Raw genomic sequence first — 72,089 nt, forward strand, 5'->3', positions numbered from 1 at the left:
AAACATGTATACCTTTTAGTAGAGTCATGTTGCCGGCTGCTAAAAGAAATATTTAGGTTTTTTTTTTTGTTATTATTAAAAGTTTGAGTGAGACCTATACAGCCACTGACAGTCTAAAGAAACGCAAAGTGGAGCTTCGTGTTCTCAAATCCGTGACTTTTTTTTTTTTTTTTATGTTCTTATACTGCTAATTGCGCAATCACATTGGCAGAGAAGAGATAATGAGATTCATGGGTCTCGCAACGCCCCCTGCGTTCCCTTAGCTGTCAGTCTCTCCAGCTAAACAGTAAAAGTTTTACTTCGGCTGTTATAACCGAAGTAAAGCTTTCAGCTTTTAGTATTAGTATTTTCTTGTTAACCGCACAGCCACAAAACACTTGAAATGCTATACCGACGCGCATTCTAATAAAGAAAATATATATACCTCTATGACAAAGCGAAAACAAAACAAACAAACAAGCAAAAAAGCTAACCTTACGCGTACCGGTTCTTTTTATAGCCTCGAATTTCCAGTTACGTACCTTTGGCAACTTCCAAAGGTTGGAAGCCGCCGCGTGCCACAAAAATACACAAATTCACCCACAAAAGGAAAACTGAAAAAAAAAAAAAAAAACGGCCAGAACACAAAAGCACGCGATGCTGAATAAAGAAAAGAGAAAACCTTACCCCATCAAACCAGACTCTAGTTCGTGCCTGCAGTAAAGCAGAACGTTCAACAAACTCGCTCCGTCTCTGCCTTACCCCGAGAACGCACCTTTTTTTCTCAATTTTATGCTTCGAGTATGTGTGCCTCGGTGCTGTGTTCTTGTTGCGCTGGTGACATTCCTTTGGCTAGCGAAACTTAGTGTGCCTAGATTTAAAAGGGTCTCCAACTGCTCGTTTGAAGTCACGTAGGTCAAGCGCCAATTCGTCTGCTTCTTTTGCAGGGGTCGTGGTGACGTCAGAAAGACGCCGAGCTCTGATTGGCTCCTATTGGAAGGATAGTGGCAACGTTACTAAAACACTCAGTTGGGAAACTCCCATAGAGACAGCCCTAAAAATATGGCCCCAATCTGTCTCCGAGCATCGAGCTAATGACGAACACAACGCCACCATTTCTCCCGCAGCGGCCACTCGAGAAACTGCACGTGACTTCTATTTTTGGCTTTGACAGGGGTGAATCCCCGTCTCCCCGGCGGACGCGCCGCGTCGAACTACCAAAGTTAAAATGCACCTAGGTCGGGACGCGCTACCTGAAAGGCCCGCTGAAGCATGGTTTTATAAAAACAATATTAGTTGTTCCGCAAAACCTTGCGTACTAAAGATGAAAAAAACATCACGCGCCCATCATTTGGTACTAAACTCCAATAAATTTCATACAAAAAGAGTCTTTTCCGTTTGTTTTTACGCAAAAACAGGCTTTCAAAAAGCTCGAGGTGACCATAGTACAGACAAACGAAAAAGAGTGGCGCTGTTGTCGCATTTAGCTCGGTCTCGGTGGACGCCAGCGGCCCAGGTTTCGACGGCGAGTTTCCCAACTGAGTGTTTTAGTAACGTTGGATAGTGGGTAGACCTCAAAGCAAGTACGTTTGAGGTTTACCCACTATCCTTCAATCAGAGCCAATCAGAGCTCGGCGTCTTTCTGACGTCACCACAACCCCTGCAAAAGAAGCAGACGAATTTGCGGTCCCCAAAGCGATGGCCGTCTGCAAGCGGCTTCGCCTTCCCGCCAGCTTGATGCGACACCGCAACGCGTGCAGATGCATGTCCCCTTTTCCGAAATAAAAAAAAAAAAAAGTAATTAAATGCCGTTACTCACTCAAAACGTAGCCAAGTACGTTACGTTCTACTGCGATTCAAAAGAACCGCGTCACATCAGCTTGAAAATAACGCTTTCTCTCCCCGTTACTTTGAATGGATCGTTGTTTTTGTTGGTGTTGGTGTTTTGGTGTTGTTTGTTTTGTGTGAAGCTGCAGCCGCTTCCGATATTTGTCGTCGTTAATAAATATTAGCCTCGTAGCGCGTTCATTCGGGGATAACTGTGGCTATGCTGACACACGCTGTGGGCGTCTTTTTTGTTGTTGTTCTTGTTTATAGTGTATCCAGCGTTTTCTCGTCGTGCAAACTACAGGCGCTATACTTCGTTTCAGCTTCCGTCCAGACGCAGCCGATGCTACAATCGCGAGCATGTGGCCCAGAACAGTGCTTGCACTGCACGAGCGCGCGCGCTTGGCAGGGATGCTGAAAGCCCGGAGCTCGCGCTTGTAGCTTTGACTGCGCCTGGACCGAAGCTGAAACGAAGTATAGCTGGGGTGGGAACTAGTCTGGGTACTTGCGTTGTACACGATCTCCCCCAGAAGTAACTCAACATCGTTAGTTCCTGTTTCATCAGAAAGTAACGAAAATGCGTTACCATTTCTTCTCTTAAAGATGGGCGAGGTCGTTACATAGTCACCGAAAAAAGTAACTAGATACAAGAAACGCGTAACTGGTAACGCGTTACGTACGAGTCTGCATGCGTAAAGCGACCTATCCGCCTAAGAAGCGTCCGCCATTAAATTGTAAACGCTCTTCGTGGTTTGAGTTACTCTCTCTCTCTCTCTTAAATCTAGGCTCTCTATCGCTACTATAAACGTCCGACCGTGTCAAGCCTAGTTCACATGCAGCGGTTTTGGCCCTAGAGCGGCGCGATTTCTGCCGTCGCGGCGCTCTGGCCAGCACCAGCAATTCTGCGGCACGAGCGCCGCGACGGCAGAAATCGCGCCGCTTTAGGGCCAAAATCGCTGCATGTGAAACACGCTTCAGGCTCTTGCATTTCTCGGAAGCGGCAAGGCTTGTGTGAAGTTGCAGATTCTTTTTCGCGCCGAGTCGGTGCCAGAACTTGGCCTGCCTCTTTCTTCTTGAAGGAACGGAGCCAGGTATCATTCCTCAAATCCAAAATAAACCGCGTGCAAAAAAAAAAAAAAAAAAAAAATAACCCAGGTAAGGGACTAAATTTCGCTACGAAGGAAATTGAAAATAGAAATTACTGTTTTTTTTACGATCAAGCAGACACTTCAAGCGGTGTTCAGGCCGGGTTGGATCAAACGCCGTACTAACAACTCTCGTCTTTTTCTTCTTTTTTTTCGTTGCAGTGTTGCAGTTGATTTTCTAACTTTGCATGCCTGAACCAACCCATGCAATATCCTACCATTTTGGCTAGCACTATAGTCAGGACGAACTCGTGATGTCGCTGACCGTACGCCTAAACAACTGCGCGCGTTGCCTTCTGTGGAATTGGCAGCTTTTATTGTTTGCAACTCAAAAGGCGGCGAAGAAAAAGAGTAGGTACACTTCTTGAAGACTAAAAGGGGAGCCTGGGCCGTTAGTGACATGAAATCGTGCTTCTGATGTCACAACAGGAAACTCCCTGAGGAGTGGGCCTCTGCAAATGCGTTATCTTTTTGAAGCATCTGCGCAATTGCCGCATATTACATTTGCCGCGCACTGCTGTAAAGAAACGCATTTTACAGCGGAGCCTGTCGGGGGCTAGTTTCCCCAGAATCGTGTCCCCCGCAAAGAAATAAAGACACCGAACTCTGGACACCTACCGCCATCTATGAGCGACGGCGGCAAGCCACGTATCTGGTTGCCGCCGTCGCTCATAGATGGCGGTAGCCTTTTCCCTCTGTCTCGCCGACTTGCACCCGGCCATTACTTTCCATAGTACAACTGCGCTAGTCTTCCTTCTTCACCAGAGTAGAAAGGCTGAAAGTTTTTTTAGTTCTTTTTTTATGCAAAAATATTACGTTTATTTTTGCGTCTTGTGGAAAGGACACTGAAGGAAATTTTCGGGCTTACATTTGTTGCGTAAATAAGTAATGATGGTGTCTCGAGAGGTGTTCTGGCGATGTTTCGTTCCATTCTTATAAAAAGAAATGTAAAAACGTCTGATTTAAAAATGTTTTAAAAACACACTGGAAATTTCAACGTTGGCACCTTAAAAATTGTCTTAAATTTTCTTTCGATCTTATGGGTAGGAGCGTTGTAATCGTCGAATCAAGTTTCAAAGTTTCCCCGTTGCGGCGCCCCACGCCTCTAGGCTGGCTCGAAGATGTCGACGGTGACGTCATGATGCTTTTGACAGATAACAGGCGACAGAGAGGGTTGCCGCATGCTGCACAATCGCAGCATATATATATTTTTTTTTTTCGAAATAAATGCGGTTTACGTTAATTTATGCCCAAGTTAACTGCGATAAGAAATCCGAGGTAGAAGCTGACCTTTATAGCTTCTCCTCCCTCCGATTCGGCGATTATCGGCGATAACTGAATTCATGGGACAAAAACCTATATGAAAGTCCACTCCTAATTCAGATTTCTCGAAAAGTGCTCCAGCTTCCCTTTAGACGCAACTTCTGAAAAACGTGGTTTCTAAATCAGATGCAGACTCGAAGTTCCTTTAGCAAACATTACGGTGTAAACAAATATATCCGGTTATATGTGGTCTAACGAAGGGGCTGCGTAACTCTAAAAACCCAAGATGTGGGGCAAGATTAAAGGCCGTAATAAGAACGAGCATTGTTCTTCGCTAGTTAGAACACTAAGGAGCGATTTGTTAGGAGAGAATGAATGCTCTACCGTGATTTTACTCCGGACACAATGGAGGGGAGGGGGGGGTGGGCATTTTTTGTTATGCGGCAGAGAAATCTATCACTGTCGCCGTGAAAGATGACGCACTCCGCACAAAAGGACAGGGCAGCACTCTTCTTACATACAAGGAAAACGAGTGGGCGGAACAGAGTGGAACTTTTTTTTCAATCCCAGCGAATCTGGAAGAGTGCAGAGCTCCGCTCTGCCACTAACGGAGATGAGTTCCGGCCCGACAGCTCCTCGTTCCCTAAAAGGAAACGCGACAGATGGTACTGCAACGTTGAACTTTAGTTTCGTCTGCGAGCTCGGGAGTCGTAGACAACTTTTTTTGGGGCGGAAACTAAGGCGTTGACGTCCCTGAGTGACTAGGGTGCCTGCAGGTCTGCCTCAGGGTGAAAATGTTCTTGGTTGCGCCGGGTGGGTCAGCGCGTGATGCATTGGCGCACTTGGATGCGTAACTTGAGAGGTAAAATGGTGTCTAAGATTAGATAAGGCTTCGAGCTGGTGTTGAGTCACACCGAATCGCTCGCACTTCAGAAGACACATATATCTTTTAAAAAAACGTGAGGGCGCAAGTGAGCTGGTGTAAGTTCATAACTGAAGAATTACGCGACACTGCGGTGAAGACAGAAAAACGACAGGGAGAAGGAAGGAAGTCTCAATAGCTGAGATGTCATCACTCAAGCAAAAACGCGTGCTTGTACCAAGGCACTCTGTAATAGACCGCGAGTGATTTTGTTGTATGTGCGCGAGAACACACGCGCACATACAAACACAACGTGCGCGTGTGTTTGTATGTGCGCGTGCACGTCTTTGAGTTCGTGTGTATGTGGCTAAACATGCACACGTGGGCGCGCGGGTGCACACGTTTGTGTTCGTGTGTGCGTTTCTGTGTTCGAAGTGGGGCAGACTTAAAGGGAGCATGAAATGAGTTGTGGGCTGGGATAAATTCGGAGTTTATTATTCCCGCGCCGCTTAGTGCACCAAACAAAAACTGGTACACGAGGGTAGAAACTCAAAAGCCCTCTTTTCGGTACCAAATTTTGAAAATATAGCAGTTATTTCTGACATCGCTTTCTTCGAAAGCTCTGCTAAGCCTTTTCACTGTGATCCATCCGCGGTGCCTTTATGGGCACGACAGCTAAAGCCCAACTGACGCATTGGACACGAGTGCTGCGTCGCTCGGACGTACACGCTCTTCAACAATCAATCCGTCAAAGAACATATTGATTCGCGTTCGTGTTCATTAAGTGCCATGATGGCACTTGTCATCACTTGGGAATGACGAGTTTTATTGTGCGCCTAAAAAAATAAGGTGTAAGCCTGGAGTCATCGCATCTGGTGCACAAGAACGTCACGACCCCGTGATTTCACACTTCGCTTTGGAGCTGAGGATTTAAGCTAAGGAGGGAGAAGTTGAAAAATCATTTTATCGTCCCGTTGATTACTAGGGTCTTAGCGTTCCTGTGTAACCGGTATGCCGCATGATCTCGGTGGCCATATTTCATTCATGACGAGGCCTGCGCTTTTCAACGTACAACTCCATCGGCCATCTTTATTCCAAGCAACCCAGGGTTTCTTCCAAACAGCACAACAATTTGAACGCGAGAGTGTCCCTTTCGATTGCAGCACTATTCGCTATCCGATTCGAACCACCGGTGACAAGACACGAGTATAGACGATTCCGATGCTTGCCTTCTGCGCCGCCATCCTCGTCTACTGGGCGGTAAAACAAATTCAGAGCATGCGCAGTAGCTCTCATCTGCGGAGTGTCAGACGCCGCGTAACACGTCCAAAGCACAGTGACTCAGCATGTTTGGCCCGGGCGATGAGCGTCGGAGAGCTGTGTTTCCCAGCGTTCTGATTATCTTCGTAACACTCCGTTTTGTTCTAGTGCATCTTATGATCGCCATTTAGTCAATGAGATTGCAGTGTAAGGACTCCGAGGCATGAATCACGAAGCCAGCAGCGCGAACTTAATAAGCCGTGTCCTGCGTTTTTTAAACTGGCACTGACTAAAATAGTTGTGTTTATGGAGGAGTTACAGGACATCCTTAGCCCTCCCTAACTTTGCCGAGGGCAAGTTCCTCCGCGCGACAAAATATTGTCACCCCGTCCGGGGGGTCGTGTTGAGTTGATAAGGCGCCGAGGCTAGAGCGGGACCGACACCCGTGGCCCACTTGCGCCGTTCGGTCTATCTCTCGGAGGCCACGGCACAAGGGAGCGGAAAAGGGCAGGGAGGAGACAACTCCGAGTCGGCGACCCAGATTCGTCTGTTTGCATACCTCCTTTCGACTGCCGCCACTCTTTGTGTGTGTGTGTGTGAACACGCCGCTGGTAGACGTTCTCCAGCACTCTGTTTCGTGGCCCGAGTCCATTGTGTTTTGAAACCATTCTCTCTCTCCTCTTCTGACATGGCCGATTACCTCCTCTCCCTTACTCTCTCCTTGCTCCGTGTTTGCTTTCGGCCGTCTCGAGTAGCCCATTAATTACGCTACTCTGAGTGTTGAGAAACGCCGCGGAACTCCAGTGTCTGTCTTGTGTAAACCAAGTTTTAAGTTTCAACATTTTTTTTGCCTGTTGTCCTGAGGGAAACTTTTGTTTTTCTTTGTTCTTGGAGTTTGTCGTCTTCCCTTTGTTCCGGTTTGCTGGCTTCGTCCGATGAGTTCCAAGAGGTTTTCGTAAGCGGGAATCTCGCGTTGAATAGATAGACCGGTATGTGGAGCCAGATGGTCCGCCACGATGACGTCTTCTTCCCATGAGGCAAGGGAGTTCTGAAAGCGCTAGACTTTCAAACAACGTAACGACGTCTTCGAGGTACGCTTCCTGGAAGCACTGTCAACACCAGTGGTTGGTTTTGACAGTGTTTCGCGCTACGTGACAGTGCACAAAAAGAAGTCGCTCTCATTGTACGTAGGAACGCGCTTTCATTCGTTTATTTTTCCATTATTTTTATTATTTGATGCGAGAAATAAATAGAAACCCTCTACAGACTGGCCACCTCAAAGCGAACGTCGAAATGCAGGGCGAAGTGTGACAATTTGAACAGAAATTTTCAGGGAAAATTACTTTTGGCACACAAGAGAAAACCACCTGACGAGTTTTCTTTTTTTTTTTTTTTCGGCCCTTTGAACACGGTCGTTCCTTTGTCGCGCCACGGAAACATTACGACATTTACGACGAGTCTCGGAGTGTTCAAGTGTGCGCTCCACATTTATTTTAGACTTGTAGTTCTTTCGATTTTTTTTAAAGCTAGCCTAGTTTGATGACACTCGAGTTGACAGCGCACTTCGCACCCTCTTTTGCGCTTGACAAAGTTCACTTCTACATTTCTCGAAACGACAGGAATAAAAAAAAAAAACGCGCACGACAAGCACGTGGCACTCATCGAGTTTGACAACACTTCTCTCAGATGTCTGGCTAGATTTACAAACACGAAAGGAATAAAGGTAGACAGAGCGAGAGAGGGGGGGGGGGGGGGGGGGGGGAAGAAATGGAAAAAATATTTCTCTCTCGCTCTTTTTTTATTATTATTATTTTTTTTTTTTTTTTTTTAGGTTTCTGAGAGCATAATTTGCGAGATGCACGACTACAGGTCTTCCTTCTCGCCCGGGAAGCATGCAAGTTTGAAAGGATGTCATTGAAATCCTGGCAAAACGGAGGAGGCATTTTTTTTCTGTGAACCTCTCGGGAAAACCCGAGGTTCAAAGCAGGGCGTATCTCCTCGACGCTTGAACGGATCCTTTCCAACTACACGAGAGCCTTTTGTGTACATTTATCTTTGTAGGTCTCGCATCAGCGTGTATGTCCACGTCCTGCTTTAAAACCACCGCAGGGGGGTCTGTGTGTGTGCGTTCAGCGTAAGTGCGGGCGTATGTGTGCGTGCGCGCTTGTGTGTGCGTATACGTGTCAAAGCTGGCGCATGTGTGTGGGTATATTTGTCTGTATGTGCAATCTGGTGCGGGCATCTCCACTATGTACGTCCAAATTGTTTAAAATTGTTTTGTTGTTAATGATTTTTTTTTTGGGGGGGGGGGGGGGGGGGGGAGGTGGCCGAGTAGCTGTAACACCTTACTAAAAAAAGTATGGAATTACATTTATGATTACCCATGGCTACATTGTAACTAGTTACAGTTACAATTACGCTTCCATAAAAGCAGGTGACCGTTTGAAGAAAAAGTAATCCGTTACTTTCAGCCTTACTGCCCGAGGGTGAGATGTAAAGCAAAAATGCTACGGAAGCGATTATTGTTGAGGCCACTCACACTTTTATGACCTTGAGAAACATGTGGCTCCCAGAACTTTCATCGGACATCTTGTCCCGTTCCTATGTGAACATGTCGCCCGCCGCGCTGCACACCTTTTCAATTCACCTTTCTCCAAATAGCTGCCGCCGCCACCAGGACGCGCGACAGTGTGGCTAGAAAACAACGCGATCGCGAGGCCTCTCCAACCCGTTCGACACCCAAACCTTCAGCTAGATCAGGTTGGCCCGTTAAGAATGACCTTACGACGACCTAGATACGGCTCCCCCAAACTTCGTTTTGTCCCCAGTGTATATTCGTCCATGAATGTCATACAAACAAGCGCGCTCAGACGCGCTACACCAGCTTCTATGCACTCTGACCGGTTTTTTTTTTTTTTTGTTGTTAAAAGGAAACATTTGTTTTTGGAGTTTGCCTAATATTGTTTGCACGGAGTATCCAGTGTTTTGTATCAGTGTGCTTCCCTCTTCGTTGTGGGCGAGGAAGCTGACGAGTTACGATTTGCAAACAACCAAGCCACAAAAAAGACAAACAGTATATATATATATATATATATATATATATATATATATATATATATATATATATATATATATAAAGACGAAAAAAAACCCTTGGTGAAAACAGCAACAAGGGACGATTTAATCTTCGACGTTTCCGGCCGAAACGTCGAAGATTAAATCGTCCGTTGTTGCTGTTTTCACCAAGGGTTTTTTTCGTCCTCTGTACCCACGCCTTCGGCCCCTCCGCCACCATGCCCGTTATATATATATATATATATATAATAAGAAAATTCGAGTCGGGGTTTAAGTTGACGTGAAGAAAAGCTTCGAGCATCTGAAGAATGTTATGCATCTGAAGAATGTTTGGTAAGTGCAGGTAAATGTGTAATTCCGTTTTTTTTTTTTTAATTTTTGAAGTTCCCGTTTTTTTTCTGAATAAAAGCAAAAATTAAATCGATTACAATCATTCCTTTTTGTAAAAAGTAAGGAAATTACTTTACAATTACCTTCTAAAGTATGTAGTTATTCCCTTACAAAATTACCGATAAATGTAAACAATTACAACTAATTGTTTTCTTTGTTTTCACTGCACGAAAACTCTTTGTTCAATCGCTGCCAATGGGACTCACGGCAGAGATGACAGTAATGACATTACTGTAATTAAATTACAGTAATTAAATTACTGTTTGTGGTAATGAGCAACCTTATTAATTGCTTTTCTAGATTACTAATTTAGTAATGTAATGAACTACTTTCAGGCAGTGATTTCGAGAAATTACTTATTACTTTTAAATTACTTTTAAAAAAAGGAATAAAATTAATTTTGTGTGGTGAAATGTCGGGAAACAGAAATCATAGCAAATAAACGACGGCCATCTGAGAGCAAAGCCTCGTACAAAAACCTCGACAGAGCACAAAGGCGGACCGGAAAGGTAAAAGAGAAATGCTTACTTGTAAAGACATCGCTGGAAGGCTACAGTTCACGAAATCCAGGCAAGACAGATTCACGGTGTCACGTCAGCACGGTGATACTTTACTTCGCTCATCCCTGAACTGACAGCACGGTTGCAGCTACGAGCTTACCAGAACCAAACAATCACCTTTTTTGGTCAACTGACCCGTCGCTTACTTTGCGCGTGAGTAAAAACGAGAGCGTGACTACGTGGCGAGAGATAGACTTGTGACTGTTCCGACGAGCACGTAGCTTCCACTGCATTGTCAGCTTAGGGATGAACGGTTCATAAGCTACAAGGCGAAGGGCACATCACCAGTGAGGTCAACACGATTTAATACCTGAGAATACAGGTTAAATAGATCTTCAGCCTTCTTGATCTTCCGTCAAGTGAGGCCAACTCGTAAGCTTCGACCATTGGGAACAAAAAACGACCGGAATAAAGAGTTTATCCCAAATGCCTCGTCAAGGCATTTGGGATCAGCTATAAGATTAGATTGCGTCCGAGGAGGAAGGGAAACGTTTCACGTGAGGACTACTTGTAAAAACGCGATCCCATGGCCCTAATTAACATACTTGAGCTGACTATAACTTCTTCTAAGTCAGGAAAACTGAAACATATCACCCTTTAACTGAGGACCTTCACTGTTAAATGTATACAGCGAAACCGGTGAGTCAACTGCCATTGAGTCACATTTAAAGACGAAGCTATTCATCGTGCTTACTTACCACTTGGGTCGTGTGCGCCAGCAAAACGATTGTTCAGTATGGTTCACTTTGAGGTGCATGAGGCTGTTGCGCTGTAAACAAGAATATCTGAGTTGTGGTACATTGTACATTGCAAATAAAATAAGTCCACTCCTTACTTTACAGTCAAATGTCAACGTAAATGGGGGGGGGGGGGGGGGCTAGTTCATCTAAGGAATGTTGCTGACAGAGAGAGAGAACGTGTAAAAATGGTGTAATCCTTTATGGTTTTGTGAGCCTGATGGCCACCGCAACTCTCGCTCTTGATGGCCTGCCCTCCCCTGGCCTCCACAAACATTGGTATGAAAGGCAGAACCGATTAACCCGTAACCGCAACTCTTTGTCTGACTGGTCGAGTTTTCGATCATGGGGTGTCCGTCGTCTCCATGACCATCTCTTGATAAGATGTTAAAAATTCAGGGCATTAAGGGGAACGGAAATCTAGAGTTTCAGTGCATACTGTGCTTGCCAAAAGAGCAGACATTATCATCAGCAAGAACAACAAACTCTAATCTACGGGAACACATCAGATAAAGCTGGGACGCCTGCCTTCTGCATTGGCTATACATTGTAACGTTAGAACAAAGTTTTTTTGTTTTGTTTTTTCGTTTCTTGTGAATAACAGGCGAAACACCCGAGTCAGAAAGGAGCTTTCGTAGATGGCTTCTTTAGCACCAAATCTCGTAGCGGAGGTAGACGCTGCTACTGAGCATCCGCACCGCTAGCTTTGTCTGCACAATTCCAGAGATCATTTTCGGAGGCTAGAGCTAGCGAGATGGCGGGTGTGGTTCCAGCTTTCGGTGCCTTCTCAGCTTATAGGCGAACGGAAAGCACCTACACTCTTTCTCTTAAATACAATATTTTATTTTTACAAGGACTAGCATAGCACAGGCGTATGAGAGATGAAAAGTAGTGTTGCAGAACATTTTTGAAAAATATCAAAATTGTTTGTATTGTGTTCTGGACAAGTGTACGGAAAAAGTAACGGGAAAGTAATTTGTAACGTAACGACTAAAGTATTCCATTACTTTTTGGCGAAAGTAATTTGTAACGGTAATCTATTACATTTGAGGCTCGGTAATTTGTAATTGTAATCGATTACATTTCTCAAGTAACGAGCACAACTCTGGTTTCACGTGAAAAAGTCAGCTTGTTTCCTGCGTGTAGGACCACCTCTCTTTCCGGTAGCAACCTGGGGTTTAGTTGAAATCGTTCGAGATCTGCTTGAGGAATTGAACCTTAAAAATTCCAAGAAAAAAAAAATGAGGAAAAAGTATCCGCTGGTGATGTAATGGTGCGTTCGTTACAGTGTTGGCGATGAATCGTTACGAGTAACGGTGTTACAAGTAAGGGTGTCGCGAACATTCGTCGAACCTCAATCTTGACGTCGAACCTCAAAGTTCGACTGGTTCGCCGAACCTTCGACCTTGCACTAAAGTTCGAAGAAGTTGGACTTATGGACAGTGTTGTCCGGCTTCTACACGAATATTGGAATTTTGGGAACCAAATGATTTAGAAAGTAGTTTATTTTATATTTTATAAAATGGTTACCAATGTTTACAGCATATAAAAGCGAAAATATGCGCTTTTGATGCTTTCGTTAGTTATTAATGTGAACCGGTGATGGCCAATACACCCACCAAATATTGCACATTTCCTCCGCCAGGTGGAATCAACTGGATTTTCGCACATGCTCACAAAAGTTGAACTACAGTCGAACCTTTGTCGAAAATCACGTTGTCAGTTTGAAAAATTCAAACTAGGGCGAACTCGAACCTGGGCAGGTTCTCGACATCCCTAGTTACAAGTAACTTTATTTGGTAAAGTAGTGACGTTCTCGTTAAATTTCCGAAGCAGTAACGAATAGCGCACTCACGTTACTCATTTTTGAGCAACGAGAGGATAAATTAAAAATTAAAAATTTATTCAGTAACTGATTGCGTTGCTTCATTTTGTTGCCGAGTTTCCAATGAAATACCAATAAACGGTATTCGAAATATTTTGGTGTTCCCAGACACCGAGCCACACACCTAGTCTCAAAGAAGTTTAAAAGTGGCGTGCGAAAAAATGCAGTTGTTCATTGAATGAAACCATGTCTGCGAATTCGGTAAGGCAAGGTCCTTCACGTGGTTCGCTTTCCGGAGAATACCGTGGGGGGGTGGGGGTAGATTTTTTTTAATATTTCAACGTCCCGTTCAATCTCTGACGTGCTTTCTTTTCTTTTTTTACAGCGGAGCTGTTAGGGGCTAGTTTCCCCAGGATCGTGTCCATCAGCAAACAAGGGATGACACAGAACTTTGGACAGCTACTGCCATCTATGAGCGACGTCGGCAACCAGACAACCGGCATGCCGGTTGTCTGGTTGCCGACGTCGCTCGCAGATGGCGGCCATCTTTTGAGCCTTTCCGCTCTGGCTTGCCGACTTGCGGCCGGCCATTATTTCATTCCCACCATAGTATAGATTCGCTGGTCTTCCTTCTTCACCAAAGTAAAAAAACTAAAAGCTTTTTTTTTTTTTTATTTGAGCATTTTCGAGGGCATCCGTCACGCATCAACAAACGTCTAACTCCAAGTCTGAAGGAATTATAGGTTTATTTTCCCTCAGAAGGTGCCACCGTGTAAGTGAGGTTTCAGTGTCGCGTTGAAATTTCTTGAGCTGTTTGAAGTTATTTCAAACAGCTTAAGAAAGTTTGACGCGCCATTGAAATCTCACTTACATGGTGACACCTTCTGAAGGAAAATAAACCTATAATTAATTCAGACTCTGAGTACATTGCTTATTCATCCTGCATGACTGGATCCGAGCTACAGATAATAAGACGATCGGGACTTTCTATGCTGGTGAAAATTACGGCATTAAATATTTAAGGTAACTGACTTCTACGTGTGCTGCTATCGTCTTTTATGATCGATCAACGAGGTAGTATTTACGCAGGTGTAGCAAACGACAAGCTCGCCCTACTATTTTCCCCCTCCCTTCAGTGTGGGAACATGCTCTGCATAACGTGCCGAAGCATAAAGTAACGATAACCTCTGAAGTACGGCCCACAAACAAGCGCGTACCATACGTCGAAGGACCTTCTTCACATTTCGTCTGTTTGCGCATTTTCCGTTATTCCGCAGGGTTTGATCCGTCGCCCGCGTTGTGCGAGCTCGGAATATTTGCCCTTTCTGTTTAAACGCTAGGAAAGTATATTAACGCATGCGGGAGTGTCTGTTCTGCCGTCTGCCCCTTCGTTCATACTGTGCCCCAGAGGGGGAAAAAATACAAAGAGATAGATGAGCGCGGCACTTTGTATTTTTTGTCGTGTTTGCCTGCGAGGGTACAGTACAAAAAAGAATACCCCACGCCAGGTACGTGCACATACGGGCACTGCCTGGCCATGCCCGTGTGTCCACAAAGACGTCTTTGCCTGGACGAGAAGAGCTCGCAGGCGGCCAGAAGTTTCCCACGCCCATTTCTGACGCGCCGCAAATATACTTCTGGCTTATACGTGTTGTTACGTCGCTTTGTCTTATCTGAGCTTTGTTTACCACTATTTTGACCGGAGTCTGGCATCTATATAGCTGTCGAAATAGCGAAAAAATACGTCTTACTTTTTTTTTTTTTCTGTTTCAAAACATTTATGCGACATGGCGCATGTGATGTGTACTTTGCTAACAATAACTGCCCCCTATTCAAGGTCAAGCGTACCATTTTTTTATAGCTTTTGTCTGTAAAATTTACCCCTGTGGGGCTAAAAATGATCGTCTGCTCTCGAAGATTATGCAAAGCGTCAAGCTTGTTTGTACGGACGTTAAGAAATGGGGAAGGTAGAAAACCTTGAAATGGTGTATGCTGTGTCCGTTAAAAAGAAGAAATTTGAAGACGGTGAGGTGCAACTGTCAACACGGGGTACCGTATTACAGCCTGAAATGCTTTTGAACGGCACCATTCCATCCCGTAATTGCATCCGTCCGTGCATTTTCCGCTCAATTCAGCGGAGAAATCGATGTCAGGTGACCTACCTTTAGGGTTCAATTGAAGAGTTTGAACGGTTCATACTGTATAACAAAGGTTGGGTGAAATTATTAACGAAGGATGGTGCCGGCACGTCAGCGACATGAGTCACGGTTTCTGGCTATATAAGGATTTAGGAAATAAACACACTAGCTAAATTTGAGGCGTTCTTTTTCCTGTGTCCTTTTTTTCAACTAAGTTTCCCATATTTTACCACAGTCTCGGGTAATTTTCAACATGATCAACATTTACCAGCTCGACTACACTTTTACTGTCGGAGACTCTTTTCAAATGTTCTCAAATGAAATTATGTATGCAAAATGTGTCGTGCCTAAAGCCGGGGTCAGACTGCCTGTACATCATGCAAAGGACAGTCTACATACAGATTAGAACGCGAGTCACCACGAGATTTGTGCTTCGAATGCCACGTGGCAATGAGTTCAGGGTGGAAACTTGGCACGTGGCATTCGAAGTACGGATATTGCGGTGACTCGTGTTTGCAGACTGTCTTTTGGATGCCGCATCAACAGTGTTACCCCGGCTTAAAACATTCAATAAACATGTTTTAAAACGGGTATTTCTTTGTTTAACTGTGTTGGTTACTTTTTTTCTTTTGTTTTTTTTGTGGGGGGGGGGGGGGGTTATATTTGGGCTATTTTTGCCAGCCTTTTGGTGGTCTGTTGGCCAGACCCTCTGGCAACACCGTCTGAAACATCAGAGTCAGTCTTCGTGCGGATGCGTGCAGACGCGTGCAGCAAGGTCTACGACAGCCTCGGGATTGACAAATAATTATCTTTGGCGCAATATTAAAAAAAGAGGTTTCTAACCTTTAAATAAACCTATTTGTGCAGCGCTAACACACCGTGATCAGGTGGTTGTCGCCGGTTGTTCGGTGATTTAGGCTTAGTCGATCTGGCGACACTGCGCAGCTCCCGACCGTCGCGGGTTGGTGCGCATCCCCACGGAGTTGGTCGGCCTTTCTCTCGTCAGTTGCCGCTGACACGGACGCCGACAAAACGCGTCCACGTCATTGGGCCTTAGCGCATTCAACGAGTGCGCTGAGGCACTCGCATTTGTCTCCACGAGTGCAGCGGAGACAAGGTGCACCCACTAATCCTTCTAACCAGAGCTCGGTGTTCCCAACAAAGTCCTCGCGCGCTCTCGTCTTCTCTCCCTCATTTTCTGCCCGCATTACATAGAGAGCGATAAGTTGCCGGGGACTCGCCGCGCTCTCTTTTTTTTCTTAGATGGAAATAGCGATCGGTGTCCATACGCTCGTGGCGTCTGCCCTTCAGACGTGACACGTTTAACCTCTTTGTCAATGGATGTCCACTTCAGATGTAAATGGCTAGATTGACTCTTGAGTCTTAATGTTGCATCATGTGGCCACCAAAGTTCGCTTCACGGGATGTCAAGCAGCAGCTTCTTTAAATGCGCGCAAGCGTTGCCTTTGAATATAGCTATCCAATGCCACTCTCATTTTGATTTACGTTAATAAAGACTAGAAAAAAATGACAGACTTTTCTATCAATTAGATGCGTATAAATATTGTTTTCATAAATTTTGGGAGCAAAAAAAAAGTTATTTGTGCAACGTGAGCTGCCACTCTCCGGCTTCCAGAAGCTTTCTTTTCAACTTTTTGCTTCCAGCTTCGTCTATCGTCGTGTTTCATTTGGTCTCACGGGGATCCAGACTTTTCGGTACAGGGCGTTTCGGTGCACGAACTTTTCGGTGCACGAACTTTTCGGTGCACAGACCTTTCGGTGCACGGTCTTTTCGGTGTGCGACATTTCAATGTATACATACCTTTAGGTGCGCGGACGTTTCGGTGTAAATATGCGTTTCGATTTGTTTACCCAAATTTCAGTAAACACAACGTAAAATAGCATAGATGCCAACAGGCTGCATTCGGGGAGCGAGACGAGAATTCCGAAATGCTTGCGATGCAGCCAAGACTTATCATACTTATCATATCGTCATATATATACTTCTCGCGTATTATTTCATCGTATGAAAAAGTGCCATGATTTTTCCCAAAATAAACCATGACCGAAAACATAGTCACGATTCCCTTCTCGTGCCACCCAGACGTAGATCTACGCAAATACCGAATATCCCAAATAACGTTTCCTTATTTTTTTTCTTCTTCAAAAGTAGATTGCTCTATGTCAATAAAACCAACTGCATGTTATTAGCAGGTGCCTGGTGAGAGTTGCAGTATTTTAATTAGGCCTAATCATTAAAACTTTAGGACCAATTACCTAATTTTTTTTAATGTTGTGTAAAGAGTCGAAATGCCAATCCGAAAGTTGCAGAGTTCCTTGAGAAACACCCGAATTAGCTGTTTGCCAGATAATTTGGTTCGCGTGCATTTTTTTTTCTGACCAGTAAAAAAGTTTGCAAAGCATGACAAAATACCCCGTGACATGCGCGCCCGCCCCCTCATAAACTCAATTTCGATTGTCACAGAATTTTTTTATCGGCCGAAAAAAAAATATGCACGCAAGACGAATGCTATACGTTTTATTTATTTTGCAATCATAAGCCCTTATGTTTTATACACCAGCTGTTTCAGCGGAGGCTTCGAAAATTGCTAACAATGGGGTTGTCGAAGATAAAAAAAATCTATTCTTGAAAACCATCTTTTAGCCAAGGAATATGACACCAGGAAAGGCAAGAAATATATAAAATTCGCTATCTAATTAACTAGAATTTGCTAATTAACTTTCTAATTACCGACTTTTAGGTCCATGTTTGCATTAGAGCTTGGAAGGCTACCACCATGGAAGGCTAAAGCGGTTTACGGAAAGTAAAAAGAAGCAAGCGGCTTAGAGATAACTAGCCGACCAAATTGGCGCTGTTATGGATGATGTAAGACAGTTGCGTTCAGTGATATCAAATTTCAGAAATCATACCGATGTACAGCGCAAAGTTTGCCTGCTAATATCTTCAAGCCGGTTGCTTCTTTTCATTTTCCGTAAATTGTTTTAGCCTTCCATCGTGGTAGCCTTAAAAATTATAATTACCACATGAACCTAAAAGTCGCTCATTAAAAAGTTATTAGAACATTTTATTAAATTATATAGCGACGTTTTACATGTTTTTGCACTCTCTGGCACTGACCCGCGGCTGGGGGTTGGTTTACAAAAATAGTCCTTTTTTATGTTTTTCAACGACCCTATCGTTAGGAATTTCTGAAAGCTTTCGCTGAAACACCCGTATAAATATAATGTTGCTGGCCGTAAAAAAGCAGTTCTTACGGCCAGCAACATTGTTATGACCTGAAAGGAGAAGTTTACAAAGATCATGCACATCCACCGTTATTTTCGCACTAGAATTAGTAAACATTTAATCTAATGTAAAATAAATTCAGTATTCAATCTATTCGGTTTGTTTCCTTTATTCAAGTCGATATCTCATTTTTTGCAATTATTCGGTACTTGCACACCCGTACATTATTCTGTAATGAGCTACTAGTGATTCATAACGTTTTCTTTGTCGTATTCAACGCATCGGGAATGGGCTCCGCAAGAGGCGCCAGCCTGCATACCAGTTTGCAGAAATGATGTGCGTGTTAAATTCCGGTTGCAGTGTATTTGCCCCTATGTCACCCCCTAACCAGGAAGAAAGCTGCCAAATCTTTACCTCCAGAAATGACTGTTAGTGGGGGGTTTTTCCTCGCCGGATTAGCAGGCCAGAAGAATTTTATTTTCAAAGTGCTGAAAGAAACAGCAGATCGACGGCACTGAGATCATCCAGTTACTCTTTGCGGGGTTCTTTTATGCTAGGGGTGGCCAAGCTTCGGATTTTTGCGTGTTAAAGAAGTTGTTCGGGGCTTGTAACAACCACGCCGATCAAGGAAGAATATACTTTTTATTTTAAAGATGGGGTGGGGTCGTTAGTAGCCCTACCGCGTGTAACCCCCTTCATGTTCATGCCTTTATTTGTGAGTAGGGCTCTTTCCTTTTCTATTCTCTGCTAAACTGAGTCATCAGTTGTGGTCGTTGTTGCCTATGAGTTTTAGTAGGGCGATCTGCAACCGTTTGCCCAAAATATTTCTGCTGCGGTTTCGTATCGAACAGCTACATGTCCAGAGCCTGCAGCTTTATGTACCGCTACTGAATGCACTTCTGAGCGGCATCCAAAACAGATAAGATATGCTGCCTATACTTTCCAGAGAAACGTTTCTTTTACATATTTAGTTTTTCTTTTCAACCCTTTCAATAGCTTATATTCAGAGCTTGTTAGAACCTTGCTTGGTAACAAACGTTAAAATGTATTTTCTATCTCGTTTTATAATACAAAACGTATCTTGGGCGTGACGGATGGGAGGAACTTTAATTTCTGCGGTCAGGTGCGCTTAACAATCGATGGTATACGACTTCGCTGTAGACGCACATTAGAACTGAGATTCCAAATTATTTTCAGCTTTCGTACAGAAACAACTTTTTAAATAAATAAAAAAAAAAACGGTGAGCGTGCAGGCGAGCTGCTGTATGTTGATTATGTTGGCAGTTAACCGAGTCGGTGGCAAAAGATGGAAAACCTCGAGGAAGAAAGAGGACACAGCAGGAAGAACGTCTCAAAGCTCCACGAAGTTTTCCATCTTTTACTACAGTCTCACGTAATTTTCAACATTATCCAGCGTCTTGCTGTTGTGGTCTTTCGTCCACAGAATACCAATGATAAGGATAAAACCTTTACAGAGGGCGCCGAGAACGCCTCTTTCGACCAAACGCGTAAACACGAGGTGATGCGTCTAGTGCGTACGTTGGAAAAAGGCACAGGCAAACGAACCATAACGTCCAACGTCTCCAATCTTCACGCAGGGTGGTGCTGCGCGTAGCAAAGCCACTTAGACCGTATACACTCTTAAAAATGCCCGTGCGTCTGCTTTCCCACACAAAACTTTGAGAGCCAATCAGCGCAACTTACGGAGGCAGCTCAGCGAATGACGATGCCGAAACATATGTTTAGACCAAAAAACGCAGTCCCAGTTGTGGCATTAAGCAATGCAAAACGTCACGCTTGCATTGCTTAATGTCACAACTCAGTCTGCGTTTGTTGTTCTAAACGTATGTTTCGTCATCGTCATTCGCAGATCTGCCCCCGTAAGTTGCGGTGATTGGCTCTCCGAGTGTTGTGCGGGAAAGCAGACGCGCGGGCTTTTTTTAGAGTGTATCAGTAAGTGACAAATGGATGACCAATCTACAAATTCATGGAGTGTAAAAAAATGAATTTCTAGCTAAAATAGGGTTCATTACGTTTAGAGAAAACAAAAAAAAAATAACTCGCGACTTTGATTGGCTGTGCACCGAGATGTCGGCGCACCGAAAAGTCCCATGCCGAAAAGTCCGTGCAGGAAAAAGTCCGTACACCGAAAACGATTGTGCACCGAAAAGTCCGCACCGAAACATCCTACACCAAAGCGCCCTACACCGAAAAGTCCTGGAGCCCTTGACGTATAAAGGCAGAAACTAAAAATGCCGTATATTGTTAGGGAGCTACGCGTCTTGAAAAGGTTTAAAAGAGAGTCGATTGGCGCCGCGGCTTAAGAAGAGCAAAAAAGCTTTGCAGACGACGACAGACGCGTCTGTATGGAAAGTCGCTGACAGAGACAGATGTCAGGAAGACAGTACACGACGCACCGTAACTACAATGTAAGTTATGTAACACTCCTACGAGCGTTGCGTCAAGGGCAGTCGCCCGTTGCGAAGCACCGGTTGCAGCCAGGTATAAGTCAACTCGACAACTCAGCGCGTTTGCAGACAACTCATCTGCTGGAAGCTCCCATGGACGTCTTTTGTTTCCAGAAAGGTATGGTTCGTCTGAACAAAACGACGTCTATCGAAGCTTGAAGAAGCAAAAAGGAAGCCAGCGTACTTTTGCAGAGGCTCAAATACGAGTGGTAGCGATTATTGGCCACGAGCGCGAGTAAAAGTGTCACTGTGATTGGCCTACAAATGGGAAAAGCCTACAAATGGGAAAACGGATGCAAGTAATTTTTAGGCGTCTGTTCATCCGTTCACATGAAAACTTGGTCAACATTGTCTGTCTCCCGAGTTACAGCCAGAACGTGACAAAAAGAATGTCTGGAATTACTTTATCCCTGCGTCATTACCTAAGCCGGCACTAAAAGAGAGAACCAGTGTCCCTCGCTCGCCCGCTGAAGATCCCCAGCTTTTTCACGGCGACGCTTGCATATTTCGTTTCTTGAATCCCCGATATCAGTTTTCAAGAATCTGCTGCTCGAAATCACAAGGGAAGCGTTCTGTCAAGCTTCCTCCGTATGATTGTTGACATGACCGCATATTCAGGAAATTTTCCGCAGTCAACGCATACACACACAAAAAAGAAAGAACCCGCCAGGGATGGAATTCGATGCAGTCATAATTCGAAGGACAGCCGAGAGGAATATCAGCGTGCGGAGACAGAGAGCGCTTTGTTGAGATTGATCGCGACGTGCCGAGACGGTTTTCGCGGTTTGACGCCACCATGAATTCCCACGATTGTGTGACTATGGAGAGAAAATAGTTGCGACTCTGCTTCGCTTCAACGCCTACTCAAGACAGGCGGAGACGAAGAAACCTCCTTGAAGCCTGAATTCCCCCATAGTCTCGAGTAATATCGTTTCCGTTTTGTGCTTTATTCTCATCGCATGCCCAGTGCGATATACGAGGTATCCATCCTTAGTCCGTTCATCCTGCTAGCGTAATGCAGTTCAGTATAACAAGGAGTGGCATGACGTTTCTTTCAATGGATGATAGATCTAGGGTTTTTTATTGATCATTTCAGAAAGACCATGACACATGTCCATAAATGGTAGCATGCCGTCAAAGCTGCGTAAGCTTCGTTCTATGTTTCTTTTTTTTTATTTTATTTTTTCTGTTTGTGTGAGGATTTGGTAAGACTACAATTGTGTCAGCATGCTCCGCTTCCGAGAGCCGTTGGATTGTTTAGACGTCCGTCCGTGGCAGTTCCATTCGCCTCAGCGTCTCTTCTGGCAAGGATGATGGACGCGGAGGTCGCTACATTGGCGACGCGTCACGGTGCTGCCGCCTATTGACAAGCGTCCGCTGGAGGGCACGTCCTTGCCTGGTGGGACGATCGGGACGTATCGGATTTTGCCGGGCCATTGTACACAGCGCTGCCGTTGTGAACCACGCGAGTCGCGGACACTTCATGCGTCATGCTGATCCGGAGAAACGAGGTCTGAAGCATTGCCTTTCGACAAGACGCTGTAATGAACTATGATGGATGTTTTGGGTAAATATTTCAAGCATCCTCATCTCAGGAAAAGGGTTTCATATTTACGTCAATTACATATTTTACACCCTTTCTAGTAATCATCTCCTTAGTGTGTGTGTGTGTTTTTTTTTATTGTTTGTGGTTGGTTATTGAGGCTGGGCACAACCAGTTGCCCAAACTCCATCAACGACTGTAGTCAACACGTAGATTAAGTTTGATTGGAACAGCACGTAGTCGGAATGTGCAGCCGATAAAATCATAATATTCAAAACAAAAGGGAACCCCGAGGTTCCAAGGAGATGCACCCTTGTGGCGTCTAAAAATAGCACGGTTTAGTTTTGAGACTTCTGGATCGGCATCACAGAAAGACCAATGGGTAACAAAATTAGGCCTGCTTGCCTCTCCTCATCCAGCAAAGCATCAGAACACGTCATCCCAAACACACATTCCCAGCCGACTGTCAACAGTCGTCCGTCCACATTCCCTCCCTCTGTGTAAGTGATCTCGCTTCCTTTGTCCATTGCATGCCGGCTTGTGCCGCTCCGATGTCCCATTGTCGTCGACCCCTCTTTTGCAGTTCCCCTTCGTTTGTCTGCCGACGGCCTTCCCACGTCCTCGAACATCGGGCCTCCGCGTCAGCCAGGTGCTGGCAGACCCCTCCATGGCATTCATGAGGGTCCCGGCCGACCTTGATTGGCATTCGAGACGAAGAGAGAGAGAGAGAGAATAGTTGGATCAGACGGATGAACCGCAGTCTGCGTCTTCGTCTGGTTGTGGTGTCATTTGGAGTGTGTAGAGGCGGGATCGGTGGTGTGATTTTATGGAACGTACGGCTTCTTCACGAAATAAACTAATTAGGTTTGACTTCCTTTAGTGGTCAGGGCGAACGTACTAATGTGTAGTATTTTTTTTTTTCAGGTTGACCTTGTTAGCGATCAATTCTCTTCAGCTCTTTTCGAAGGGTAGGAATGGTGCAATAATGCAATCATTTTCTGCCATTTTGGATGTTGGTGCGTTTTCTGTGTGTGTCCCTCTCTCGGCAGTGGGGTAATCTCACGATGCTTCAATTTCATCTTTTTAACACGCCAGGGTTTTACCTTTTTTGTAAACCGCAGAGTAGTCTACAGACCAACTCGACTCTCTGATGTTACGTCACTACGGTGGCGCTGCTATCGACACTGCGCATGCGCAGATCTCCCGGAGCTGGTTGGCGCGCACGCGCAATTGTCCAAACTAGCTGTGGGCTGTTTGTAAACACTGCGTTGCTGTATAAACAAAAGGCATAAGCTCGCGCTGCAGAATCCAGGGATCCTGGGAGCAATCCCCACCCGGTCCCATTCGAACTGGATGAGCGTCGTACCGGCGTGCGGTCGTATATCACTACTGCGTGGTGCACGTCAAACATCCAAGGCTAGCAGTTGTACTGCACTGGCTAAATTGCTCATCTACAACTGAGAGACAAGTCGTCATTTCAAGCGGACTAAGTTCAGGCTGTATAAACGTACACAGAAACACATCACAACGCGAAGGACATGTAAGCCTCAGTCCGCCCTCCCATTATTTTCTTACACATTCCACTATCCATTTTTTTTTCCAGTGATTTCTTACGAGATGTGGATTTCTGCTGCCAAGTTTCACGGGTATTTGTTTTCTTTTTTCCTTTTTTTTTCTTCCCACTTGGGCCATTCATTGCTCCAGAGAATGTAAAAAAAAATCAAAATAAATGTATAGTATTTTTGCTTCTCTGAACATCTGCACACTCGAGTTCAATCTCCGCTTCTGCTGCGTTTGTTTTGCTTATTGTTGCTTGCAACGTATTCGTTACTGACGAATGCATTAAACATGTCGTCCTCAATAACGAATATCCCAATAACTCCCCGGAAAACGTCAGCCTTAACCATTCTTTAGAACTGCCTCGTTTAACTATAGTTTGGCCCTTCTCGCCCTTGCCTCAAAAAAGGATAAACGTAAAGTTCAACTTGAATCCTCAAACTGCGCCCAAAATAGGCGGCCCTGCCGTTATGCGCGCCTTCTGCGGGCGTCGCCACGTTTTCTGTTTGCCGAATCGCTTTGACCTCAAGGCTATTTTACGGGTTTTCTCCGAACACCAGCGTTGTTGCTACAGCAGTATAAACACCTTGGTGTTTGGTGCCACCAACGGCGTCCTCCTCCTTCTTTTTTTTTTTTGTTTTCTTTAGAATAAGGAACCGATGTTTGAACACGGAATGCAGTTAGCCCGTTAGAGGCTAACCGCGGAACCGTACAGATGTCTCCAGCAGTCGCCTTCAGCACGCTTCCATCCTTGTCTGCCGATTGCAGGCAGGTAGCAGCAAAGAGGACAGCAAAGTGGACAGTAAGGATGACAGCAGAAATAACAGCAAATACGACAGCAAAGATGCCACCAGAGATAACAGCAATTATTAAACTTGAAAAAAAAAAATGGGTTGCGTGTATGTTTAGACAGCCTAGAACTTGGTCTGCCTCAACGGGCAACAAGTCTCCCAGCTGTAGATAAGAAATTTAGCCCGTGCAGTACGACCGCTAGCCTGTGGTCTTTTACGTGCTCACGTAGTAGTGATACACGACCGCACGCCCGTACGATGCTCATCCAGATCGAAACGGGCAGGGGATTAATAATAATAATAATAATATTTTATTTGCATATATTTCAGGAGATCCAGGCCTGCAAGGGCCGCAGAAGGCAGAGTGCCCATACTAAAAGGCCTGCGGGCCCAGCCTGGGTCCTATTGTTCACAGTTGTTCACGGGTCAGTTCGTGTGTCAATACTGGCGCTGCACTACGTGGCCCGCAGCCCTCATTATAGTCTTGAGGTCGTCGGCGTCGGGTGGGAAAATTCTGGTGCGGTCATGGAAGTCGACGAGCTGCTGCACGGGGCAGCCAAGATGAGCCGTGGCGTTGCGTGCGCGTAAGGAGCGGCTGAAGACGGCCTGTTCGTTCGTTCAGGCGCTGCTGTAGGGCAATTCCTGGTGGCCAGGGGACATGACGCGGCACATTAGTCGCACTGTTGAGGCCCGTACTCTTGAGTCAAGGGGTTGCCAGGAGGCATGCCGGAGCAGTTCGGTGGAGGAAATTCCAATTAGGGGAGTTGCTCATTCTTACGTGTTGTGCGGCGGTAGAAGGTGTACGCTGCACGGCGTTGAACGCTGGCGAGACTTGTTTGAAGTGCTTGTGACTGGGGTAACCACACGGCACTACAATGCTCAAGGGCAGAGTCAACTTTCCGAGGGGGAAGGGGCCCGGTCAGGATGGTGACGACCGATGATGGTGTTCGCCCGATGGTAGTCCCCCGGGAAGTCGAATAAGAAAAAAAAACTAAAAGTTGTTCGATCCCGCTGGACACATTACGACGTTGGTAGGTTTACGGTGGCCAGTGTGGTCACGTTTATTTTCAAAACCAAACGACAAGTCAACGGTAATATACAAAACTTCCAAAATTAAAACCCCGTACTTTAGTCCCCAGTCTCAAGAGCCGAATTCCCCGAGAACCCTCTCGGCAGCCCTTTTCTAGCCTCGTAGATGCCTCCTTTCCCTCCAGAGATAGACCAATCACTTCAAATTTCACCACTCCCACGTGGTACACTGCCGTCCAATGGTCGGCGAGCTGTCATCCTGTCGCTGTAACCGTCAAACCTAAATTCCCCGTAGGGTTGTTCTCTGCAATTTTTCCAGTCTGACTGGCGCCAACCGCTAAGTTATTGCATCGGGCAAAAAGCGACAATTTTACACTAAGCGGCGAAACTCTCTATATACAGGCACATTCGGCTAAAAGCCACAACCAGCTGCAAGAAGGGATCTGTCCGAGCGGACTACCGAAACCCGAAACGTTTCTTAACGACCGCGGGGAAGCCGCTCCCCACTCCCGGCCGCTCTGCCCCCGCAAATGCTCCCTCCAAAACGCCGACACTTGCAAAGAAAGCTAGACAAAAAATAAAACGATGCCGACGCAACTGTATAAAGATTGACTTTTCTAAAACAAATCTTACTTATTTCTAACAAAATCCTTCGTTACTTAACACCTCCCCACCAAGAATGTTGCAAGTACACTTGCTGTTCGCGCAACATCTGTCCCCCTTTTCGAGACAGACGCGTAGCATACGAAAACAAAACAACAACAGAGGAGCTATACCCCCTGCCAAAAAAAAAAATAATCTGTTGGGCGACAGGGAAAACCAACAACACAAAAAAAAAAAAAACCACAAGCAAACACAGTCCGGTGAGACCCAAATCCGTACGTTCCAGTTTGCACCATGACCAGTATTTATACAAAAGCAGAAAAAAAAAATTAACGTTGGCTACAGGCAAGAAAATGCTAACGCGAACAAAAAAAAAAAAAAAGGTTTGCTATACCTAGCCTATACCCGAAACTGTTTCTCCATCCCTGCGCGTCCCCGTCGTCTCAAATGTCTCGCGTGACCGAGGCAAAGGTCTTACCCCCGCACTCAGACACGCGGAGGCCGGTTTGTTCCCGGAGTCCACGGCTGTATGTACTAATCCAGGGCAGTTCTGCTTCAGGTGCCCCAGCCTCCCACACGAAAAGCACCCTTGCAGTCGAGGTTTCTCAACCCTTCGCTGGTCGCCCCCAACTTCCGCAGGTCCACCCCGCATGTCCACCTGTGGCCCCTCGGCCGCCCTCTGGGGCTCCCAGTTTCGATCGCGCTGGCTCTCTTCGAATTTCTCGGCAAGTTCCGCTACTTCCTTTGGCCTTAGCCATTCTTTGGTTTCATTCTGAAGTACGTAGGCCCGGACATCATCCGGCATGACATGTTTTAGCCGATCTGAAATGATCAGCTGCCTTAGATCATCTAGTGTCTCTACGTCGCGGCTCTCCATGTAGTAGCCGAACATGGTAGTCAGATCGGTAGAGAACTGTGCCCACGACTCCTCTTCTTGCTTGCGTGCGACATGAAACCTCCGCTTATACTCATCCGGAGTCATCCTGAGCTCGTCGAGGATAATGTCTCGTAGCTCCTTGTACTGCAATACCCGTCCCTCTGCTCTGTTTGCCACAACGGCGCTCGCTTTCTCGTTTAGAAAGGGCAGAATGAGTGCCCCGTGTAGGTCCTGTGGAACCTCACAACTCACCAACATTGTTTCAGCGCCTTTAAACCATGCAGGTACCAATGTGTCCGTCTCGGGCATTGGCGCCAGCACCGCACGTAGCTCCTTTGCATACCGTTCGACTCCCCCCGTACCCCGAGTGTTCTCTTCATGCGGCTGCCCCTTTTTTTTTAGCTGCTCTAGTTTTATTTTTTCGAGTTCTATCTTTAGTCTCATGAGTGTTATCTCAGCACTAAGGCCATTCGAATATGTTGGCTGCCCTCCCTCACTGGTGCCAGCGTCTGGTTCCGAGTTGGCGCCACTGAGGGAAGACCCTGGGGTCTTCGATCTAGTCTCTCTGGTCATGGTGAGCCTCGGAGAAAACGGGAATGGGACTCACCCACTGTTGCCTGGCAAAATCCAATTAGCTGCTCCTCCAGTCACCGCCACCCACTTGCCGCAGTGTCCCCACTCGGCCTGGCGATCATGCCCGTCGTCTGGAAGTCTCAGCTCATTCTTCGTTCACCGAAAAGAACAAAAAAAAACAAAAAAACAACCTCACAGACAAACAAAAAAAAAACGCAAAATTTTCCGGCACCACCACGAAGTTCAGTACTGCAGCGACGATCTCGTCTCTTCTCTTGAGGCTTGCCCCGATATTCTGTCACCGCTCGCTGAAGATGCTTCGCCGGTCCGCAGGTGAAGCCACAGGTCGTCCTGTTCTCCGACGTAGATGACGCCCAGGACCACCTGTCAGCTGCCACCACTCCTTTTGGGTAACTGTACCCCCCCGGGCTTCTCGCGTAAATATTGCCACGGTCCTCACTCCGGCAGGAGCGAGCCTTGTCCGCAGTCCAGCAGACGACTTCTTTGGGTAACGTACCCCCCCGGGCTTCTCACGTAGATATTGCCGCGGTCCTCACTCCGGCAGGAGCGAGCCTTGTCCGCAGTCCAGCAGACGACTTCTTTGGGTAACTGTACCCCCCCCGGGCTTCTCACGTAGATATTGCCGCGGTCCTCACTCCGGCAGGAGCGACCCTTGTCAGCAGTCCAGCAGACGGGACCCTTGTCTGCAGTCCAGCAGACGCGACCGTTGCCCGCATTCCAGCAGACGAAACACTAGTCGTATAGAGCCCAGGTACGCTCCGCCGACCTCCGTTGATGCCGTCATTTTCGCTCACCGCCCGTCGCAGGAAGTCAGCAGGATCCTGTCGACTGCGCCAGTCAACTTTCCGAGGGGGAAGGGGCCCGGTCAGGATGGTGACGACCGATGATGGTGTTCGCCCGATGGTAGTCCCCCGGGAAGTCGAATAAGAAAAAAAAACTAAAAGTTGTTCGATCCCGCTGGACACATTACGACGTTGGTAGGTTTACGGTGGCCAGTGTGGTCACGTTTATTTTCAAAACCAAACGACAAGTCAACGGTAATATACAAAACTTCCAAAATTAAAACCCCGTACTTTAGTCCCCAGTCTCAAGAGCCGAATTCCCCGAGAACCCTCTCGGCAGCCCTTTTCTAGCCTCGTAGATGCCTCCTTTCCCTCCAGAGATGGACCAATCACTTCAAATTTCACCACTCCCACGTGGTACACTGCCGTCCAATGGTCGGCGAGCTGTCATCCTGTCGCTGTAACCGTCAAACCTAAATTCCCTGTAGGGTTGTTCTCTGCAATTTTTCCAGTCTGACTGGCGCCAACCGCTAAGTTATTGCATCGGGCAAAAAGCGACAATTTTACACTAAGCGGCGAAACTCTCTATATACAGGCACATTCGGCTAAAAGCCACAACCAGCTGCAAGAAGGGATCTGTCCGAGCGGACTACCGAAACCCGAAACGTTTCTTAACGACCGCGGGGAAGCCGCTCCCCACTCCCGGCCGCTCTGCCCCCGCAAATGCTCCCTCCAAAACGCCGACACTCGCAAAGAAAGCTAGACAAAAAATAAAACGATGCCGACGCAACTGTATAAAGATAGACTTTTCTAAAACAAATCTTACTTATTTCTAACAAAATCCTTCGTTACTTAACAGGCAGGAAGAACGAGCGCTGTGTACAGACATCGGAATGCACTCGCCGGCATTCCGCTGGTCACGCGCGTCACTAAACCTAGCAGGCGGCGAGACCTGGATAGAGTACGATTTGTGTGCGTGGAAAAGTTCAGCCGAGAGTCAAGCTCGACTCCAAGCACCACAGCCGTACTGGCTCGGCTTATCACGTGATGCCCAAGTTTTAGAGGAGGTGGTTGGAGAGAAAATAGTGGGCGACTTGAATTAGTGAAGGTCACTGTCGAGCACTTATTTGCATTGATGGGGAGATGGTGCAGCTGCGTCCAGTCCAGACAACGATTTAGGTCAGCCTGTAGACTGACGTAATCAGCAGGAGAGCGGATGGGTTGGAGCAGAGAGATGTCGTCGGCGTATAGGATAGGAGTTGAGGCCAAGTTATCTGTAATGCTGTCGATGAAAATGGTGAATAGGGTAGGGCCAAGGACGCTGCCCTGTGGGACGCCAGAAAGGACAGGAGTAGCTGTTGAGGAAGCACCTCGGTAGATAACTCGCTGGGTACGGCCAGTGAGAAAGGAACCGAGCCAGCGAAGCAGAGGCCCACGCAGCCCTTTTAGCTCAGCACTCGCCAACAACCCAGGATGGGGGAGCCGGTCAAAGGCACGAGAGAGATCTATCTGGACCAACTCAACGGGTGTGCGGTCATCAAGGTGTGCACTGACGATGTGGACCAGAGTGCCAAGGGCAGTTTCACAGCTGCGGCCGCGGCGGAACCCATGCTGTGAGGGTGACAGAAGGCTATTGCTGTCAAGGTGCAGGCGAATCTTAGAGTTGAGAATTCGCTCAAATGTGCGGCACAAGACTGAGGTGGATGCAATGGGGCGGTATGAAGACAAATTATCAGGACGAGCACCATGTCCTTTGTGTACCGGCGTGACATGGGCTACCTTCCACAGACTAGGGGTAACACCTGAGTCCAGTATACGCTGGAACATCCGGCAGAGGGCCGGGGAAATGTAGGGGGCTGTGGTCTTAAGTACAAGAGGGTGGATACCATCGGGGCCCGGATTCTGGGAAGGACGAAGTTGGGACACCACCTCAAGGACGTTGTCAGTAGTTATCGTAATGGAGGATAAAATGGATGTAGGCTGACCAGCTGTGGCGGCTCAAGGGACAGTGGTAGTTGAACTAGAGGGGGCCAGCGAGTTTGCACAACAATCGGCCCAGACCGCAGCAAACTGTTTGTTAAATGCTTCAGCTATGTCGGATGGGCACGAGAGTAAGCCGTTAGCGACAGAGAAGGAGGGGTGCAGCGCCTGCTGCCGCTGCGAGTTAACAAATGCCCAAAATAATTTAGGCTCTTTGATCGCGCGAGCGGCGATGTCCTCAGTGTAAGCGCAGTGAGCCATACGTATACGTTTCTTGACGTCACGTTGGATGTCCTTGGCAGCGGCGAGATCCTCTGGGCAGCGACTCCGTTTCGCCCTCCGGAATACTCTTTCTGTTTGTAGAGGGCAATGATGTCTGATGTAAGCCAGGGCGCGCTACGTGGGCGATGGGCACGCTTGAGTGGCACAGTGTCGCTTGTAAGGGCGGTCATCAGCGAAAGCTCGCGCTGCACAACCCAGGATCCCTGGGTTGTGCAGCGCGAGCTTTCGCTCCACGTGCTTCGAGATGGTGTGTGCTAGCCCACTCGGTCACCGATCCCCGTAAAACTTGGATTAAATGTTTTCTGGGCGTGACGATGTAGCTCTCTTATTCGGAGCACCAGACGACGCGCATGCTTTAGATACGGTGTTGGACGCCTCAAGGGATATCCTTTAGCTATTTCGCGGCCTATTTAAACATTTCAGTAGGACGGGAGAACGTTTCCTGCGATATAAAGTAAAGCTCCAGACAACTGGCAACGAGTATTATATAAGCACCAAGATGGCGTACATGTCGTATGTATCTCCCTATGCTGGTTCACACTATTGCGACTGCGGACGACCGCGTGTCTTAAACACCTTTTTAAATTTTTTTCCGACGAGAGAACAAACTTGCGCCCAGTGTTAAACGGGTAGTCGTTAAACACATCACATTTTCGTACATTTTTTATATTTTTCGCGCGTCATTCTTTTTTTCTTGGATCGCCAAACTTTCGCCGATGTTATAAACGACGATTTTTCTTAGCTAGAACGGGCATTTGATCTCGAAAATGCCCCAAAACCTTCGCTCTAGTCAAGTGCAGTTACAGGGTGGCCTCATAGATGGCGCCAGCGTGCCAGTGTGTCGTCGTAAGACATCACAAGAAATCGGTCCTAAGCAGACAGAAGCGTGTGAACTTGACTTGGAGACTAGCTCATTCAGAGTGGCTCTGGCTCGATGGAAATAAAACGACAAAAAACGCAAAACAAACAAAGGGGGAAAAAGAAGAACTGAGACCAATGTTGGATGCTGTAGTGTCGGCTAGAGAAGACGTGTCGGAGGACCCCGTGGTAGACGAATCCCGGAAGACCGATGTCCTCGTCGACGATCATTCCTTTCCTTCTGTACACGCGCAGTGCCCTCTTTCTTCGACTCTTGTTCCGGCTGACGCTAACGACCAGTTTGATCAAGTACGAGGGTTCGAATTCTCCCCTATCTAACGGTGGGATCGCCACAATTGAGATGGATGCATAGCCGTTCATCGTGTAGGATGGGAGGGGGGAGCGGTTGAGCGCAGAAGTCGGGATCTTTAGCTGGTACACTCCTCTCGTGTACATCCTTGAGCTTACAGTGCGGTGGGAGCTAGGCGCTCGCCGAACCAATCAGCAGCTTGCCTTTCGTCACGTGGCCCCGCTCCCTCCAAGTAGATGTGGGCAGGAATGTAAGGACGCGGATAAAGATCGCGGCTTGTGGTTCGTTCAACGAGCACGTAGACTCCACCGCACTCTTAGGTTGGGGGTGAGGAGAGCATAACGGCTCCACGACGCTCCCCCTTTTTTATTTGACATTCGTGCGGGGCTTGTCATTACACTTATGTGGGCTTGTACGGTTTATCATGTCCGTGCAGTGGCCTGGAGGCAGCCGGGCATTTTTCGGAGAGCCTCGGTGACTTGTGGTTCAGGGCGGAGCGGCACGATGATCGTTCTGAGGGGCGGTTATGAGGCCGCTTCGTATGTTTCTTTCTTTTAAAGGTTGTCAAAGTGCGGTTTTCTTCTTGCCGCTGTGCCCACGATATAAAGTAGGTTGAGAGCCTTCAATATCAACTCTGGTTATTAATAATAGAAAGAAGCTCCCGCAGTTTCGCGCATCGGATTCCTTGGTCCTGGACGGACGGTTTCTGTGACCGCCTTAGTATTCTTATGGAATAATATTCTCGTGGGAATAACATAATGCACAGAGTAATTAGCATCGATATATTCTAACAAAGCATAACCACACCGATGGTTTAAGAGTCCTAAACCATCGATGTAGCTATATTTAATCGCTTTCCACGTCCAGCAAGTTCTCGTCGGCCTCTTTATATTCGTCCACAAAATAGGTCTCAAGATTGCGACCTTACTTAAAATTATACATATATTTGCTCATGTTTCACGATATTTGCTGAGCGAGGAATTCAAGACATTATTGCGAGGGCGGAATTATCAGAGTCTCACAAGAAACACACACACAAAAAAACGGGAACTTGATTTGGTGCATAGGTCACTGCTAAATTTATCGTGAAGACTGAATTCGTGTATAGGTAACGCAACTTCAGGTCACGTGACGTCCGTGCCCCAGCTATATTTAGCGAAAAAAGTATGGACGGATTTTAGTAGTGAGGACAGTATATTCTGAACTGATGAAAATGCACGCTTTATCAGTTTCCTTTCAGCTTTCATCAATCTTTTTCATCTATCTCAAAAACAGCGCAACCGCGAGCGAGAGTCGAAGATACAAAGGCCCCACTAAATACCTTGCGAGAGTAAATTACTTTCCGTTATTTACGAGTCTTTAATGGTAAAGAAAGCGAGCACGTTGTGGCCGCACTTTGATGAATGGTGGCGGCAATGTGTGTTCGTGTTGGCGTTATCCGGCAGAGGGCGCCGTTATCTTGGGTACCTCGTTCGTCGCTTGTACGACGGTAGAAGCGCGGGCTATTTTTTACTCTGAATTCGCTGCATTCTTTTTTCGTCGTTTCAAATACAAGGGGGTGCAAGAGGGGTTCTACAAGCGGTATTCACGGGAGGGAGAAATCCGGGTGAATTCTCCCCAGAGACCTACAAAGAAAAGCTTGTAGAGTAAGTCAGCAGGGCAATCTCGGCCCCCTGATTGGCGCGTTTTCATGAACGTCACATTGCCTGGGTTAAGGGGATGGGGGGGAGGAGGGGGGGGGGAAGAAGGAAAGGGGAAGTGCGGTGCATGTTGAGGTACACACGCCTCAGTTATTCACGCGTTAGCTTTTAGCCGGCTCACAGATTTGTTTACCCGTAACTAAATATGGCTAGAGGCTAGCGCGTGGATCAGTGAGACGTAAATTGGCAAGGCTGTGCGTAAAAATCTCAATTATTCACCAAATATGAATTTGGTGGTGAATTTGACCTTGTGAAATTTCGAAGTGTTGCTCCCCTCTAGTAAAAAACGAGACCAACAAACTTGCCAGGGTGACGGCGTTCGCAAACGACTCTGTCATCCCCGAAAGCGTCCGCCGTTCACCCGGGCAAGTTTGTTGGTCTCAATTGTCACGGAAATAGAGCTACGCTTTGAAATTCCACAAGCTGAAATTTACCATTAAAATACTCGTTCGATGAAAATTTGAGATCGGTACGTGCAGGCGCTGAGTTTTACGTACGATTTTAGATTTAGCCTTGACATTTATAAAAGAACTAGTCGATTAAATTTTGCGAGCAGGTTAAACAAATAGCTCGCTATTAAAAAAAGCTTGCTTTTACTGTAACTTGGTCAAAAATTTATCGTAAATTTGCTGCCGGTACTGCCTATAACATGAAGCCTAGTTTAATGTAACACTTTGAACTTTCTCATTGATCGACGAGAACTTCAATTGTGCCGCCGGTCACGATGGGCGCCCCGGCGAAGTCAGCCGTCCATTCATTCGCCAAAACAGACGAAGTCGTCCGTAGTCAACGCATTCATTGAAAACAAATGTAAACTAGTCGATCGCGTTGGATGGAGGAAAAACAAACGCTGAATGCCTCGACTGACTGCGTTCAGATAGCCAACATAGCTTGGAGCGGGCAGAATCGAAAGCAAGGTAATCCTCCAAAAGCGTTTCTCCTGCTTCCCGATAGATGGAGCCCAACATTTGCGGGAAACAGAGCCGTTTGCACTGAGAGAGTTTTGCCTACTTAAGGAGATTTCGACAGTCTGGCAACCACAGCAGCGTGGTCGGACAACCGAGGGATGACTACTTCCGTCCGCCATTTCGGGGCTCTGACCTCATAGGAATTACATTATATTTCTCAGGAACAAAGAAGTGAAAGAAGTAATGCCATTTTGTGTTATCGTGAAATCCACTGGTTCTAGCGGGCAACAAGCAACGCCCATTGGCCATACTCTGTCAGTATAAAAGGCTCCGCCGGGAAAGGCCCATTTGACCATGTGAAACCGCGTTCGTGACAGGGGAGGAAGACACAAACAGACAATAGATAGGAGAGCGTGAAAGAGACAGAGGCGACAGGTGAGTCATCCGACCCATTGTTTCCTGCGTTCGGCCCGTTGCGTCGCAGCCGTGGCAGTCCATTCGCTCCCTGTCCGCCGATGTCAAGTTCGTTTGCCAGACCGGAAACAATACGCTGGTGATCGTGGCTTTGAAATAAAAACAAAAAGCAAGCACAATGAGCGAAGGAAAAACAGCACGCTGAGATGGCGACTGAACGGTGCACGGCTCGGTCACTGTTTCTAATGCTCACGGAAGGGCAGCCGTAGCCAACACCGACTAGAATAGTTGAGTGATTCGGTGAATGAGTGCTTATTAAATCCACGAATTACGATGCCTTCTAAGTAAGGCGAGGTTTTTGCGACGCCGTCACAATGAACTACGGGGACAGCCAAGACGCAACACACAACTACAAACAGTTCCACTGCACCGTGTCTAAACTGAGCGTACTCAGGGAAATCACAGTCCGCTCAGTTAGGGTTAGGAGGGACGCCGGTGAGTCTAGCCTCAAACTCAGTGACTGGGCTCGAAAACGGTTTGTTGCCCCTGGGGTCGAGTGTTCTTTGGAAAGGTGTATACGATACGCGAAACTCTACGGTCAAGGCTATCGGCGCGCAGGCGCAGTAGGGGCTTCTTCGTTGCGGAGTGCTTAGCGAAGGGGAAAGCGCGGTCTCCGAAAACTTCCTGATGTGACACTCGCACATCAGGTCACGCTACCACATCGGGTGGTACTATGACGTCAGTTGAATTCCCAGTCAATTTAGCTGACAAATGTTTCGGCTAGATTTAGCGAAGAAAATTTCCCATCAAATTTAGTGGGAAAATTATGACGTGATATAAATTGACGTCACTTGACAGTGTGACGTCACAACGTAAAAACACTGTGACTCCTCACTAAATTTAGCGGATAGGTTTTCACGCTAAATCTGGAGGCCCACGACGCACACAAAACACAGAGGAAGATCCGCTACAAAACCTCGCCAATAAAAACTGTCGCCGTGAAATAAAAGAAAAAAGTACAGAGCCTGCATGACGTGTATATGGGAGCTGCGAGGGAGCGCATATTTACGACGGGCCAGAGGGTCGGTGCTGGCCGCGCAGAGTGCCTTCATCCAGATCGACTGCGTGTTTGTCGGCTGTTTGTGTGTGTGCTTGTCTGTCTGTCGACGTGCAAGTTCCTCGGCTTCCGAGGTCGGGTGTTGCCCCCTCGAGAGGCTTCCTTCCTGGTGGTGCCCCTTCTCGCACGGCCGTACACACACCGTCAAAGCGACTCGCACACTACGTACCGCAAACAACGAGCACAGTCCTTCTCCGCTTCTCAGCCAGCCAGTTCTTTCGGACGTGCCGTCTTCTATGGCTCGCTCGTGACGACGCGTCTATTCCCTTCCTTTGTTTCCTTATTTTATTTTTGCTCAACTTTCTCTCTTTTGGCTTTTCTTTTGTACTCCATTACGTTTTACACGGAGCCCTTTCCGCTTACGTCCTTACGTGGTTTTATTTCTTGTACTTTCTTTTGTCTCACTTTTTTACAGTGCACGCGTACTGCGTGTTTGCACGCTGCGAGATTTTCGTTTTATGTATTTCTTTCGCAGTGACGGCGTTGGGCCGGCGTCGTCCGCTTCCGCGACGTCGCTTCGCGCGTGTGCGGCTCCGTTATACGGCGAAGTTTTACGATATTGGCTAACCTTCCCAACATGTCGGGGAGTTCATCGTGGCCCAGTACTACTAGAGCAGCAAACAGAAATCACTGACGCAGGCTAACCTCAAGCACTTGCAGCACGCCCGCGAGAGGACCTTTGCCAGTCTCTCGGTGATCGTAAAGTAAGAGCCTGCCAGTTATAGCTTCGCGTGCATGTTGCACCTGCTTGAGGTTGGTCGGTGTCGGTTGTTTGTCGCTCTGGTGAGACTCGAGCACTGGATTCCGATTTGCCGTGAACGTAGGGCGCCATTTCGTCGGGCGTATGATGCGTGGCAGATGACTTTTTGCTTCTTGCGAGTTCATGACAGAAGCGTCGCACGTTCATCGCACTGCGACAGGAGTGGTGTGCGCTGATTGGACAATTAAATAATGTCAGTCGATGGAACTGACATTAAGTTTTACTTTGTGGGTATAATTAAGGAAGTGCATTTTCCCATTGTCATCAACCTAAAATACAAAACAAAAGTTTTTGTTTTTGTTTTGGCGTTGAAAACACGTAACTTATAGCACCTAGAACATCGATCAGACGTTGTGATATTGTCCCTGGATGAAGTCATTTACAACCTTTATATGCGTAACGTATAGCACGCGATGTACTCAAATTCTTAAGACGCTTTCTTTCCGTCTGTTACTGTGCTGCTAGAATCATCCGGGTTCGGGGAGTCCGTTCGAGTATGGTGCCTGGAGCGGGTCTCCGACTGGTGTGTTTAGCATCCTATACCGCCCATACATCAAAAGTGGTCCGAAAGTAGCAACAAATGACGTCACAGAAGCCGGAGTGTCATGCTGTTGCCTGTCGCGATCCTGGCGGCTGGCCGTAGAAATGCTGGCGAAAAGAACGAGCGAACGCGAGTGTCGCTGTCGTCGCGGCTTCCTAGGCGTCCCAACTTCCGACTGCTTTAACTTCCGTGGACTGTCACAGTATGGTCACAGTGGAGAGCGACCTCCAGCAGAACAGGCGTCTGCTATAAACACCACAACTGTTGAGACGCCGCCAGGATCGTGATCGGCGACAACATGACACTTTTATGACGGCATCAAGCGGAAATCGAGGGACCCCTTTTTTGAGGCGGTAAACACACCAGTCGGAGGCGCGTTCCAGGCACCATAGTTCGAGCCAGGTTCATCGTCTGCAATGAAGGGTCGACCTCCGGGGTTGCCAACCTGATCTAGTCAAACAGCTGGTCTTAGAGAAAACCTGTTTCCTCTGTCCCTCTTGAGCACACTCGCGCCTCTCGTCTGCATTTGAGTGTGCGTATGCGTTCGTACACGGTAGTCGGGGAATGTATGTATTCGTGTGTATCCTGCGTGAATGTGTTTGACAAGTGTTTTGTACTGAGTGCCGGCCTTCTTATGTTACAAAAATAAAGAGTATGAAAGTTCGAGAAGCCTTGACATCCGTGATGGACAAACACCATCAAGGAGACAAGGCCTGAGCATGACGTCATCGTTACTGAGTGCCCGACCCGCCCCAAGCGGTAAACACGTTGACGCTCGACGAGGGTACGCGCAAGGCGGAAGGTGAATGTTATAGCGCAAGTTCGTCTGCTTCCTTTGCAGCGGTTGGGGTTACGTGAGAACGACGAGCCCTGATTGGCTCTGCACCGCACCACACACCACGAACGTTTCGGCTCTTTGTCGCATCGCCGAGTGGCACCAAACAGAACGAGATCGCCCAAGTCAACGCTGCGCTGTCGTGTACCTTGGCTTGTGGTTGCGAACTCGTGGACGCTGTGACTCCCTTCGCTTTCAAAGCACACACGACGATTACGAATGATACTTTCCGTCTTCCGGGCACATGACAGGGGCACTTCTCCGGTCACGTCTTCGCTATGTGCTCGCAAACTGCGGAGCTACTCGCATCCCGTCAAACCAAAACAATAGCGGCGCCATGCGTTGTTACCAGATTTTCTCCAAAAACAACGAAAGCCAACCGGCTCTAGCTTCCAGCGTACATCCGCGTTGCGCCGTGGCCAGATTTTCTCTGTCAGCTCTAACTTAAAGATGACCTACAGATGCAGCAACACTGCTATAAAGTTTTAATATGGCGGCCACCACGCAGCGCCGTAAATTCTGGGGAGGGAAGCGGCGGCACCTTCCCCACCCCCCTCCTGGTGTTACACGGCCATTTCGCTTGCAGTTGAAGGGTTGAAGCCAAAACGAAACCAACTGCAATGTCACGTGTTCAGAACGAGGACAGGCTTTTTATATCCATTTTAACTGTTTAGAACGAGGAATTAGACCCATAGCTTTATTTGTGGTGTGTAAGAAACTATTATCAGGACCCCTAAAATAAATACAAACATGGGCGACATTAGGGAAGCCGCATTGCCATCGACCAGAATCAATGGCAGCGAGCACGGTAAACGCGAGCTTCGCCCCACTGATCTCTATGGCAATTGCTGGATCGTGCTTCCCCGCATTGAAAATGAGGCCACCGTCGGCCATCTTACGTGATATGCTCTAGCGCTGTCAAGCCTAGACAGTTACCATGGTTACCGTGTGTAGGTCACGTGAAAACAAAGGCAAAGGTCACGTGACCGCCGCCTTGACAACGCTTCAGCGGAACTCGTAAGATGGCCGACCGGTGGCCTCAATCGCGCAGTGGGCTCGAAAGTGCTTCGCCCCGTCCCGCGACATGGCGTAATTGCTTTTGGTGCATATCTGTCTCCGAGACATGTTTCTTTCCGCGGCATTTGTCTCGACGGTCCTTTCTAAGTGTGTCCCCAAGGATTCCGGTGCTTCAATAGCCGGCAATGCTGCGATCGTGGCGGGGGGTGATGCGTGTTTTCGAGGTCGGCTACACGGTTATGCGCGTATGACCGAACCAAAACACGTTTTTTACAACCTCGCATGATTCTTGAACGTCGGGAAAACTTCCAAAGTCGCCGCCAATCCTTTCGAACCAAATCCCCCCCCCCCCCCCCCAACAGACACACACACACACCGAAAAAAAAAAATCTTCCCAGAGCATTTAGTTTCTTTAATTCTTAAGCCGTTGTCTTACCAATCTCATGCCATTCCTGTTCGAAAGGCGCCTGCCCCCTTGCACGTCTGCTCACTGCAGCACGTGTCGTTGGAGTTGGAAACCGGTGAAACGGTAGTGAGTTTTAGTGTTGCGTATACGAGCGAACGCAAGTATTGTGTGTTTGGCTTTAGCGTTACGTGTTCCACACTGCGCGTGCCCGAAATCGCGGTCTTGGATTCGAGCATGGGAAGCGTGGAGCACGCAACTCTAACGCAAACACACAGTGCATGCGTTTGCTTCTATACGCAATACTAAAACCGTCTAATAAGGTACAATCCCATACCGGCTGCAGCACTACATTGGGACCGTGAATAGTGTCGTTTGCATTTGAAAATCACATTTCGCGAGCCATGGTCGCGAGTAGTTCCGCCGCGCCCGCTGAGCAGGATAACCGGGTGATCCTCACTAGAGCACTTCCCCTTTTTGCCACGGGAGGGCGAGCAACGAGTTGGAGACGTGAATTGGATGGACGCATTCGTTCGCGTGACGAGTTGAGAGGGTCTTCCGCCGTGGTTCCCATGAACCCTCCTTTCAAGTATATCTTCTCTTCTTCTTCCTGTTCCTTCACTTGTGTTGTTTTCTTCGTCAATCTTGTTTTGGGCGCCGTTCCTGCGTCTCTTTCCTTACTTCGTTCTTGCGTGTTCCGAGAACGCCTACCTCACGCCAAGGCTGTGATGTAAAGAAAGTCAGCTTTTTCCTAAAACTCAAGTCAGTCATCCCGTCATGTGTTTAGGACCCTTTGCATTTATTTTTTTATTTCATTTGCTTTCTTGTCTTCCACAGTGTAGCAGGCAAACGAAGAAGGCTGGTCGCTACCTCGTCGTTTAATAATCAGTTACTATTTTTGATCAATACTTGGTTTCTTCGAACGATGTGCCACACCGGACGCTGCGGGTAATCGTGGCCAGTCCCGAACTTCACACGTGCCACGTGACCTCACACGTGGCACGTTCCGAGCGCTGAATTGGCTCCAGCGGCTCGTAACGTCCACTGCGGTACGTAGTGCATCTTGAAGTGAAGCTGTGAAACTGAATACAACCTTGAAAACCACTAAGCTGTTCTTGAACTGTTTTGTGTGCTTCTCGGTGAAAAGAAGTTCACGTAATCGAGGTAAGTTGCCAGATTTATTGCCCCGTATAACTCCTTCATGCGGTCGTTCATTTTTCACTTAAATGTCGAAAAACAAGTAAACATATGCTCTACCTTTACCTATGCGTCGTTAACTAGTGCTTCCTTGAAGTGTTTCGTCCAAGTTCTTGACTCATTTTATAAGCAATGCTGTCACCAGGTTGTTAAGCGCTGGGTCTATTCAATGGCTCATTGAGAGAGGTCACATTCGACGTGGAGTTATTTAACTCTCTGCCCGAGTGTACACAAAAGAAGCGGGCAGAAGTACTTGGTGTCTGTTTGCACGTGTGTGCATTTCTGCGTGCGCGGTGTCGACGGGAGGTACTTCGTCATTCCGCTGATGACTTCAGCTCGGATGACTCGCATCGGTCTTTGGAGCATTTCAGCACGCTGTCGAGGATGCCGCCTCCATTCGTTCCCGTTCCCTCTGTCCTCGACCCGTTTCTTTCTCTTTGTTCCTCTCTTCTTTTTTTTTTTTTTATGACGATAAGTACATTTTGTTCGCGTGTAGACTTTGACGACGTGCAACGGACTCGCCCACAAGCTCTGACTTTTGCCCTCGGGCTTACCAAAGCGCCGTTCTCACATTCAGTGCAAGCGCTAACTCGGCGTCGAATAAGCGTTTGGAATCAACGTAGATGTAGCGCTGCTTTTTCAGCGATTGCGTGGCGGTCGCTTTCGTTAATTAAGTACCACCTGCAACATATTCTTCGCACTACCGCATTTGATTTTCTCGGCAAGAACGAGTAGGAGCGATCATCGGTACGATGCTACGACGTCACGCGCAAGCCACGCATATAGTATGAGCCCCATTCGAACAACCGCACTAACACAAGCGCACGCGTAAACAAAATGGAGAGAGTTCACAAACATTCCAACAAACGCTCGGTCGAAGAAAGACGTATACAAACAAAGCGAACGAAACGCACGGACGAGTTCGCGTTGGCTGCCAAATTGCCCACACCTCATTTCAAACTTCGAGGAATTGTGGATTACCTCCTGAGGGACCCTCTGCAACTCCATGAGAACATTATTCCACGAAGAGATTGTGCCTGTCGGCTGCCGCACGGCTGCGTCGGTGTCATTTGGACGGACATTCGCCCCCCCCCCCCCCCCCCCCCTCCCCCCGCCGTTACGACTTCCGGCCACTGTAGAGCGAGACTTCCGAGAAATAGCGTCGGATACAGGAACACCCCAAAACGGCCTCTTTTCGAGGTGCGCTCCGTGTAGGGGAAACGCGATCGGTTCTTGTATGCGGCAGATTTCGCACTCATGAGAGGATGACTTTTTTTGTTTTGTTTTGTTTCGACATTTGTGTGGCTCACCCACATAGCATCGGGAAAACCGTTAATTGGATTCCCGAATAATGAATCGGTGAATATTGAACCTTTTTAATCTGATGAGTCAGAAACGAAAACAGGGTTAATGATGTTGCTCTTTGAGTTAATTAAATGGAGACGGAACAGGAGGAGAGAGATGTTGCGATTGCCCCTCACGAAAATTACCGACGAGTTTGAATTGAGTTTCTAACGTTCTCTTTAAAAAATCCTGAGAAACTCAATTGAAACTCATTTATAATTTTTGTAAGGGTGAAGGGGTGCTCATAAAGTGGTATACCTTAATAATTTTTTTTTACTTCTTTTATAAGAATAAGGTCCGTCCTAAAACACACCAAAAAAATATTTTAACGTCGAGAAGTACTTTGCGCCTTCCCCAAAATGGAGATTGCATACAAAGCAGCGGAAACTAGCGCACGAAAGCTTGCGCTGGAAAGCACGTTTCAATGTTTGCGCTCTACGTCAGTTACAGAGGGCCATCACGAGTGCCAGGTTAGCGTTCGGCATAGACTCGTGTTCAATCAGCGAGGACACGAGGGCCAACCGAACATTGACGCGCAGAACTCGTGTGATTCAATCTATGCGCCGCCCTGGCCGCTTATGTGTGACGTAAAAAACTCCAGCGCGACGGCCTTCCAGAAGGCGTTGGCTTTTTAAAAGCGCGCAAGCGAAGCGAGCGCCGACGCTCTCGCGCGGACAACCCCGGCAACACTCGCTGATTTCGCGCGAGCAGACGGACGGAACCGGCTAGCCGCGAAGTCGTCGGCGACGCGTGAAAGCGCTTGGTCCGACGGCCGTTGTTGATCGGGTCGACATCGAGACACAGGCCGTCGCAATCTTCCAATCCCGGAGGTGGATGATCAATTCCCGTGCCGATGTATACGTTCAAGGAGCTCGAGCCGGAATTGAGCCGGCTAAGCGGCGGAGCGCCATGTACACGAGCGACCGCATCGTTCGTCCTCGATCGTCTCGTCAACTGTATACTCGACCGAGACTTCAACCTAAGCAGACTAGTGCGAACAAAGCAATAGGTGCTCGGATGCTACCACCGTTGCTGCTGCGCCGTATCGGAAGTAACGCGTTACACAAGTCAAAAATGCTACTAGTAATTCGTAACTTTTTTTTTTGTAACGTACGCACGTACTTGTTAGGTTCAAAAATAATTAATAAGGTGATTTCGTTGCTATTTTATGATATTGTTTAACAAATTACATTATTAGTTGCTTTCGTCTAACATTAGTCAAATTTTGGGTTCCTTTAATGGGCGATCGCGCCATCGGGACCTTGCATCATTCTACAAATTTGATAAACAAAGAATCCCGAAAATATCATGAAATCACTCTGCAACAGTTCAGTTGTTGTCAGAGTTGGCACTCGCTCCTTGTTGCTGACAAATAATAACACCAAAATTCAAACTAACGCAAAAGTGACGTTAGTTAGATTTAGAGAGCTATGGTAATTAATTCCATTTCGTTACGTTTGCGGACGTTAATGAATCTCGGTAGCGCGATAACTTTTGACAGACTAACATTACTTTCTGTTAGAAGCACCACACTGCTATTGTGTCGGCTCCCAAGCTACAACGCGAGCCAATAGTTCCATCCGCCGATGAAGGTTTTCAGCAGAGCGGTTAAGTTCGCAATACACTGCATGCACGTGATGTATACAAACACGTCCGAAAAGCTGACAAATGCATGCTTCGGAAGGTACACGCGCTCAGCAGCATGGCCAACACAATGGCCGCTAATGCAACGTCAGTGCATTAGCCATGCCCGATTTTAACAACTGGTTTCTTTCGCAGCAATAGCAACTTGCTATTGCTGCGAAACTGAAGAAATGTTTTCTTCAGCTTAGGGACCGCCTTTTGCTGACGGAACTTGTGCAGGCAGATTTGCACGGCGATCAGTGCGAACGTGTCGTAATTCGACGCTCCCATGTTCTCGTTCTTTCGCCGAGAGCCTTCAGGCCCCTTAAAACGGTATGGAAAGCTCTCGGTTGGATTTAACTCCAATCTCCACTGTTCGGAAGCAACATGTAACCGCTAAAAGTTAAAACAATAAAAGTCATGATGAAAATAATCCCTGGAGAAGGGGAACAGGAGGGACAGATTATTTTCATCATTATTGTCCAGCTCGCTTGCCCCTTTGCATTTAATTGCTTTATAAAAAGAAAAGTCACACAGGCGTATAAGGCCCCCGCTGCATGGGCAAATTAAGGACCTACAAGCGAACTCCAATAAGGAATTGGCCACCCAGTGGACCCCGAGTTTTATGTGCAAAGTCGGGGCCGCGAGTTGACTCGTCGATAATTTAAAAGAGTTTGAACCGAAGGCCTTTGAATTGCCTGAAACTTCCGTCAAATAAGGCCACCGTTAAAGTTCTCCTTTTTTTTCTGTTTTTTTTTTTTCTGCTCTTTTCTTGTGTTTCCAAGGGAAGCAGACAAACTAAGACTGTAGGTAATAAATAAATATATGAAATCGCTGTAAACAACCTCGGCAAAAAAAGAAACTGCCTTCAGAAAAAAAAAAAAAAGAAAAAAAAAGGCGAATGCGATTTAGAATTTGATATCCATCTTTCGCATATTTGTGGCTACCTACGCCCTCGTGGCCGAACTTCACTCGGTATGTTTTAATGTATTTTCTATGCTGATATTTGTTTTGCGAGTTTGTCTTGAGCTCCTACACCCAGTGCGCAGCATGATAATCCTCGGTGTATAAATAATGGCACCAGTGTTTACAGGCAAAGTGTACCTTGCCATCGCTATGAGCAATAAAGATTACCAAGCTTCTTTTATTTTTTATTTCTTTTTACAACTGCCCTAACAAGTTTTTACCGCCCTCAACAACTCCAAAGTAAAATTATAAAAGCGAAGTTGAATGAGAAAGGACTAGGTACGTATGATTTTTTTTGCTTACTTTTATGTTTATTTGTTTTAGGTTTGTTTTCAACTAGGATATATATATATATATATATATATATATATATATATATATATATATATATGTATATATATGTATATATATATTGGGTTTTATTTGTCAGTAATATAGATACACTATTTCCGTTTTTCATAGCTTTTCTTGGTTAAAAATATCGACGAGAGTAAAGAGGTATAGATGTAGTAGTACTTGGTTTGTATTTTATCAATTGTACCTTTTTATCGTTTTGTTGTTTGCTGTTGCGATATCTTGATTGTGATGGTGCACATTTGGGAGAAAATTATATACTGGGCATCGTCCAACTGAAATATTTAAGTTGTCGAACTTAAACTCACTTTTTTTCCGTAATCGTGACCAACTTTTCGGGACCTTAACTTAGAATAAAAAGTTTCCGATGAAATATCGAATTTCAAATTGATTTGCGTTCTATAACACGCAGGCGATTGGAGCCATCGACAACATTCCGATCTTCTGCTAACAAAAGCAGAGATTGACAATTTTTTCAATGTAACTTATAAAATACAATGCAAAAAGAAATAATATAGAGTCTTGGAATAAAATCCATATACGTTCAAAAGTTTGATTACTGCGTATTGATATTTTATGGCTGTCACCTAAAATATTTCCGGGAAACATAACGACGCTTGTTGTTGTTCAGTTGAAAATTATCTTCTTAGTGTACGCGCCAAGGCGTTCATACGTCCACTGTAAACGATCGCTTTTTAAATAGATAAAGGACGCAGCCATTTTGTTTCCCCTTCTTGAGACGCTATACCCATCCTTATGCAGGATATCACTCTTTCTGCGCAACTCCCATAAACCAAGGCGCCGTTTACAAACAAGCCGCGCGCCTGCGTATACACCACGTGTGAGCACCGCGCATGCGCAGAAACAACATTAGCGCCAGTTGGCACTCCTGCGCGTGCGCCGCGGCGACAGCAGCAGCGCCACCGTAGCGGTGTGAAGTCGGAGCTGCGTGTTAATATAAGGGCGCACCAAGCGAACATGGCGCTGCCATTGAGGAAAGAAAAATCGCCCTCGCTCGTTATTTTTTTCCGCTACTCTATGTTATCAGTTATTGCTATATTGCCAGCAATTGTCGAAAGCTGAAGTGATGTTTGTTGTCGAGACGGCCAAGTTTTCCTTCCGACGTGATTTCCCGTCACGTGTACAATGGTACGCGCTTTGTGGCAGGAAGGAGCAGCCATTGAGAGAAAATATATACGTTATCTACACCAGGAAGGGAACATAAAAGTAAAAGGAGAGACGATATTAAGGCGCTAAACCGCAGTGAACTATAGTACACTAAAGATCAGACTATAAAAACGAATGCTCGGTTGTCTCTTCAGAGACAGTACGGCGATGGAGCCATTCAGGTTGATAGCTATCGACCCCCATTGTCCTCTGCTAATTTGCGTAAATCAAATGTGTAGCCCCTAATGACTAGCATTAGATGCATAAAGGCCTGAAAGTGGGTTATAAAAGGATTCACCGTGGTGGGTAATAAACTTTCTTCCTGCGGAAAATTCACTTGAAGACACGCAACATTCACAAACTGTACGCGCTTCACATCATTTTTTTGCCTCCTCTGGAGAAAGTAAAATACGCAGAAAAGATTTCCCGTCGATAGCAGGTCCCAGTTTTCCAGAGTGCGCTGTTAATTCATTATTAATATTGTTAGAGCAGAAGTTCCGTAAACATTTTCTCTGTTTTGAGCGCAACAAAAGCAAATATGATGTCTAACAGAATCGATATGAATCAAACTGAAGCTTAGTGAGGCTAGTTTGGGTTAGGTTAGTGTTAGAGTTGGCTTAAATTTCGTTTAGGGCAAGGTTAGGTTAGGTTAAGTTAGGTTTCAGTTTCAGCTTTAAACTGAAACTGATTGCGAGCAAGGTATAAGAACACCACCATAATCGAAACGCTTCAGTTCCCTCAAAAGTATCGGACGCTCTCTGCGTCCAATGAAACGCGTACATCAAAGACAGTGACTCAAGACGTTAGCAAGCAAGCACAGACAAAATGCCATTCTGACTATAAACGGGGGAAAAGTATACGGGGAACGGCGCTTCGGAAAAGTGGGCAGGTCCATGACGCATTCTCCAAATTGGAACTTGGGCGTGACAGCAAAGTACGCCGACATTAAAAAAAAAAAAATACTTTTCTAAACACACGTGGTACCAAATAAACATATAAAGCATAGAAAGAACGACAGAGTCGTCACTTTTCTTTTACACGGGGTCATGCAATTCGGAGGCAAGGAGAGGAAGACTGGGGCTGTTTTCCGGGCCGTCTACTTCGGTTCAATGTCTTCCACGTGTTCCCGTTCGCATCAAATTCGAAGAAGAAACAATAAAGGCGTCAAATGAAAAGAAAGGGAGAATGGTAGTCAAAAAATACGAGCTTTCGCGATAACAAAAAGAAAAGAATATATATACATAAATAACCAGAAAGGTAGGGGGTGGGGAACATCTCGGACAATGGCTTCCGGGAACAGCTGTTGCAGACAGCGGGCGCGAGCAATCGTCAGAGCGAAAGAATGAGCGAAAAACAGTGCGATTCAATTTGGGAAAAGAATGAGAGAGACGGTAATAGATAACAAACAAAATCATAAGAAGAAAAAAAGAGAACACGGAAAACAAAGTGTCTTTCTTCTAGGAAAAGCGGTTGTGGAAATTGTTCGCACGAGCTGTACTTCCTTCATTCTTTGAGCTCGCAGTTCCGCGGCAACTACGAGTTCGCCGGTCGCGCACGTATACAGTGCGCGACACTGTTAGCGCGAACATGACTTTGGCGCTATTTCGCATTTCCCTTCGAAAGCGTACTGGCGGGCATCGAAATGTACCACTCAGATTAGTACCCCAACTGATGACAGAACTCCAGTACTAAGAAAAAATCCGGGGAAAATAAACTAGCGAGGACTTGTTCCAGTTAACAGTTTCGCGGCGTGTGCATCTTAGGATTAGGATTGATCGGAGTACAGGGAAAAGGTAGAAAGCCGTGAGGTAGAAAGAAATAGTGAAGTCCGTAACTTGGTAAGAGGGGTGAAGAACTGTGCAAGAGCGTGACTGGAAGTAGCTCGCCGCTGCCAGCCACCCTGCAGTCCACTTTTGTTTCTTTCATTGCTTGTCATTGCGTTGGTCATTGCTTCATCGGACGTAAACACCGGCCACGTCACGAGTCGAGTGACGTGATTGCTGAGCCATGTGCAACAGACTGTGCCAATGTGCTTACCCTGCTACGTCCCACTACATTGCACCAAAATGTGATAAACTCGCTCCAACATTGCACCGAAACGGGTTTTGACTATATTATTTCTAAAAATAAAATGTCCGAGGCCCTGCCATACAGCCGGATCATTACGGTAGGCTTGTCCAAATTTTCAGGACCTTCGATTATTGCCTTAAATAACGTACTATTCAATTTGATATCTGTATCAGGTACTCGGAAATCGGGCAATAATGCTTATGTTTATGGTGGGTTAAGGAACTTCGTTGAGTGCGCTTCTCACCACGCACTGGAGCACTGCAGTGAAGTAACTCCTCCAAAGTTAAATGCTAAACAAAAGTGTCAATTTAAAAAAAAAAAAAAAAAAAAAAAAAAAAAATTGTACGTGTTCATGTAACACTTTTACCTTGCAGTCAAAAGTTCCGAATAAGACTGCACTTAGTATATGTGATAAACTGCAATATTTTTGATGATATTTTGTTTTTGCAAACTGGTGATTTAACAAGAATATTTCTGTATTTTAGAAAGGTTTCTATGGATGGCTCTCTTAGCTTAAATGCTTATGTCGACTCTATATGCTTATGTCGACTCTGCGCAATGTCACGGTGAACGGAGTAATTAAAACTAAATTAGCTGGAACAGAAAATGGAAACTTGGGGACAGTGTTGTACACGTTCCTCAAAAAAAGTAACGAAAGCTCGTTCCTCGTTCCTTCTGATTTTCGGAACGCGTTCCCGTTACAAGTTCCATCCGTGAGAAAGGAACTCGTTCCCGTTACAGTTTAAAAAATGGAACGTATCGTTACATATACGTTACTTTTGTATTTTTTGCTAATTACCATATTTAGTTAAATCAAGCAGAGTTTTCTTATTTTTTTATCTATCCCGTTAATAGTCAACATACCAGTTTGTATGTCGTGATGGAAGGGCACCCGGAGAAGAAAACACGCGGAAGCAGGGTTTCATTTCTTGATATATTCATGGTAAAAATCTCAGCTATTAACCATGTCCATGCTTGTAGTGCACAATTCAGACGAGCCAAGTGTACTTTTACCCAAGATAGCACGAGCGTTTTACAACAACCTCGCACGTTTCAATTTAACAGACTCCCGTGTTAGAACTTAACAACAGTTGCTTCTCGATGTCGCTGTTCGCGAGACGAGCAAGTAAAGGAGAAGGTAGGGCTTTTGGAAAGTCACTCTTGAAAGCTACCAATACCTCGTTGTGAAGGTTGGATTTGCTGTTCAGTTTTAAGTTGGGGGACAAGAGAAGGAATAAAGGTTATTTTTTGTGCATCTTGTAAGTGACCAATGTTCGGGATACAAGGGTGAGTCCGATATCTGGCAATCTGTGATCTTGTGGTAAATGTAGGTCTCGATCGTTATTGAAGTTCAGAAATGGCTGTAGTCAGAATACGATTTCTGGGTGTGTAAAGATTCGTGGAACAAAAGAAGGTAACCAAGTTGAAAACAACCCTCCTTCTTTGTCTTTTCCTACTACTAAAAGTTTTGCTTTTTGTACCGCAGTTTCGTGCACTCAAAAAAGAATCAATGCCCACCAGCTCTCCTGCACCCTTAACTGTTAGCAAGCGAGGACCACACAAAATAATTCATAAGCTTAGTGACCAAAAAGTTAACGAGATCCTGGGGGGCTATGTTGGGCTTTTTGGACTCCCAGGAGACTAGGGAGAGGGAAGTGACGTCAACGACACAGCAAACGCTGATTGGATGTTGATTTTATTTTCTTCCGTCAACATCCAATCTGCGTTTGCTCTAGTCGCTGACGTCACTTCCCTCTTCCAAGTCTCCTGGGAGTGCAAAAAGCGCAACATAGCACCCCTGCACTTCGTAAAGATATTGTTTTTGTATCTTCATACTTTCTCTGTTAGAAATAAAATAAAAATGACCCCACTGGACGAAAAAAAGGAACGCCGTTACTCTTTCCGTTCCAGTAAAAATGTAGCGCGTTCCCGTTCCAGTTCCAGCGATGCAAAATGGAACGGCGGCGTTCCTTCGTTCCTCCTAAAAGGAACGCGTTCCACGAACGCCGTTCCTTGGAACGCCGTTCCTTGGAACGCCGTTCCGTACAACACTGCTTGGGGATAACCTAATGCGTCCGACTGGATTGTTTCTAAGGCTTAGTTATCGTTCACGAGCTGATTTTTGCTACCATGAATTTCTAAACACAAAAAGCAAATGAAGCTAATATTCAAATTACAAAAGTTTTGTATTTATCTGAATTAATAATTGTAGATATATTATAACTTAGAAATACAATCAAGCATAATTTTTTTTAGAAGTATTCTGTTTTAACATTAGTTCCGTGGAATATCATTTCGTGTACCTTTGTCTCCGTTTGTAAAGACCATTCACAGCGGTCCATATCTGTTTTTCCTGACTCAGCCGTTGTCATATCTCATCTCTCTACACCCAACTAAACAGCTAGTTTGTTATGTGTTGGATGCGTTTGAGGGAACCAAACCTGTCGTGGAATCAATGCCAACGAAATGTTGCACAGATGTGCGATGGAGTAGAATGCCATGTCTTTTGATGAACAGGCCAAGACAGGAATCTTAACATATAATATCCGCAGTGATAAGAAATAAAATGATGTGCGCGCTCGTGCTCCAAAAGTTTATTGTGCCGTTCCAAAATGGACCCTTCGCTACTCCGAAGGGAGTCAGACCAGTCACATTACTGCGAGTCTCCCTGAGCGTTTTGTGTGAGGGCCAAGTAATGTTGGCTTAATGTCATGTAGATTTCAAATTACTTTGCAAGCACATGGATATACATTAAGCAATTCATGAGCAACTCTAAAATCACAAGTGACACAAAGCAGTCATTTGATGAAATGAAAATAACTATAATCGAGTGCCTGTGACCAATGTGTTCTAGTTTGTATACCGCCCCCAAACTACTCGAACAAATACATGATTTGGTTAAAGCGACGTTCAGTAGGAAATGCGAGTGTCCAATTGCACAGAGGTTCGTGTAAGCACGTATAATATGTAATGAAAGTACCTGTGATAAGGTGTCATCAGTAGACGTGCTCGCTCGTGCAAACCTGGGTTCGTTCACAGACAGCGCGTTGGCGCATAAGCCGCACACTCTAAAAAAAGGGTGTCAACTTACACCCTTTTGTCCCATATAATGCAACCCAAAATTTCAGTTTGACGTACAGCGCACTAGAGTTGAACAGACGGCCCCAAATTTTACGAGGGGCTTGATAACGGTGCGATATAACTTATTAAATAGCTAAAGTACGTATCACAGACCAAATAAAGAAATCACTGAGGTTTTGTAATAAAGCAAAAAACACAGTTCTTTTTTTTTTTTTTGTAGTTAGTAACACGAACATTAGCTATTTTAATAAGTTGTACCACACGGCTATCAAGCCTCTCGTGAAAGCTGGTACCGTCGGTTCGACGTCAATGCGCTCTATGTCGAACTGAAGCTTCGGGGTGTCTTATATGGGACAGAGGGTGTAAACATACATATTTTTTCTGAGAGTGCAACGTGTCACACGGGCCGAAGAAAGTAGTCCTCCCAGGAGGTGCATTTTCCGCATATAGGAACCGATCGCATTTTCAGTACACGGAGTGCATGTAAACGGCGTTCTCGGGTGTTCCTGTGCGAGGCGTTTCTCGGAAGTCGAGCTTCACACAATCCGGAAGCCGCGACGCTAGAGGTGGGGCCAATGTCCGTCCAAATGACACCGACGCAACCGCAGCTGCAAGAGCCGCACAATCTCTTCGGGGAAATTCTTGGAGAGGGGTGAGAGGGGGGTCGAAGCGTATAGTCCACAATTCCGCGAAGCCCGAAATGAGGTGTGGGTAATTTGGCAGCGCCGACGCAAACTCGTCCGCGTGCGTTTGTGTCGCTTCTGATCGTGGGTGCATCTTCTCTTGCGCGAAAATCCGTTTTTTAGGTTTGTGCTTTCTTTTTTACATTTTTGGTGCGTTGCTTAACTCTGTGCAAACTCTACAATCACATCGACCTTTTTTTTTTTTTTTTTTTTTTTTTTGCGGGCTTGAAGATGGGGCAACGACACGCCGTTTTCACCCCGCCACAAATTATAGTCACTAGAAGAACGAAAACACAGTTTGTAAACTGTCTGAGAGGTATTTATTCCTTGTATGATGATCCTGCGATATTGGTCATGCAGACTCTGCAAACATGGTCGAAGCATATACATATGTATGAAGCAAACCTACTACAAACGCGTCTGAGGTGCGTCCGCGGAATATTCTGAAAATGTCCGCGGATAAATCCGAAAACGTCCGCGGAGAATTCTCAAAATCATGCCTGTAGCGAAAACCGCGTCTCTCGTATGATGCATGAACAGTGAGTGGGACTGAGGTTCGAGAGACGCGCCCTGCCGTTTTTATCCGTGGCAGTGACCATATGGCGACTATGTAAGGAGTGTTCCCCCCTCCCCCATGCGCGTGAGAGCAGTGTTCGTCGGTTGTTGTTGTTGTTGTTCGCCTAATGGCGACGAGATTAGCAGAGAGTGTTCTCAATAGAAGTTGAGGTCGCCCTTACCAGGAATTCTTCGGGCAACCGTCGAGGTCAAACCTGAGCGAGGCACGTACGAAAAAACAAATGGGTGAACGTGATATATCTCCGATCTATATAATTGTGCAAACAATCCGGGCGTAATTCCCGGATAATTGTACGCGCATTGATCTTCGCTTTCGGTGCGTTTATTTAAACGTCCGTTTTATTTATTTTTTTTTTTTTTTCATGTGTCTCTTGTAGTACGGCCCGGCCCAACTGGGCGGAATGCAGTTGTAGTTTCTCTTATGTTCTTTCGGGGCAGCCTATATCGTGCAGTTCGTATTCGCTCATAATTTTTGTTATCTCTCTTATTTAGTCCCGCTCATAGAGGAACACTTGACCGTCTGTCTGGACTTGCGGGTTTTCCTTCTGTTTCTGTTTTGTTCGGTGTCGGGTTTTGACCATGTTGAATGTTGCTGTCGGTGCGTTTTAATGCAGCACTTTATTCTTATACCTAGAATACCTCAGACTGGGCGAGCGACCTTTTCGCGCCGTGGCGTCACAGTGGAAGCTAGGGGAGGGGGCCTACTTAAATGGTCAGCTGCCGAACTCCAGCGCCGCGAACCAACTACGCGTTTCCGAGTTTTTAGTGCAAAATCGCATTCTTACCGAGTCAAACTCAGAATTCCCGAGCGTCTGTCGCCCTCCGTGGCTATATATATATATATATATATATATATCTACCCATGGTTGGTCCTGAGAAATTGTTTTCTCGCCCTTCCTCATTTTTTTTTTTTTTTTTTTTTTTTTTTTGCCACCGTGTCAAAGTGGCGGGCTTCCAGCTTTCACTGCAACATTAGGACCTGATGAAGAGCGGTCCCCGCTCGGAAAGTCGTCCAATAAATACGTTTTAAAGCATTTACCTCTTTCTTACGATATATATATATATATATGCAGGGTGTTTTGCTTTTTTTAGATTTACAGATTTGTTTTAAAAAAAGCCGTGAAAGTTAAACATATGCGGTTTGTGCAGGTGAGTCATACGGCCAGGGGGACATTATATGGGTGGAAAATCTTTGCGATAAGCTGGATAATTAATTAAAATGTGTTAATTAACTTTTTAATTAGTGAAACTAGACATATGGTTCCAATTAGAAACCCACTGAGCGTTATTGATAACCCCTAAATCAACTTTTTTTAGAACGACTTGAAGCTCGTGAGAAACTCAGGGGCGCACCAAGGTTACTCCTCGTGAAGCAGACGCAAAGCTAGCAGTGGCGGAACGCGGATGATCAGATCATTTTCGCGTTCCGCCACTGATATATATATATATATATATATATATATATATATATATATATATATATATATATATATATATATATATATATATATAACTTACAATAGAGGAAATATTAAAGATGGAATTAAGAGTCACAGGCCAATAGGTTACTTTTAGATGGCCTAGCACTGCACTGTACAAAACAAAGCGCGTTATCGTACCCGTCCCGTGTTGACTACGTGTAATTATGAGCCCCCAACAACGACGTTCCCTCCCTTCAGCGTGTGTAACCTCGGTTTCGTCGAGAAAAACAAAAATAATAATAAAAAAAAAAAAAACTACGAGGCTACGTTTCGAAAGAAAACAAAAATGCCGCACTCCGTGCAGGGAACACGGATATTGAATATGAGCGCCGACTGTGTTTCTCATAAAATGCAATTCCCCTTGATATGGCGGTTTGATCCACAAATCGAAATACAGCTGCACATTTTTGTTTTTATTTTATCTTAGCATAGCAGCGGGAGTATAGTCTCAGTGTCAGATCAACACCGTTCCCAGAACTAATTTACCGGCGAGTTAGCGGTTAGGCGCGTGGGAAAAACAGCTTCAGTAAACACGAAAAAAAAATATAAAGTTCTGATCTAGTGGGTGTGTCTATGACACGTCTTCAGCTCACACAAAATAACAAAATGCACTTATCGTTTTCGGAATAAAAAGAAACTAAAACTCAAAACGGGTCGAGGACGAACGGAGCGGGCGAGCGCGAGGAGACGGGATCCTCGACGATGCGCTGAAATGCTCAAGACCGATGCGAGTCATCCGAGGAATCATCAGCGGAATGACGAAGTACCTCTCGTCGACATCACGCACGCAGAAATGCACGCGCGTACAAACAAACACAACATTCTTTCGCCCACTCTTTTATCTATATGCTTTCTTTTTTTAGTTTTTCAACTTTGCTAAGTGAAAAAAAAACGTCACATCCAAGACGACCCGTGTGGGAGCCGACAAAGGTAAAGAAAAGACTCCCAAATAAACAAGGGAGGAAGAATAGATGCTGCGTAACTTAGCTCCAACCTATACAGGCTGTTTGGTTTTAATTTATACAGATTGATTACAAAGTATTCGTTAAAGGTACAATAATGCGGTTTGTGTGGGTGAGCTGTACGGCCAGGGGGACGTTATATGGGCGTCTAATCTTCTTATTAAGTAGAACAATTAACTAAAACAGTTCATTGACTATTTAGTTGTCTCCCTGGACGTATAACTCATCTTCACAAACCGCATTAGTGTACCTTTTACAGATTTTTTTTTTTAAACAAGCCTGCTCGAATCGAAATTAGACAACCTGTATATCCCGAAGCGTAAACAAAATAACGTGAACAGGCTAGAAGGTAAAAACGTAAAACGCGCGCCCAACAAAGATAGTATTTTTTTTTTTAATAAATAATGATGTCACGTTTATAGTTGATTTGCTACACGAGGAAAGGAAGAAAAAAGCTATATAATAACATAGTGAAGGGTCAAATACACACGAAGTTGATATCCTTTACCTCACAGTGATGATGGCAGCAAGGGATAAGACGCACTTGCAAACAAAACAAAAAGATAAAAAAACGCGCACACACACACACGCACAAACACAGAGATACACGCAACCAGACACCCACACACATACACACGCACACAGGCACCGGGGGCAGCGGACGGACGGATGAGACGGACAAAAAGAAAACGGTAAAAAGAGAAACTAGGGTTCAAAGAGGCTCATGAGAACCACTGCGGCAGGTCCTTTCAACTCGTCACGCGAACACATATATGTGTCCATCACGCACTTCACTTCCTTCTTACACTTTCTCGATTTCTCTTCCTGCAAGACAGGCAAGAAGGCGCTCACTGCGAAACACGCATCCTGACGTTTCCCCCACCATACACGCACACTGGCGAAAGCACATATAACACGCACGGGGAAGTGTGTAGACGAGGGAGGCGAGTCAGTTGACCGAGAACGAACGGTTGCAGCGGGAACGGGTTTTGTCCAAGAGAAGCTGCATGACTAGAACGAGTTGGCAACCCCGGCGGTCGACTCTTGATTCCAGACGACAGACTGGCCCGGGTCGAATACCCCCGACTGCGATGATTTTCTAACAGCAGAGTAACAGACGGAGAGGAGACATTCTAAGATATGGTACAGTAAGCACTATATGAGGCTCCAGCAAAACGGGCGGTACACGAAAACTTCTACCGAACGGAGTCCCTGCAAAGGTTCCGGGAGGCGGACCATCGTAAAACATCGCCGCGGTGATGCGGGAAACGACATGGAGGAAGCAGACGACGACTACCCAACGCCATAACTGCGAACCAAAAACATAAAAGTCGAAAGCTGCGAAGAAAAAAAAAGTCCAAAACAAAAATCTCGATGTATACATGCACACAATACGGACACCGCAGGGCGCAAGAAATGAAAGGAAGAAAAACCAAAAAAAGAAGAAAGGTATCAACGAGTAAAACACCTCGGCAATATGACATGCGCAAAGAGAGGAAGAGAAGCCCTAGGCGAGCGCGTCGTCACGAGCTGAGCCATACAAGACCACACGTCCGAAGAATGGACGGCAGCGGAGGATGGGACTGCATGGGCGTGCTGCTCTCCATTTCACCTTATACGATGGCCCAAGAGGACCACACTACCAGACATCCAAGCCGATCCAGCGCTGTGAACATTTATCCCGTGATGACGTGCCCCCAGAGTCGCTGTGGCCCTCCCCAAGGCACAGGAAGTTTGTGCTCACAAGCTTCCTGCACTCTTGAAAGTCACGTCACACTTACGCGGCATTCGATTGGCTGGGATGGGCTCGTAACGTCCACAGCGGTCCATCTTAAGGCGAAAAGCTGAATAAAGCCGCTCGGACGGTCGCACGGGGCTGAGAAGGTGTACGAGGAAGGGGATCCGGCCAACTCGTCGAAAGCCAACTCGTCGACGGCCAACTCGTTGACGGCCCATTCGTCAAATAGGGCAATTCGTATTAGGGCAATTCGTCGAAGGGAAACTTGTCGAAAGGGAAAATTTGTCGAAAGGCGATTCGTCGAATGCGTTGAATGACAGTCCAAGGTAAAAGTTCGTGGTTCCTTTTTATAATTTGACCTAAATTTTTATTTGTGTTTGGACTAGGGTCAGCGCCTTTGTTAAGTCACAATATTGAAAGAAAAATTACAAGAAGGCAAAGACAGGAGAGGACCTTTAGACAAGTTGAAAAATGTGTCATCTCAGGATCGTCCCTTTGTTACCTTTTTTTATTACTTATTTTGTAATGAGCCGCCGCGAACTGTCGCCGCGAAGCCGCGTCAACTGATGGGCCGGGTAGGCCGGGTAGGTCAACACGCGCCCCAGTGATACACGAGCGACGTAGTGACCCTGCCCCACTGCACCATGAAAGTGGCGAAAGCGGCAAGTTGTTACCTTCGACAAGAAAAAGCAGACTGGAGGTGAGATTTTTATGGAGAGCCAATTGTACACATTTTTTTTTACGAAAAAGTCACAGATAGAAGACAGAACACGGATTATTATAGGGCAATATTTGCTTTTAAATATAAAGAAAAAAAATTATATATTTGGCTTTAAAAAAGCGGCGACCAGTTGGCCTCTTCGACGACTTTTCCTTCGACGAGTTGCCCTATGACGAATGGGCCTATTCGACGAATGGGTCGCCGACGAGTTGGCCGTCGACAAGTTGGCTTTCGACAAGTTGGCCTAGACCCACGAGGAAGGAAGCCTCTCGGAGGGGGCAACACCCGACCTCGGAAGCCGAAGGACTCGCACGTCGACGGTCACGAACACACACACACACACGCACGGCAGACAAACAGAGAAGGCGCTCAACCTGGAGGCAAGCCGTGTCCATGCACGCCAGCGACTCTCGGGCGGTCGCTCGTAAATATGCTCTCTGCACCAGGGCCCATATACACGTCACGCAGGCCCGTATGAAGCCTCGGGCGGTGTCTGCGCTAGCGGGCACGGAGTGGGCTTAGTTCTTCTCTACGACATTTTTCCCGCGGTGTTTCGGTACATAGTCCGGAGCAGACTTGTACGTAATCCGTTACAAGTAACGGAATTACTTGTAATCCCTTACATTTATCGGTAATTTAGTAACGGAATAATTACATATTTTCTAGAGTAATTTTAAAGTAATTCCCTTACATTTTTGACGTAACGGATTCCTTGTAATCCGTTACTTTTTCTTAAGGTCAACCCCCCCTCCCCCCTCCCCAATTCTAAATATTTTTTTTTTCATTTTTGTAAAGTCGAGCGCAGTGACACTGTCACGCGAATCGACCAGCGCAAAGGGAGGCTTGGCACTCTTCAGTTCCGCAAACCCCTTTCTTTGCAACACCAAGCCCCTGTATCTATCTTTTTTTTTTTTTTTAGACCCTAACATCAATGGAAAAAAAAACAAATAAACAATTCTACAAAAAAAAAAAGGGGGGGGGGGGGGCAAGTCATTTCCGCTTTTTTTTATTTCCTTTTTTTGGTGTCATCCTCTCCCCGAAGACGGGGAGAGGACACCAAGTGATTGTGCGCCTCTTCGAGAAGCTCCAGGTGGTAAGTGCACTGAAAAGAATTAAAAATGTCCTTCTCGGTTATAGTGACTCCGTCTACCCTACCATTTTCATAATGTCACAACACGAGACAACGCTCCGTCTACCCTACCCTTTTTGTGAGTCAGCTTTTTGCGAGCACTTATAAAATGGTAATAATCTTCCTTTCTTCTTCTTCCTGTTTTGCCCCAGCAGGACGCATCTTATCTCAAGCAGATATTTTTACAAATAAAACATAATGGTGGCTGACGTAGACTTGATATTCTGGGCTTGAGGAGAAAGCGAAATTCGTTAGTGGGGCCATAGCGTGGCTTACTTAGTCCTCTGCCCTTTGCTGGCCGTGGCATCAGCGGACGTCTATCTGGAGAACACCGGAGTAAACGGCAGTCAGTCCGTGCTCCGTGCGTTTTTGAACGGCACCAAGGAAGGTACACACGACAAACGTGCGTTTACATTTCCTTGTTTTAACCGACGTTCTAATAGTTGTTATGAGTATCCTTCTTTTTCTTTTATTGCTTATATTTATATACTGGAAACTTTTTTTAATCACCAACGTCTCAAGTGAGGCTCGAACTGTTCAGAACCAAAGGAAGAAGAATATTGAACCAGACCTTATTTATTATTTAATTATCCCCTTACTGTTACAACTGTGTTTTGCTGTTGATGACTTCTACAGCTTCGCGATTTAGACAATGGAGAATTTTAGTAGATCGGTCCGATGACTCCGATAATAATATCCGATACTTCGCCACCGTCTTTGCGTATGCATAATATCGTTACTGGGTACCGTTATCGCGGGTATCGGAGGTATCGGAAGGATCTACTAAATCTCTCGAATAGCAGGCAACGGCTGCAACGACGAAGCTCTGCTCTACATTCGAGGTAAATAGCAATTCCCTTGCTTCGCTGAAAAAGCTCAATGCAGAGCATGAAGCATTCGTGAGGAACAATATGCCACTCCCATTTAGTGCCTCAGTTCAAATGGTGTTCAGCGTAGCAGTCGACGTACTGAGCAAGAAATAACGCAAATTGTTCTGAAGAGACTTTCGAGAGCCATCTGTTGCTCAAAATACTCAAGGTCATTAAAAGGAACAGGTGGCAAGAATAAGAACTTGAATAACCCTCTTCCCTTTGTCTCTTACTTGAGGACAATAATGTTAAAAGTAACGCCACGAATGTAACGGATTACTTTTTGGGGTAACGGTCAGTTACTTTTATGGGAGGGTAATTGTAATTGTAATAAATTACAATTTAGCCTCGAGTAATTGTAAATGTAATTCCTTACTATTTTTCAGTAACGTGTACAAGTCTGGTCCGGAGGATCTTGTTAGAATCCCTGCGCTGCCAATGAGACGGCTGCAGTAGGCAATTAGAACTTTGAAGGTCCAATCACGAAGCAGGAAGGGTGAACATGAGATGCCACGCCACGCGTTTCTTGAGTTGTCGGTAACGTATACCCGTATACGCCATTGTGGAGATAGCCACTGGGAAAAGAAGAAGATCGCGTGCAATTAAAAAGCCAGATCAGTTCGATTTTGGAATTCGTCAGACGTAGTCGCTTTTCGTCTGTCCTTCTCTATACATTGGTGACCCGTACGTGATGGTTGATGTTTCTGGATACGCAGTAGCAGGGGTGCTGCCACAACGCATCAACAATGAGTGGCTCCCGCTCGGTTTCTTCTCCGAGAAACTTACACCGACCGAGCAACGATATAGTGCCTTCGGCCGTGAACTCCTCGCGTCTTACCTTACCATCAAACACTTCAGATTCATCCTGAAAGGACGATCGTTTGTGATCTTTACAGATCACAAGCCACTAACCACTGCCTTCAGATCGTCTAAGGCCACATACTCTCCGAGAGAGACGCGACACTTGGCATTCCTAGCTGAATTTTCTACCGGCATTCTGCATATCAAGGGCATCCACAATATACCCGCCGACACCTATGTGGCGATTGCCACTGGGAAAAGAAGAAGGTCGCGTGCAATTAAAAGGCCAGATCAGTTCGATTATGGAATTCGTCAGATGTAGTCGCTTTTCGTCTGTCTTTCTCTACACCATAATATCTCCATAGACGCTCGCAAGCAGCCGCTCTTCGAGAGCTAGTCTGGCCACCGTGGATGAAAGACGCTTTGTTTGGGTGCCAGTCTGAAAACCGTGGGTACACCTCAGCAATGCTCGACTAACAGGCGATCTACCCACACCAGCAACAAGGCGGCGGCGCCGAGAGACCATACCTGCAAACGTCTATAGACCAACTCAGCTCTTTGACGTCACTCCACTTCGGCGGCGCTGCTGTCGGCACTGCGCACGCGCAGATGCTTCGCCTCACGCGAACCTGGTTTTACGAACTCATGCTTGACGCTTTTTGTTTTGCAACAATGGGTAGTATAGTGTTGTTCGCGGTCGGACTTGAGTAAAACGAAGTGTAGTATACGCTCTCGCAAGCAGCGACGCGTCAAGCGACAGCCTGCCAGACATGAAACACCTGTTACCAAGGTTCCAGAGCCGTATATACGGAGTGTTTGGCCATTCGTTGGGAAGTACAGGAGTCAGATGAGGAGACGCCATTGGCCGAAAGCGCGCTGGGAGTGTTCCAGGGCGTCTTCACAAATTCGAATGTGGCCAACCAGAAGCCGGAAATATTACCCTGGCGGAGGTCGGAAGAAACGAAATTAATAAATACGTCGGAGTACCTCTCGGTGTCTGAAAGTATAGTGCACGTGATGTTTCAATCGCGGGCATCCAGAATTATGGTGGAAAAGCGCGATTAACGGAGCGATCGACATGATCCGTACGCCAGGCGCCCAGGGCCAGGAATCTGCCGTCCGAGTGGTCACGCTCTGTTCGAGCGGCACATTCGTTTCTTACATCTTTCTGCATGATCATAATCGCAAAATCACGTGCACCCTCTTTTCAACCATGAAGGGTTACTACATTTAACTCTTACGCGCTTATTAAAACCACATATCTATGATTAAAACTGCTTCTCGCTACCACCACTAGGGTATTCTTTTCGGCTTCTGGTTGCCAAGAGATCATGTCAAGGCCATTTTCTGCGTCTGGTGCACGCCTTGGCTCTGCCCACTCCTCCCATTGACCAAACTCTCTATATACACGGCTCTGCAAAGTTCGAGTGTGTCTATCAGACGATCTACGCCACGCAAGCAACAAGATGGCGGCGCCCAGAGGCCAAACGTGTAGACACCTCGTGTGCAGCGCGGGGCTTCCGGTTCTCGGTGTTCAACGGGGAAAACTATTCGGCTGCAAAATTTAGTAACGTAAACGTGGCAACCGTCGGGATCAGCGTCAGAGTTAATAGTAAGAGACTTTTATTTTTCGGACTTTGTCCTTCGCCGAGTTTCCTCCGTAGATCTCAGTGACTGTCGGTCATTCACGACGTCGTGTGCACTTACGTAAGGCCGTGATTGGCTGTTGACTGATGTGGTCAGGCTAATACAACGTAAGATACAAGGCCTGATTTTTTTCTTCCCAGACGTCATGAGTATGGATGCACGCGGCGACGCCTAACTCGCGTCAGCGTCACCGCCAATGAGTCTTACAGTGCATCACGGCGAGCGAGACGCAGCACGTGACGACGGTAAGACGAACGCGTCATCCGCTTAGCAGCTCTCGTTTGTGCTTCGGCGTGTTTGGCCGCTTGTTTTCTAGGGGGTAATGATTGGTTTCTATCACGTTTCTGACGAGTTGTAAAACCTCTGTCGAGCGTTTTGCCGTACATGTGCACGGCCCGATCTGACCCTCAGCGGTTATCACCTGTTTGGGCCATGAAGAGAAGAAGTGGACCGCACTTCCAGCTTCCGCTGTAGCTGTCTTCTGTGGCATATCTGGCGGCACGCATGCGTCCACAGCCGAAAGACGCGACATTCTTTTTATGTTTTCTTTTTTTTTTTTTTGCCCCCGTGGGGGATAAGCGCTGTAAAGTTGTATAGACAGTACAAACAATTCCTTAATGGTTTCTCGCAGTCGAACATAAGGCCATGGCGCTAACGCAAGCGCCGCGGCGATGACGCAAAAAGAAACGCAGTCGCGTCCGCATCTTATTTCGAACTCGGCTATACCGCCTCCAGCGCGCGAGAGTCTCCGACGCAGTCGTGCGACCGGGCAATAGTCGTCGCAGTCACGCGCGCTGTCAGCTGTCCGTGTACACGCTGTTTTCTTCGCCCATTGTTTTGCCTTTTTTTTTTTTTTTTCTGCTCTTTCTCTATGGAAGTCGCAATCGCCAGCGTATTGTTTTCGGTCCGGCAAACGAACTTGACATCGGCGGACGGGAAGCAAATGGACTGCCACGGCTGTGTGTGACGCAACGGACCGAACAGCAGGAAAACAATGGATCGGGTGACTCACCTGTCGCCTCTCCTTCTCTTTCTCCCTGCTGTCCCCGTCTGCTTCTTCCTTCCCTGTCACGAGCACATTTCCACCTCGTGAAACCCGCGGGCGTTATCGCGTCACACCGGTACCAATCGGTCGTATAAGGACGGGCTCGTGATTGAGTCCGTCGGGATTTGTTTATTGCCTTCCTTGTTCTCAGATACTTGTTCTAAGGAAGTGGTCACGCTCATGCAAAAGGCAGTCTGCGGGAATTAGACAGTTTTAGGGAACCGTTTTTGCATATCGGATATGGTACGATGGGCTCTTTGGTACGAACTGCGCATGCGCTGGTAAATCAGGCACGTAGCCAGGAATTTGTTTCGGAAAAAAAAAAGGAGGGGGGGGGGGGGGGGGGGGGGGGACGCCCATGACAAAATGATGTATGAGGGGGAGGGGGCAGGCACCATGGGGCGCCCCCCCCCCCCCCCCCCCCTGGCTACGTGCCTGCAGTTAATAATTTCATTGTTGTTTTTGTTGTTACTTTAGCGTAAATTAAATCCCTGCAGCTGATGCTTGTTTAGTTCTGCAAATAGTTCGTTATCTCAGCGGGCTTTATTACCCCGTAAGTTCCAACGCGCATGAACGCTTGCACATAAATCACTTCTATGATTTCATCAAAACCCTATGCGACAAGGACAAAAATGAAATAAAGGATAACATGTCGTAAAATCTCAATGTCGAGACTCTTTGCCGTGTTTTCCGTACTTTTATTTCTCACTTACCTCGGGGTTCAGATAATAAATTGTTTCATGACCAGCTCGCCTGTACATTTTCTCTCGCTACATTTTATTTTCTTGTTTCTTCGCTTTTTTTTTTTAATATTTACCCTCGAGCCTAAAGGTTAACGTATACCTCACGGGCAAGGGCAACGCACCATGCCTTCTTTTCACGCTTCCTAGTATTTCAATGTGGCCATTATGTTCCGCTTCGTTTGCCCGACGGAAACATTTAACACGGCGCGTGCCAGATGTCATGTTTTCATTTTATGAAAACGCTCGGGCGAACGCATACACGCTGAGGCAGCTTCCGAACTTCCGGTGAATATATATTTATGGTGTAACTTCATCGTCGTGCTAAAAAAAAAGATGTGAGTGTATGCGCTCGCTGGAGTGCTCTTTTTTTAATATTAATTATTTCGTTTTTTGTACTTGATTCTTTCTGCAGCATGTGTTGGGTTCCGCATGGGGGCACACAAGCAGTTTTGCGTCGCATGTAGTTGGGGCCCGGCAAGTGTTTAATGTCGACGGCTTTCAGTAGACTTTTTTCGCCTGAACGTTACAATTTTTTTGTTCCCACGTTCATTTTTTTTTTTTTTTTTTTTTTTTTTTGAGGGGGGAAGGGGTGGTGATAAAGTCTGGTGGAAAAGTTCGTTGAACTCAAGCACAGTTGGTTTTCTGTGTTCGCACAATAAAACAAAACATAAAAAAAAAAATATTTACATTCTCCTCGTTTTCTTATTCGGTGGAACAACCGGATATAAGCTTAGGGTTGTGTGTTTTCCGTAAATACCAATAAACCCCAAAATTAACTACCGTGCCGGTTTGATAAAAACTGAAGCAAACCGAAAAAGTCTGAATTAAAATTCTTTACTTCAAAAAAAAAAAATGAAAAAAATTTCCTGTAAAAAAAAAAACAGTGTGAATTTATTTTCAGTTTACCTCGAACACAACCACACTGAATCGTTCGCGAGGCTTCTTCTTTCTTCAGATTACCTCGCTTCCTTCTTTTCGTTTGTACTGGAAGGTTTTCCGAGTATTATGGGCACAAGCATGATTTCTTTAAAAATTCAACTATTATGTACCCGCGTGTCCCGTTTTTTCGACGAAATGCCCGACGAACACCGATATTTTTTTTTTATCCGACAACAAAAAATTTTATATAAAAACACCGAAATTGTGAAAAAATATAAACCCCAGAAAAGAAAATAGAAAAAAAAAAGACTCCCCCGAATTCAGACAAAAATAAACCCCGAAAACACGGGTACCCTAGAGCTACGACATAACAACGATGTAAACTCTTTCATCACCGTTTTCGCACTAAGCTCGTGCCGTATTTTGTCAATATTTTCGACCCTCTTCTTCCCCCTACCTAAAGCAATCTGATCAGCACCTCCCGGATTACAAGGCCCCACTGCTAGATTCGTTACGTCACCGGCCGGAGGCCGGGACGTGCTGGACACCGATTAGACGCGAGCACTGAGCCAGCGTTTGCCTAGGACCCGTGTCCTCTCTGATTGAAAACGAGTTCTGACCTAACGCTCAAGCAACCCTCGTGTTCAATCGATGTCCCGCACTGGCCTCCAGAAGGTGACGTGGCCAATCTAGCAGTGAGGCCTTGTTATTTAGGCGGTGTGGGGCCTAGTGAATAATAACATACTACAGTCTCTACTGGGGGTCTTCAAACTTTTTACAGAAAAGGTGTCAAGGGCTAGCTTTCGCAGGATAGTGTACGTCAGCAAACATGATGACACAGAACTCTGGACAGCTACCGCCATCTACGAGTGACGGCGGCAACCAGACAACCGGCTTGCCGATTGTCTGGTTGCCGCCGTTGTTTATAGATGACGGCCACCTTTCCAGCCTTTCCACTCTGGCTAACCGACTTGAGTCCGGCCTTTACTTCATTCCCACCATAGTACAGCTTCGCTGGTCTTCTTCACCAGAGTGGAAAGGCTGAAAGTTTTTGGCGGGGACGCATCGGGGACCTGTCGCTGTCTCGAGGGCCAGAAAATAAATAAGTAAATATAAATGAGGAAAAACGAAATCAATTCTCCTAGATAAGCATATAAATACAAGATTAAAACTTGCAGTGAAAATTTAAATATAACATAATAAAAGGTGGATGAATACATTTTAAAATTCAATATTTAGATAAATAGGACACACGATAATTGGGATCCGACAAAACCCACCAGACACAAATCAAAGCGCATCGGAACTTCGTCATGTACACACAGGGCACAAGTCTAGTGAGAATGATAAAACTCAGGTTAACAATATGCAATAGATTCGACAAAGGACTCTAAGCACTACATAAATTGGAACTCAAAATAATTTTAACGTACGTAGTTGGACAGATATGAAACATGGGACTAAACATGGGGATGACAATGTCCAATTAATAATATGACGAGAGGACAAGACCGCGGCCAGTCACGGGCCTGTCGGTAGACCTCAGCAGGCCGGAGTTTTGAGACCCTTGGTCTATGCGTAACATAGTTGAGCACACTGCCTTTCCGTTACTTATCTCTTTCTTTTCTTTCTTTTATTTATATATATATATATATATATATATATATATATACCGTAGAAACTTCTCTATAGTCATATGACCGTCTATAGGGGTCTATATATACTACGCACAGTTAGGCTTAGCACCGGGCGGCACCACGCGTACGCATCTCAAAGAAAAAAGAAAAAAAAAGCTAATTGTATATAATTGTTACTAAGCAGCGATAAGCAGGGGAGAACAAATACTTCGATTTGTTCTCCGCAAAAACGGGCGACAGGCATATATTAATGCAGAACGGCTTTCTTACCGAAGCTATAACTCTGAATTAGCCTTCAAAAGCGATGCGTGCAACGGTCGAAGAAAGTTGGGCGGCTGCCAAAGACTTCACCTTGAAAAACAACCAGAAAACGAAACGCTAGAAAACGGGGACATGGCGACGCTAGACACGGCATTTTGTGCAAACTAGGTTCCGACTGAAGTTTAAGCATCCGTTGGGTTCCTGTTAAAGCGCACCTGTTCATATGGTACGGTTTGATCGATAGATCGAAATACAACAGCACACTTTTTTTTTCTTTTTCGGAGGCTCCTTCCTTTTTGAGTGTCATTGACCCGGTAGTCGGTACGATCGTGGGCCTGGGGTCGCTAAACCCTCCTGTCTACCGACTACCAACAGACACAAAGGGCAGACCCTTGTTGGCGTTCCTCCTGCTGGAGCTATACGGAACGCCACTGGAGGGTTCGCGACAAGGTCAGCACCCCCCCTCCCTTGGCGAGACAGCTTGGACAGCCAACTACGCCCTCAGACAGAAACCGAAACACAATACGAGGGAATGAGCACAGCGAAAAACGGCCTGGAAAAATAAAACCAAAGGTAAAATTCGGTGAAAAAAACCTACGTCTTTTTTCCGCCCATAATTCTAGATGATTTTTTTTTTTTTTTTGTGAATGCCGGAAGCGTTATGATTTACGCAAACAAGCCGTGAACGACACGCCCCCCCCCCCCCCCCCCGCCTTTGTTACTATAGTAACTGCCCTGGTGGAAAATCTTATGTGTATAAAAGATTGTTGGTCAAAACTTACCATATATTCCTAAATAGAATTGTCTAAGAGCATACAAGTACCTTATAAGTAAGAACAATGTAAGAATATAAGAAACTTCTTATCAGTTTCTCATAACTTCTTCTGCGCTCTTGTATGGTTCTTATATATCCCTATAGTATCTTATTAGATTATAGGCGTTTATTTGACCAAGAAATTGTTCGTAAAAATAAGATTTCTTTTCATTATGGATGACAAATTAAGAAACGCGGGGCGTGACCTAATACACTTATGGCTCCGGGATTGGTCCTCCGTCGTTTTTATCATCTAATGCCGCAATTCGATTGGCTGTGAATATATAGTTAGCCCGTGCACTCTTTCCTCTTATCCGCCGAGTTAATCATGGTAAAAAAAACACGTTCGTATTATTACCCCTTTTAAGTCGCACCGCTGTTAATATATAATTGTTTATCGAGAAAGTTTGCTAGAAGAGGACAATATATGGGAGTGCAGCGGCAGCACCACAACCACCAGCGCGAAAGAATCTGACACGATTTTTGGACGCCCTTCGCGGTGCACAGCGGCAATGGTGAAGTTCCGCAGCCGGGTAAGTCAAGTAACGTTGTCGGAATGGAAGAACTGGAAATCAATACGTCGAAGTAACGTTGCCGACAAAAGGGCACGAGACACTCGGTTAAATTGTCACCGCGCGGTCTGGTTAGCTGCGCGATAAGAGGCCGAAGGCGCTTGACGACGTATAGCGATGTGGGGCTGGTCGATGTTTCCGGGATTGACTTGTCCCACGTGAAAGAAGGTGCACGAAGCATGGAACGCGATAAGGAGCAATCAAAGAAAATCGATCTTGGGACACGTTAAAACATGAAAGAGCCCGCGGGCGAAAGCGATCGAAGCCTGTCGATGAATGGCGCTTTGTTGTCGGGGTGTAACGAGAGGACGTTCGTTGGATTCTAGGCAGATTCTGGCGCGAAACTGGCCGAGCGTACGTCGGGTGTTAAAAAATGTGCAGTCAAGAAACTTCATGCTCAATAATCTGTCATTCGTATCCTTCGATTTTCGTTTTCTTTCTTATATCAGGCAAACGACACAACAACAACAACAAAGAAATCCAACAAAGCGATTATGGTCGTTGAACAGGTCACTAACCGAATACAATGAACCGCGATGTGGATAGATAAATAAGGGCAGTAAACCCCTGCGCGCCGAACATTAGCCTCTTCTGTAGAGTCCAGCCAATCACTGCGATCTACGGAAGGACCACGGTGAATGACTGGGTTGAAAGTAAGTTTAGACTTAAAACCGCCTGTACTTTCACACTGCGCATGTTTAAACGTCGTGCTCGGTGCTACATTGCCGTTTTTTTTTTAGGTCTTATTGTATTTTTAGTTTTATAGTTCGTAGATTGACCCTTCCAAATCCTTTTCGCGGAAGTAGATAGACGCACCACGTGTCTTCATTTGTAGCTCTGCTCAAACACCATACAAAAGACATGACATGATAACAGACATGATAACAGAATCATCTGGGGACACTTCTTAAGCACGTTCGAAGCACGTTTGCTTCATACATATTTCGAACATGTCTGCAAACTCTCTCTTGAATGATGTATAAGCGGTGAGGCCGCGGTTTTATAGTGGATATGTTTGGCTCTGTCGAGGAGCCTTGCGTCGATCGTTGTTTTTTGTCGCTCGTGCTTGGTACCTTGGATGTCGGCAAACAGCGTGAGTTACCGCAGTAACCAAGCGACGCAACGCTCGACTCTTCTGGTAGCTCGTAGTGGTGACTGGGCACACCTCCGTGCACCTTTGTGCAGATGCGTTCCGTGTTTGACGACAGTTACTGTTTTTGGTCGGACGACCGCCTTTTACTGCTGCTGCTGCCCTGTCCACTTCGTCTGCAGACTTGTGCCGCCTCTTTTAGATCGTTGCTTTGTTCTGGTGACAGTGAAACAAATCTCGGTCCCCATGACTGCGGAGCAGGCTGAGCTGTTTTCACGGAGGATTCAACTTTTAATGGTGTGAAATCTCGGTCGCAAGCTTTCGAGGCGGGCCAAACAGTGTTGATCAAGTCTGTTGGCGAAATAACGCAAAGCTAAAAATCGATCGAAGATAAAGTTACAAACATGGGGAAAGACTTGCAACCTTTGAGAATTAGACAAGTACTTTTGAGCAAGAACTGCGTGGCCTATGACAGGAAATTGGAGATCTCAGAAATGCAAATGCTGCTCTGTGTCAGCTCGATGATCTGGAACAGTGGTTCTCAATCACTGATGTTTCGCGGACCCGTTGTGGATCGGAGGAGTTGATGGAGGACCCCGTTCGTGTAAGGGGAAGGGAAAGGTATAGGGTAATTATTAAAATTATTTAATAAATGCATATAGCTAAGGACTAGTGTGAAGCAGCCTTCTCTCATTGACATACACAGCAGAAAACACACCTGAAAATTGGACGTTTCTTCTCTATCTGAAAAAAAAATACGACTTCAATTGCCGGTCTTGACTGGTCAGGCAGGGCTTTGCGGATCCCCAAGGGTCCGCGCACCCCTACTTAAGAACCACTGATCTGGAAGATAGATCAAGAAGAAATAATGCCCTTTTTTATTGCGCTCCTAATAGTGCCGCCGAAACGTGAATGCAAGCGGAGGAAAAGATTAAAAGAATAATTCCAGATGGCTTGTTGTGGAAACTGTAGCCATTTGGCATTGAGAGTGCACACGGGTTAGGGCACTTTGCTGGTAACAAATGCAAGCCGATCATTGTGCAGTTTTCATTCTTTACGTCAAAGGAGGAGGCTTTTGCTTTAAGAGCAAAACTGAAATCGATTAAAATTGGTGTCAGTGAGAACTTTTCGTTTGCAACTCGCTTGGAACAGAGAGAGCCAATTGAGTTTGGCAAAGCCCAATTAGTCATTTTCAAGCTAAATTATAACAAACTATTTATAAATGACAAGTGCTATGAATGCGAAAAGGATCTTGGATAGGTCACTAAATCCCCCCCCCCCCCCCCCCCCCCCCGGTGCGTCCGGCAGCACTGTACGCCGTAATTAAGCTGGCTCAACTGCGGAAAGTGCATCTGTCCCTGTCTAGCAGCTGCAGAGGGGTAGTGGTCGTGAGCATAACTTATATCTATCCTTTTCACAAATATAAGAAGTTTATTTAAAAAACCTGACAAATTATGTTCTGTCATTGACACCTGCGATAATAACATTGTTGCACTAACCGAGACGTGGCTCTGGATAAAACTAAGAGATATAGAGTTGTTCCTTGGACCGAAGCATTTGATCACTTTTTGTTTTGACAGTAAGGAACGAAATGATGGTGGCGTCTTAATTAGAATTAGTAATTGTATACCTTCTTTTGTTGTGAATATCGACAATTCTCTTGAAATAATTCAGGTGTGTATTACCGTTAAACATCAAAAACTTCTACTGGGATGCTGTTATCACCCACCATCGTATGCTGCCAACTTTTCTGAAAAATTACACGATGCACTAAATTCAATTAAACCTCGTTTTCCAAATACACCTTTGCTATTAATGGGTAATTTTAAATAACCTAACATTGTTTAGAGCCTGAATGGGGCCTTGTCTGATTCGCTGTCAGTTGACTGTGCCAAGTTTTTAGAAGTGCTTTATGATTTTCATTTGCTTCAAGTCGTTCATAAGCCAACACGGATAACGGCTACTACATCTAACATTTTAGACCTTATACTAACTACGGTGCCCATCTCGATCGGTTCAATAAATTGCTTTCCAGGTCTTAGCGATTATTGAATATTGCATTTTACACTGTGTTTTCCGTTAAGTTATGTCACAGATAAAAAGAAAGCTATTCAAAATTACAGCAAAGCCAATTTCGATGTCATTAACGCAGATTTAGGCCGTTTTAGATGCATTTTTCGAGATATTCTGGGAGCACTCTGTCGAGACCAATTGGACACTTTTTAAAAACAGGGTGCTTTTACTTACTGAAAAATATATACCACTAAAAACCATAATCTCATATCCTAATTCTTCATTGTTTAACAGTCCGCTCCTCAGGTTATACAACAAAAGAAACGCTTATCGGGTCCTGTTCGATGGCATAATTATTTAGTTGCTGCTCAGTGTTAAAAAGTACTGTTCAAAATACTCAGCTTAATTACTTTCGACACTCTCTTCCAGTCATGTTAAGAAGTAACCCACGTCAATTTTAAAACGTACTGTCTCACCGCGATAGACTCTCCATTATCTCACTGAAAACACCAGACAAAAATTTGATCGCTCAGTAACTAGGTGCCGCAATGTTTCAAGAAGTGTTTATTAAGTAATTTTCTAACACCCCTAACAATGCCTTTCTAACCTATCACTCTTACTTTTTTTTAATGAATCCGGTCATTATTAGTTCTGATGGAGCTTTAAAATCCTAAGTGGTCTGGAGCTGTCTTTGGCAAACGGAATAGATTAAATTAACTCCAAATTCTTCAAAGCTACAATTCAGTACTCTTCACTAATACTTACACACATCTTTCACCAATCACTTGACACTTCATTTCTACCTACGACTGGAAAATTGGCAAAGTAATTCCCTTGCACAAATCTGGTAATAAGTACTTCCCCATTAAATATGGGCCTATCTCACTAACCAGCGTTCTATGTAAAGTATTTGAACGTGTAATCTATACACTACTTGTTAACTTTCTGG

At 45.9% G+C, this 72,089-nt stretch overlaps 1 protein-coding gene and 1 pseudogene across 1 annotated transcript; both read right to left on the reverse strand.

The window, feature by feature from the left end:
- Positions 1-26,693: 26,693 nt before the first annotated feature.
- Positions 26,694-27,749, reverse strand: LOC115325247. The gene has a single exon (XM_029985953.2). It carries the CDS (start codon positions 27,747-27,749, stop codon positions 26,694-26,696), a length of 1,056 nt encoding a protein of 351 aa, XP_029841813.2.
- Positions 27,750-30,057: 2,308 nt separating this feature from the next.
- LOC120837890 lies at positions 30,058-32,053 on the reverse strand (annotated as a pseudogene).
- Between the last annotated feature and the right edge of the window lie 40,036 nt (positions 32,054-72,089).

This window comes from Ixodes scapularis, unplaced genomic scaffold (genome assembly GCF_016920785.2).
Source record: "Ixodes scapularis isolate PalLabHiFi unplaced genomic scaffold, ASM1692078v2 PGA_scaffold10__122_contigs__length_95168666, whole genome shotgun sequence".
In the NCBI taxonomy this organism is placed as follows: Eukaryota; Metazoa; Arthropoda; class Arachnida; order Ixodida; family Ixodidae; genus Ixodes; species Ixodes scapularis.

Coding starts and splice junctions, on each gene's coding strand:
- LOC115325247 (XM_029985953.2), bottom strand. CDS start 27,749: ATGACCAGAGAGACTAGATCGAAGACCCCAGGGTCTTCCCTCAGTGGC.